At 37.8% G+C, this 72,089-nt stretch overlaps 3 pseudogenes; all 3 read left to right on the top strand.

Moving 5' to 3' along the window:
• Nucleotides 1-120, top strand: part of LOC144250953 (ribonuclease H1 pseudogene) — a 740-nt pseudogene extending 620 nt beyond the window's left edge.
• A 5,211-nt stretch (nt 121-5,331) lies between these two features.
• On the top strand, nt 5,332-6,526 carry LOC144250952 (unconventional prefoldin RPB5 interactor pseudogene; annotated as a pseudogene).
• Nucleotides 6,527-15,507: 8,981 nt separating this feature from the next.
• LOC144250951 (E3 SUMO-protein ligase ZBED1-like) lies at nt 15,508-70,369 on the top strand (annotated as a pseudogene).
• Nucleotides 70,370-72,089: the final 1,720 nt, after the last annotated feature.

Below are 72,089 nucleotides of genomic sequence, written 5' to 3'. Positions count from 1 at the left end.
TTTGTGCAGCTGGAGGAGCTCACCCATGGCAGGGATATTCAGTAGATGCATGTTCCTGTTCATTCTGGATTTGTGGGCAATGAAGAGGTCGATAGGTTGGCCAGAGAAGGGGCTCAGTAGTCTCAAGACTGAGTGGAGTCACTTGGGTGCTCTGGAGAAGACTAGCAATGGCTTTTGTTGCTGTCATTTCCTGGATATGCATCAAGACCTTGCAGCAGGAGTGGCTGCAGGAGACAGAGCTGAGCCAGGAGTCACTGTGTCCTATGACGTCTTGGTAAAAAGCACTCCAGGAAGTGTCAGGAAGTGGATATCTTTGATTTCTGGTAATTCTGAGATCCACTGCTTACTGGGCTTAGTATATTTTCATGTGTTTTATTGCAGTTTGGCCCAAAGTGCTTGGGTGTTGTTTTTATAAGAAATCAATGAAACACTGGTTAAAAGATACAGACAGGAACTCAAAAAGAATTGTGGAATAGTTCGTTGACCTTCTGATTTTCAAGGTGGAGTCACCTGCCCTTGTAGTCACTCTGTGCATGTGGCTCACAGGAAGAACTTCAGGTGCCTGATGCTGTGTACACAGGAGACCGTGGCTATGGAAGAATGGCCTCAACTCTTTCAAATGTGTGTGTGTGTGTGTGTGTGTGTGTGTGTGTGTGTGTGTGTGTGTGTGTGTGCAGGGCTGGGGATAGAACCCAGTACCTCACACATGCTCCACAATTACAATTTTGTGCATGTATATGTGTGGTGGGCACTTGGGATTGAACCCAGGGATGCTCTACCCTGAGATATTCCCCCAGACCTTTTTATTTTTTCATTTTGAGAGGTCTTGGTGAGTAGCTAAAATTGACCTTAAACTTGTGATCTTCCCTCAGCATGCTAAGTGCTGGGATTATAGGTATGTGTCACCACTCTTGGCTCAGTTACACCTTTTTTGGTACCAGGGATTGAATCCAGGGCACTTAATCACTGAGCCACATCCCCAGCCTAATTTTATATTTCATTTAGGGACAAGGTCTCACTCAGTTTCTAAGTGCCTTGCTAATCTTCTGAGTCTGGCTTTGAACTAGGGATTCTCCTGCCTCATCCTCCCATATTGCTAGGGTTACAGGTGTGCATCACTATGCCCGGCTCAGTTACAGATTTTAAAGACCAAGATGCATATATCTTTGAAAAGTTTCTTTGGATTTTTTCCTTAAAAATACTGTGTGGGTGCAGGTTAACTCTTCTGTATCTATTGATTTTCTATGTGAATGATCTGTACATGAACAAAAGCGGGGTGTTGAAGTCCCCAGCTGTTATTGGCCTGAAGTCCAGCCCCCTAGACCAAATGGACGTAACAGACATCTATAGAAAGTTCCATCCAACAACTGCCAGATACACATTTGTCTCAATAGTGTGAGGAACATTTTCCAGGATGATCTCATGATAGGCCACAAACGAGTCTCAATAAATTTTAAAAAATTAAAATAAAAATACTGTGTGGGTTTAAAACTAATGTTTGGCATTATCTTTTATTTTTAAATTTTATTTTCCATAAAATAAGAATACAGAAAATCATACACACACACACACACACACACACACACACACACACACACACACACACATACACATGAACCCTTACTCAATAACTCTCTTGGGTAAAAGATTCTAACAGGTAACAGATAGGAAAAGGACACAAATGTCCAAGATTTAGTCATGAGATAAATGTCTAGCATATATCCATGCCCATTAATTTGCTCAACTTGCTTAGTGTTTGTCCTTAAGATTTCAAAAGCTCAAACTATATTTTAATCTCTGAGATATTATGTTAAAGTAGTATTTCACTATTTAGCAGCTCAAAATATGAATAATTTGCAATAATCAAGAAATAATTAAAATATATGTTTCCACTTTTCTGCAATTTTTTGAATTTTTCTGAGCCTGTACTGATGTATCTATAAACAGTACCGAATTCTATCATTTTGCTTAATTTTATTAAAATTCTACAATGGAAAAAGATAAGAATAGTTCCTAACAAAATATCCAAAAGTATTTGTGTGTGTGTAGGGGGGGGGTAGGGATTGAACACAGGGCCTTGTGCATGTAAGTCTAGGACTCTACCAACTGAGCTATATCTCCAACCCCTTCAAAAGTATTTCTACCAATTTTAAATTTTAAATAGTGCAAGAAATGAATGGTTAAACATTTTTCTTACATTAAAACTGTAACAGAGAAATGAAAGAATTTTTAGGTAAAACCTGTTATTAAGTTGCACAGAGATAATGTGTCCTTCTACTTTGACTAATATAAGTAAAAGAATAATGGGATGAGGTTGTGGCTCACTGGTAGAGTGCTAACCTAGCATGTATAATGCCCTAGGTTCAATCCTCAGCACCACATATAAATAAATAAAGTAAAGCTAGAAAAAAGGAAAAAAATAAGATTGCACATAGGCTAGAACTAAATGACCCTGACTTCCTTTCCTGAGGCTCTCATAAATCCATGTTAGTGAGCATCAGAGACAGTGAGAAAGTAAGTACAGTACATATCCAAATGACAGAGTGTACAGGATTCCAAAGTGGAACCTTTCTGTGAAAGTGGTATACATTTCACTTTTTTATTCAAAAACATGTTAATACACAACCTTCAGATCCTTTAACACTACAGCATTCAGTCTTTCAGTATAGTGCAACTGTCTACTGTTTACCTTAAGTTGCAAAAAGTTTGACTAAGTCACCACTCACCCACTGAAATGACAGAATTCAGGTTTAAGCTGTCAATATGCTTCTACCTACTGCAACCACTACCTAAAAGAACCCCTTCCCCCTTTTGTGTGAATTGTACTTGGGGTCCTATAAATATTGGTTCTAGAAACTATATCTTTAATAAGAAATCCAGCTCTAAATCAAAGAAATTTCAAATAATGATTATAAGATATTGCTAGTTACTTTATTGTAAAGTTTGATTAGCCATTAATAATTTTTTAATGTTTTGGTATAAATTATTGACACATAATAATGAGCTTCATTTTGACATATTCACAAATGCACACAACAGTTTTCTCCATTTTAATCATTAGTACTTCCTCCCTTCCTGCCTCCCCCTGATTCCCTTCCTCTACTGGTCTTTAATAAGTCAATTTTTCTTGTTTTAATAAAAGATATCTTCCTTAAAATATTGTTTTATAAATTTCATGGCATTAAAATATACAGAGCACAGTTACTAACCCCCTAAAACACAAATCAAATTAGAAGAGAGTAGAAAAAAACAAAATTCATTTCCAAAATTTGTGCTGTTAGCAAACTGTTTTTTAAGGTATGACTACACTAAATAGTGATCATCAAGGGCCGGTAAAATATGTGACACTACTGGAACAGGATTAGCACCTTAGAGCTGCTACCGACAAAAAAAAAAAAATTGTACACAGTTAATGAAAAATTCCTTGAGTTCAAAGAGGCTGTGACCTTATTTCCCTTCCCCATCATGTCATGACACTACTTGACATCATCTTACAAGGAAATAAATTTTGCCTATAAGTACTGCCCAGTGATGTGTACTACCCCTTGAAGAGACTATCAAAATCCAGAGCTAGAAAAGTGGCCTCAAATTATATAAGAGAATAGATAATCTAAGTTCACCTACCTATCCACTGTACCTAACTATCAACGACATAGATGCAGTCACTCATTTCATTTCCTGTTTCACATTCTCAATAAATCAACTGTGATTTCATAGAGTAGATTGAGGTCACATTCTCATGAGGCTTCACAAAGGTGACTCCAGTGTCCCTCAGGCACACTTTTTACTTCATCCATCCTTAAGTTAAAAGAAGCATGGTCCTTCATGGCCCACAACTTCTTGGGATGGGTCTTCAGTTAATTCATTCCTGATTGGTGAGTGATTTTCCTTCTACTCATAGTACACACCTGGAACCATCCTTCCAATCAAGTCCAGGTTCTCATCTTTAAGTGACAGAAGGACATTTTCTTTGATTGCTTTCTAATCACACAAATCACTCCTTCCTCCCAGTTATACCCCTCCCCACACTCAGTTGCATCCATTACACTTTCTGTCCATGACCTTGCAATTCTCAATCATCTTACTCCCCATTTTAGACATATTCTCTAATTCACTAATTTTAATACCTCCAGTCTAACTCCTCCACCAGGCCTGTCAGACCTCCAACTTTAATTTCATTAATCCTCAAAAACATCATTCCACAAACTTTCCCATGAATCCCCAATCACTCTATCTATGAATAAGTCTAGCCTCTGACTTTCACACAAATTACATTCTCCCCTTGCCAAGAACATGCTTATTTCTCCTGGCAATTGAAACATGCCTTCAGGAGTCACATCTGGTCACATTTTTATAAAAGATTTCCCTTTCTTCCCATTTCATCCTAGATAAGTATTCTGTCAGAACTCCATCTCATACCTATTACTCTCTGTATGTTTAGCTGAAGAACTTATGGTTCAAAGACTAAATACACATTTTAAATCTTTCTTAGTAACTAACTGTAAAATTTGAGTGGTTATAAGTTTATCATAGAGGAATACATATTTTAGTCATTAAGTGCAGGTAGGTTTATCACATAAGATTTCATATTGTCCATCTTCTCAAAACCTCACAATCATTCCTATGTTAATTTCCATCAAAAGTATTTCTCTAGACAAAGAGTGTTATTATAACAATAAGAATAGCTGGCACTAATGAGACATACAGAAAGGAAAAAAAAGAGTTGACTTAAAGAAGTAGATTTAAATGACAACTTACATTTGGAATATAGGTTTAGGGTCTATCTCCAGAGTAAAGGACACATTTGTTTCCTGGCCAGGATAATAAACATACTCTCTCTCTCTCTGAAGGGTAAAAATTAGACTGCTTTGCTAGTAGCCCCTTAAGAGTAGAGAGTTTTCTAAACTCCAAGTTTCTCAGTTGTGACACAAATACACTGTGTACAAATATCTACAGAGTCACTCAGCACTGCCTGAATCATGGATCTCATAACAGGGGAACTGGTGACAACTTGAAGCTCATACTGTTATGCCCTGAGTCCTAAGTATGTTTTCTCTGATCCAGGAGATTTCTGTCTTTCACCAGCATCTATGTTAACTGTGGCAACCTCTCTAAACTGTGACAGCAGCAGCGGGCGCACAGTGCATGAAGGCAACCAGGAGGACTCTGGGCAGCAGCCGGCCGGGCCGCCTCCATAAACCAGTGCCCCATTCACGGAGGCCCCTTCTGATTCTGGAATGTGTGGAAGTTTGTGACACACGCTTCCGCCTTGGCCTTGGTGCTGTTGCGTGCCCTGGAGGTGGTGTGGCTCTGTGAGGAACAGGAAAAGATGTAAGAAAAACAATAAATGGTTTAAAAAAAGTGATGGAAAATTTTTGAATCCAGAGTTAAATTCACAGAAGATTTGGAAAAATGAGTGATGCTGCAGGTGATATTGCTGAGATTAAAAGTGACTTTGAGTTTAAAGCCAAACAACGAATTTCTCAAAAACCTCATTCCAAACAAAATCTTCAAATACTTTTGAAGCAAATTTTGCAAATGAAGTAAAATCTGAGGATATACTTGCTAATAAGAAACTGTGGGCTCGACTTGAAGAATTATAGAGATAAGAATTGCTGGGTGAACTTGATAGTAAGCCTGATACTGTGACTGCAAATGGAGAATACCCAGCCTCTTCTAAAGTGGAGAAGGAAGATCAAAACACAAATGTGAATGTGATACATCAAGAAACAAAGTCCCTTGCCCCCAGCAGTAATCATTAGGATGTTACACATTTAGAACAATTCAATGGACAATTGACTAGTCAGTTGAACTTTTCAGTAAATGGTTCAAGTTTTTGTCAGAGTAATGAAGAAGATGATGAAGACAACAGTCATGATGGTGATAATGAAAATGACCATAATGCTTTAAGGATTGGAGATAATTCTGTACCAAAAATAGATTTTTCTCATACGGTTGAACCTAAGAGGATTCGAATAAATACTGGAAAAAAATACCACTTTAAATTCAGTGAAAAGAAAGAAGTCGTCAAACGTAAAGGACAACTCTGGAAGAGTGGTCATTCTGCTCAAGAGCTTCCTACAATCAGGAATCCTGCTGACATTTACAGAGTCTTTGTTGATGTTGTGAATGGAGAATATGTTCCTTGTAAATCTATTCTGAAGTCTCAAAGCAGAGAAAATAGTGTTTTTAGTGATATCAATGAAAGTAGTGCTGCTGAATTTGATAAGAGGATTTTTTGAGGAGTATTAGCTGTGAAAAAGCCAATTGCAGTGACACCAGTGAAAGCATTTTAAAAGAAGAACCACAAGAAAATCATCAGAATAAACTTTTCCCATTATCAGGAGCACCTGAGGCTTTTTCTGGAACTGTAATAGAAAAAGAATTTTTATCCTCTTTAACACCACACCCAGTCATTGCTCATCCTGTACTACTCACCATTCTGGAACAAAAAGAAATTCTGTCAGAAGTATCAGAATGAACTGCCAAAAGGGTTTCAAAGTTCAAAGCTGCCATATTTCAATAGAAAAACTAGGAAATGGGAGTTTACATCCTAAAACCTAGTTGTGAATTTTTAGAATGTATAAGCAAAATATGTTACATGTACTTTGAAATAAGGTGTTTTGAATTAGTTTGGTAGCAAGCTGTCATTCTTATCAGTGATATTACAAAAACCAAAGTAAATGTTGGAATATAGTAATATTCAGCTTGTTTTGTTAATTCTCTTACTACTAAGTTGGCCTTACAATTTTGAATTATTTTTCAAAGAACACAGTTCATACACATTGCTTTTGTGTTTTAAACTAAACACAAGCAGTTTTGTACCAGCTGTGATACTGTGTGTACCTAGCTGCTCCCCAACCAACTTTTTGACAGCATCACTTTTTAGGGCTTCAGTGTGAGTTCACAGATGATAGTTCCCTTGACTTTGACTTCCAAACTTTTCTAGCAGGTATAAATACCTAATTCCAATGTTAAAACACTCACACCAGAAAACATAAAGTGGATTAAGTTTTCCCAAGTAATTCCAGATATAAAATGCAGTGTTTTCTCTGCTGCAGTTCTAAGCCATTACAGGTGCCTGACACATTGCTGATAAAGAATTTGCTTTGAGTTGGTGATGGTTTCCTTGATACCTAAAAATTTGGAATGCTAATGAGAACATCCACCCAGTAAACACATTTTACCTCACATTTAACCATTCCTATAGTACTCCAGCCTGGGCTTCCAGAAAGCTACTTTTTGGAGAAAATTAAGATGAATCTGTGGCAAAATGCATTTTAAATTGACTAAAAATGATTTAGTTTTACTTATTATATTTCCTCAAAAAAGAGGTTTATAAAACTAAATTCAACTCTTATATAATTTCTTGAATTGTAAACTGAAGTTTTCTGTCCTAAAATGGCATTTATAAAGAAATTTATCAAAATTAATGTGAAAGTTTCAGTCTAAAAACTGTGTCATATATTCTAACAGGTTACAAAAAATGCAAAAAAAAAGCCAACTCAAAAACAGTTTATACCAAAGAATAAATAGCACAAGTTTTTGTATTATATGTTTCCAGAGTTCAAAAATTATGGTGATATGATTTGCTCAATATAACACCTAAATTTACACTTTGAAGGTTATGAGAAAAGAATTCCTGTTTCATTTCAATAGACATCCTCATGAACATATATAATATTTTAGATTTAAGTGTACATAATTAAATTGCTGCCCATGAAGGTGCAAAAATATTTAAAATGTTGTATTTAAAACATTGATTTGGGTTAATACATTATTGGTATCCAGAAAATAATATGTTTTTACTTTATTACTTGTCTGAATTAAATAAATAAAAGAATGTACACATATGTATAATGTCTCAGCATAACAGCTACTGAGTATTAGCTTAGTTTTAAAATTCTAAATAAATGTGAAAATAGAAATGCATAAATAACTATTTGGGAATACCCATAATAATATTTTTGATTATATTTAACAAATGTATTGTGTGTAAAAACCTGGAAGAAAAATTCACTAAAAAAATATTTTAACCTTAATATAGACCATTTTCTTTAATCAATACATAATATTTATATAACTGTAAAACAAATTAGCATATTTGTGCTGTTCTTTACCATTTAAAATAAGTAATGATGTATAGGTATTCTCAAATGTTTGGATGTATCTTTTAAACTCCATTAGTAAATTGAGTCTGACATTATTCAATTAAGCCAGTATTTTAAAATACATTCAGGTTGTGGATGATGGGAAGTCATGGTGCTCAATGCAGAGCAAGATAATGTATTGGATTTAAAGTTAATTAACATACTTTTGTGACAGAATTTATATAATATTTATCAATTTAGCAGCAGCATGAACCAAAATATCAAGTAGAATTGGGGAGAGAAAAGTAAAATTGAAATTTAAAAATCCATAATATTTTCATTTTATTTTCTACAACATGGGAAATAAGACCACTATTTGCACCAAAACATTGCCATTTGATTCCTGAACAGGAAATTTCAAAGGCAGCAGCTGACCCAAGTGGCCCTATTGAGGACTGAAATGCCCACTTCCAATTTTCCAAGCCAGGGCTCTGGCTAGGCTAGACTATGAAGGGTATGTTTTTCTAATTTGTTCACCCCAGCAGGTGCCTTTTCTTATTTATCCTCCAGAGATAGTGCATTTTCCTAATTGGACAGTCCAGAGTGTATGCTTTTACTATTTTGCACAGAGCACTGGATGCTTGGCAATCCTGCCTCTCTACCCATTGGACTAGGAGCACTGTGAGACCAAGGAGACCCATCTTCAGGGAAGTGATACACACACAAACTGGATCAAAGCCGACAAACTCAGGTTAGAAGGCATGTAATTGAATACGGCATGAAGATGGAAACTGATGAATTGTGCCCATTTTCCATGGAGTCAGCTGAATCTGCAGAGGTACCTTTGTTTTTATAAAACTCTCTGTAAGAGGTCAGTTCCATTTAGAAGTGTTTAATCAATGAGAATTTATTTAAGAAATCACTTATTGTAACATGGGCAGCATTCAAGAAAGTAACAAGTGATGAGTTTACCCAGACACCAGCATCAGTGGAAACATTACCACTATTCTATTGAAGAGGACCAGAAAGAGCAGAGCAGTAGGAAGAGGCTGACATCATGAACTGAATGAGTCATAACCAAAGTGAAGCGCCAGAGAGGATGAGCAGGAAAAAATGCCCTGATTTTTCTCCTTTTGCCCTCTGTTCCTCAGTTTCCTTGCCAAACCCCAAAAGAAGACAGGACAGGGGAGCTCAGGCAACACAACCTTGAGGATCAGACTCTTGGGGCACAGAGGAGAGCAATTGCAAGGTGAGACATTACTACCACAAGATGCAAATTACAACACGGACAACCATTATGTTGGGGACAGGTAGATTTAGTGAGCCTTAATCTATGCTAAGGATTTACCCTCAACCTTATGAAGTCAGTTCTCTTATAATCCTGGTTATACAAATGGAAAAATTAAGGCAAAGAGAAACTAAGTTACTTGTCTTCTATGGTACATAGCCAGTAAGTACACTTTTTGTGGTACACAGCTAGTAAGTACTGCTCTGGGACACATGTTACATAGTATAACATAAAACTAGTGGGACCTTGTCTCAAAATGAAATTAAAAAGGCTGGAGATGTAGCTCAGTTGTAGACTGCTTGTCTAGCATGCAGATGTTTTAGGGTTTGATCCCTAATAGTATCCCCCTTCCCCAATAAAATGGTTTCAAAATAAATTACAAAGTTAGCCTTAAGAAGGCTTTGCTAAGGAGCATTTTCAACTGAGAAATTCTAGTCTTTATTAGAGTTCAGCTCTGATCGTGACCTTATTTTCAACAGAGGGTCATGGTCTGTGCCATGTGTGAAATCCATGAGAGGTACCCCTAAGCCAACATGTGAGGCCCCTGAACTGAAATCTTGGCTTCACTTAGTGAATATCCTCACCTTCATCCCCCTTTCCTCCAAGTACATACTGTCATGTTAGGTGGCAATAGTTAATATTCACTGGGCATTGGGCACATCTTGGGCACTGTGCAGAGTATAAGTTGTGCTACTTCTCAATAACTCTATGAAATGAAAGGCAATTTTATACTTGAAGAAACTGAGTTTTAAGGAGATTGAATGATGCAGCCACAAAAGTCCAGCTAGGAAGTTGATCTGACACAAATGGTTTCACTCCTGCACTTAGTCTTTAAGCTACTAGTTCTCTGAGTATAGGAAACAGATGAAAATTTTAAACCAGCCTAGAACTTTGGATAACTCTTCAGGAAAGCTACAGAATAAAGGAGATGAATAAATAGTGTGGGCAAAACAGTGGGGAAGATTTCTCCAGTGGCTCAAGGAGTAATAATTATAAAGGACTCTGGAGAAGAAGTGGGCCAAAAGAGTCATGTAAGGATAATGTAAAAACAGTTGGATTAAGGAATACTGTGTGGAGAAGAATAAATACTAAACTGCAAAACTCAAACTGGAATCTCTGTAAATGGCAGGCACTGGGAATAAAATTTTTGGTTATCATTTTTTTATTTCTTCAATCTCCCAAACTTGTGATGGTTATTAATCTTCTCATTTTTTAAATCGGGATATAACATACAAAGAGAGAAGTATATAATCTTAAATGTTTGACTTAAAGATATGATTTAAATGTTTAACATGTAAAGAAAGCACAATTTTTTATGTTTATATTTGGGCATCCACCATATACATGAATACAGAATATCCACATGCCCCACAGTCTTCCTGGTGGACCTTCCCAGTCAGTTTACTCCAACACCATCCCAGGAAACTACTATTCTAGGTATCTTTTACTGTGGATTGCTTGAGATTCATACAAATGGAAATATAAATATCCTCTTTGTGCACAGCATCTTTTGGTTTTATCTGTGGGGTTATCTGTGGTTCTACAGGGAGCAGTCCATTCTATAACCGTGCTCCATATCCCATGCTGGACATACCACAATTTGTTTACCCACTCTATCATCGATAGACTGGAGGTTAGTTTCCATATCAAGATTATAAATATCCTTGTTAATATCTATGTGGATATAATGACTGCTTTCCATGGGCAGACATCTAAGTTTTGGGTTAGTCATATGTTGAGCTTTAGTATATGACCAGCTTTTTCAAAGATGACTGAAAATGTAGGCTCCCCAAAACAGCATGCAACAGTTACAATTTCTCTACATTCTTACCAACACTAGCATTTTCTCTTGTTTGAGTGGTACTTTGTATTTTTAATTTGGATTTTCCTGATAAGTAATCATATTTGTCACTTTTTCATATGCTTTTTTTCCCATTTGCATATTTTTTGAGGTGTGTTTTCAAGTTCTCCCATTTTTAAAATTAGGTTTTCTTTCTTTTTAATGGATATATTAGAGGACTTAATGTTTTGGATGTGCAAGTTTTGTTGTTTGTATTGCAAATATTTCTTTCCAGTCTGTGACTTGCGTTTTCAATTTCAAAGGGTATATTTTGATTATCAAAGTTTTTGAATTTTAATAAAGTATTATCTTTCAATCATTAATTGTGTTGAATAAGGTTGAATGATTTAAAGAGATCTGAACTGGTACTATTCTTTGTGTAAAAGCTTATTTTTAAATTTAATTGTTTATCAAATGTGTTTAACACATTAAAAATGTACATATTTTTGGAGTACCATGTCGTGAATAGTTAAATGTATATGTTGTGTAAATACAGATTAAATTTATTTAACATTTATAAAGTGCTTCAGATTTTTCTTTCTTCTTTTGTCAGTCTTGTTGTGCTTTTCAAGGGGTGTTTCCATGTTAGCTAAATGAATTGACATAATGTGATTTAAAATGTTCTTTTAAAATAAATAATATTAAATTAAGTGTCCTTTTATGGTATGCCACACAAGTTTTATCTTTTTAAAAAATCATTTTTACCAGTGGTTTATAAATTATATTAATCTCTATTTTTAAAAATTAACTTTGGTTTTCTGTTTCTTCTGTTATTGGTGTATTTTTAATTTCCATTGATTATTCTCTTATCTCCATCAATCTTTCTTTGGCTTTGATCTATGTTGTTCTTTTGACTTCCTGAGAAATATTAAATCACTGATTTTCAACCTTTTATTTTCCCAATATATGTTATGGAACAAATATCCCTTTAAAGACTACTTTGGCTATATCTCACAAGTTTTGATGTAATGTTTTTTATTTGGTTAAAACTATGTTCTAATTTATTTTGTGCTTCACTCTTTGACCCATTGGTCTTTGATGTGTATAACAGTCAACAGTCAAGCATGTGGGGATTCCCCAATTACCTTCCAGTGTTGATTTCTAGCTTAATTCCAGTGTGGTCAGTGTGAAAGAAATCCTTATATGATTGAGTATGTGGATATACATTGAGAGTGAGTTTTTGGCCCAGAATATATTTTATTTTGATAGACATTTCATGAACACTGGAGGAAATAGTATATTATTCAATGGCTGGGTGAAGATATGTCTGCAAATCAATTAATTTCAGTCCTTTAATATTGTCACAAAAATAATTATATCAACACTGTGCAACAGAATTATAATATAAGCTACATGTGAAATTTTAAAATATCAGTGGCAATATTTAAAAAGACTGAAAAAATGAATTGATTTAATAATATATTTTATTTGAAACAATTTACATAAAATGTTATCATTACTGTAATTATTCAACATTATATATGAACTACTTTGAATTATGTTCATACAGTCTTCAAAGTCCAGAATGAATTTTATACTTTTAGTGTACCTCAATATAATGCTAAATTTTCATCTGAGTTATTTGATCTAAATTGATTTCATATTATGTCACTTGAAAAAAATATATTTGTATACCTAAGATGCTCAAAATATACTTTAAAATTTTCCAGTAACTTAATTAACTTCTAAATAATTATCTTTCTTTAATTTTCTCACTTACATTGACAAAACTGGTTGAAATTTTCTGAGTTGATTTGAGTTTGAAGCAAAAATCCTGCCATTCAAGGTAAGCAAATTCACTAAATCTTGAGTCAAAGTATTATTATTATGTATTATATACTTTATATACTTTTTAAAAAATATTTTGCAAATTGAAAGATGACTTTATGAGTTTCAAAAATACAACTTTCAATCTTTTCTTATAGGTTTTGAAATCAATTTTCATAATGCTGTTAATAACAAGTATTTTGTATTTATGTTTAGAATAACCTATAAAATCATATTGCTGATTTGTATAATGAAAAATTTCAATTTCCACATAAATTCTTATTTCAATTCCCTTATGTCACAAGTAAGCTCTTCCATTGGAACTTCAAATTTAATTCACTTGCATGCATTGTGATATTAGTAAGTAAAAATAAGTCATTGTCAATTTTGTTTTGTATTATTAAATAATTAGCAAGTATTTTTTTTGTTTTAAAACAAAAAAGAATTGTTTTAAAACAATTTTGAATTGAAGTTAAAAATCTAGGAAATCTGTAAAACTTTCCCATGATTCAACCAGTGAGCACTGGAAAAGAACACAAAATCACTATCTTCAATTTCTTCCTACAGTTCAAAAAACTAATAAATGGGTGATTCATGTCTTCTACCACCCCCACATGCATTCATTTTAATAACCATAGAAATAATATTTTCATAGAAATTGAAGCACAGATATTTTGATATGCATCACACAGCAGAAAAGAGCAGTTGAGAAACTTCAGGTATCTGCTTGGAAAGGAAAGTGAACTTTTAGTTTTGACCAAAGAAATGGAAAATTGATGTCTACAATGTGAGGGGGGAAATTAGTTATTTTGTATCTATGTGAAATCCTTCTTTTAAAATTTAAAGTATTCAAAAACTAATGATACAAATTTGTGGTTTGGGTATATAAATTGATATCTTTTTAAAATAGTAAGGTGCTTGTGGCTGGGCTTGTGGCTCAAGGTTAGAGCACTCACCTAGCACAAGTGAGGAACTGGTGAGATCCTCAGCACCACATAAGGATAATAAAATAAAATTTTTGAGTCCATCTATGACTAATTTTTCTTTAAGTATTAAGGTGGTTTTGTCTTACAAAATGTTAATTGTGCAATGTTTTATATCATGCACATTTATCTGAAACTTCAAAAACTCGAAATTGTTCAATTTTGAATCAATTGATCTTTGCCATTGTTAACGGCATCTTGTACATTCCCAACAATCCTTTGGTGGCTTAATTTGAGATACTAATTTGTTTTGTGAAATATCTCCTTGGGTGTCTGCCGCATACTTTTTTTTTAACAAAATGTATAAAATGAAAAAAATAATTTATTTTGCCACTTCATGAAACATAATTCTGTCTCTGTGTGTTTGCAAAAGTTTAAACTTCTTTATAGCTGATCAATGTTATAATCACAGATCCTGTTAAAACACATTTTTAAATGTTTTAGATATTTAATTTTGATTTTAAGTGATTGGACACTTCCCTTATACTGCAAGAAATTTATAATAGGTCAAATCTATTTTAGTTGTTCTTTGCAATAATCTTAACAGTTTATCTTTACATACATTTTAACCTATGCACTGTAATATAATTAATATTTATTTAGATTGGTCTTTTGGACTGCTCTTTTTTTTCTTTTCTGCAGCATTCCCTAAGGTTTGGTTTTTTTGTTTTGCTTTTATTTTGTTGGTCTAAAATGTTTGCATTCATTTTTTAAGGATATTTTGGCAAGATATAGAATTCTAGGTTGAGTTTTTCTTTCCTTCATTACTTTAAATATATTACTACTATTGTCTTATCTTCCATAGTCTCTTAGTCAAGTCAGCAATATTCTTATTGCTATCCCCCTAATAGTGATGTGTCTTATTTACTGGTACAGATTTTATATTTTTTTCATAGTGTTTTATTTTTCTTCAGTTTAAATAGAATGTGACTAAAAGTGAGTTTCTATTTATTTATTTTGCTTTGGCTATCATGAACCCATGTTGATGTATCAACATATTTAGAAAATTCTCCACAAGTTCTTTTTAATAATTCTTCTGGTTCATCATTTTTTTTCTCCTTTTAATCTGAAACTCTGATTAGAATTTTTTTTTTTTGCAACTTCCCGCATTCATTTTAATTTAGTGTGTTTGTTTGTGTGTGTGTGTGTGTGTGTGTGTGTGTCTGTATGTTGCATCCTTTCTTCTTTCTGTGTGGCAGTATGGAAATTTTCAGCGGGCGGGACTGCCGGCGGGCTGCAGGCGGCCTGCAAGGGTGCGATGCCCCCAGCGCTGCTGCAGAGCTAGAGAATCCGCGTCCCAGGGCGGTTGCTAAGCACACTGCTTCAGTGGGCCCGCTGGCATAGCCGCCTTGCGCAAGCCGCTTGCCAGGCGGGGCAAACTGAAAGCGCTGGGAGCACAGGGCCTGGGGCCTGAGGCACTGCCCTGCCGCCGCCTCCGACCCCCACCCCGGAGCCTCCCCTGCGGCACCACCCCTATTCCCAATCCCCTCACGCACTCACCTTCTGGCTGTGCTGCGCGCGAGGAGGAGCAAGGCGCCCATGGATCTGAAGGGGCTAGAGCCTGCCCTGGCTCTGTGGCTGACTGGAGGACCACCGGGGCTGCGCTCCCCAGCCGCCAGGCCGCGCAGCTCCGCGCGCCATTCCCGGGCACAGACCCTCAGCGGGGCGTTGGAGGGCAATGAGGAGCTCCCGGAATTGCAGGCGGTGCAGACTAGCTGCTCCATTCTCACCAGAGACCTCAGGGCCAGGGGCTTGACCCAGAGGTGCAGGGAGCCCTTCAGAGTGCAGAAAATATTTGACTTTGAATATTTAATATTCAAGATTATGTTAAATAAAGAATAAGAAATTTGTGTCTTGAGTTTTAGAAGGCTAAAGCAGGTTGTGGGTGCACTAAATGAAAAATTTCTGTGCTGGGGATTTAACCCAAGGCCTCATGCATGTTAGGCAAGTGTTCTGCCACTGAACTATATTCCCAGTTCAGGGGTTGGCAAACCATGGGCCACATTCAGCCCATTATATATTTTGATATGGCCTGCAAGTTAAGACTGGTTTTTACATTTTTCGATGAAAAACAAAATCAAAAGAAGAATACTGGAGCTGCGGGTGTGGCTCAGTGTTGGAGTGCCTGCCTTGTATGTGCGAGGCACTGGGTTTGATTCTCAGTACCATATAAAAATAAACAAAAAAATAAATAAAACTAAAGGTATTTTGTCCACCTTAAAAAATAAAAATATAGAATGCTTTGTGTCATGTGAAAATTACAGGAAATTCAGGTTTCTATGTGCGTAAAGACAGTTTTATGGGAACCTAGCCATGCTCATTTGTTTGTATATTGACTGTGGCGGTTTGGGGGTACAGCAGCTGACTTGAGTAGTTACCATTGAGACCATATGGTCTGCAAAGCCTAAATATTTACCATTTGGCTCTTTACAGAAAAAGTTTGCTGGTTCTTGGTCTATTACGCAGTCTGTGCTCATTAAGTACTTATTGAATATTATGAGCTGTAGCTACACCTTGTCCATTGAAGGATTTGCAGGGAATAATTTCATTTATTTATTGAGAGAAAATTGATCACCTTGCCTTAGTATGGGTTTTTCTGACAGACCCCTATTGAGCCCTGTTATGATACTCTTACTATGTCTAACTCTGAAGAATTCAGTTTCTGACAAAATGTGTTATTAGATTCTATTCCTTTATCAAAGAAGTATCCCAAGTAAGAGGTTAGAGCACAGCATGAAAGAACATTTTGCTTTACTCAAATTTAAGTCTATCATGTATTTTCCACAAAAAAAAAGATTGTTGTTATATTTTTAAATACTGGATTTTGTATAGTAATTTGTTACACAGATACCATGTGTAAGGTATGAGTTGTTGAAGTATTTATATTGAAAAAATTGGGGGATTATTTATGGAGTATATTAATACATTCCCTTACTTGATATTTATTAACCACATATTATGTACAAATTTCACTACTGTTGTATTTGGTTTAGGATAAAAATGGTATATTCTTCCTTGAATAAAAGCTAAAATTGTAATTCGGGGGAAAAAAAAAAAAGAACAACAAGTCACAAATCCTTTCCCATGGTTTCAATACTGATATTAACCCCATCAACTGAAAATTTAATTTCAATTATTTTATGTCTCATTTATAGAGGTTCAGTTTTACTCTTTTTATGAATTCTAGGCCTCTGCTCAAAATTTTTATCCTCTGTTCTATTGAATATATTAATAATAGTTATTTTAAAGTTCCTATCTGAAAGCTCCAATAAGTGAATCACACAGGGTCTCTTTTTATAGTCGGTTATTTTTCTTGGTTCTCATTAAATTGTTTCTGTTATATATCAGGATTTGCATTTTTTTTTATCAGTTTCCACATTGTGTAGAAAATTTTGGAGAAACTCTTAAGATATGTATGGTGTGAAACTATTAAGACATGAATGGTGTGAAACTATTAAGACATGAATGGTGTGAAAATACATTGTGTACAATGACTGTCTTTAAAAATTGTGTTATGTTTGAAATATGAAATGAATTGCATTCTGTCATCACTATGAACAAATCAGGATAAATTTTTAAAAATTTAATTGAGGAAACTCTACGTGCTGCTATATTTCTGGAAAAACAAAAAGGAAAGGTTGTGGGTTGTTTTTATTCTGACAGGCAGAGAGATACTATTAGATCATTTTAATCCTTGTCCTTCTGATGTCATAACTAAAAGTCTGAGTTTTTTTAAGTCACCCCAAATTTGTGTATCTTGAATAGCCATCTGCTTCCCAGCACTAGGCAGATGCAAAAATCTATGCTTATATATTTAGTCTTTCACTCTATGCCTTCTACTAATCTTGCATCTTAGATTTGAGTATATCAGATGACATCCCTGACTAGCAACAAATTCGTATACAGATTCCTTGTTCTTTCCTATGTGGCTTTTGACTCTGTGCAGCTGCTCTCTGTTGAACTCCTATTTATAACTCCTCTGTGCAGACAACCTATTTTGTTTGGATTGCATTTATTCATAACATGGTATAACTATCAAGTGTCCTCAGTGCAAAGTTGTAAAAAATGTGGATCTTACTCTTACTCTTTAAAGAATGCATTCCTTTGAATTTTCTCCGGTGCCACCTTTATCATTTTTTTTTTGGCTTGGATTTTCTTCAGCTTTTATAATTTTTGTTAGTAGGTTAATCCAAGCAATATATGCTGCTCTGTCAAATATTCAGCAAACTCTAGTTTCCTTCTCCTTAAGAAAGAGATACCCAGTAATGCCATGATCACTTTTGTCTTAGCACTTTGTTCTTTCATCTCCCTAGATTTCCAATGCAATATTTATTAATTTTTATTTTTATGTGCTTTGTAGATTATTCAAAGAAAGATCTAAACAATGTAATTTTAGTAAGAATCAAGACAACATGGTACTATCTAGATATAGTTTGGTAATTGTGAATATGTATTATAAATGAAAAGTAACTCAAATTTAGAAAATTAGTTTCTTGAATTTATGACAATTTTTATTCCTCCTCTGTTTCCCTATGTACCTGCTGGCATTTCATAAGATTTAGGCTGTTATGGTAGATGAGAAGAATTTCAATGAGGTATGTGTTTATGAAATGAAGAGAGGCTTAATTTACACAAAAAAACTTTTACATTGATCGGGGTATGGTGGTGCACACTTGTAATCCAGGCTGCTCAGGAGGTTGAGGCAGGAGAATTGCAAGTTTGAGGCCAGCCTCAGCAACTTAGCAAGGCACTAAGCAACTTTGCAAGACCCTGTCTAAAAATGAAAAATAAAAAATGGCTTGAGATGTGTCTCAATGGTTAAGCATCCCTGAGTTCAATCCCTTATAAAAACAAGTAAATAAAGGGCTGGTACTGTGGTTCAGTGGTAGTGACCACCTAGTATGCATGAGGTATGGGGTTCAATCCTCAGCACCACAAAAAATATAAAATAAAATATTGTGTTCACCTAAAACAAAGAAATAAATATTTTTAAAAAACAAATAAAAATAAATATTTTACACCGAGAAAATAAATTATTACCCATAGAAGTTATAAGAAATATTTAGTAGAATATCTAAAAATATTAAAATATGACTTTAGTAAGGTCTCTGAATTAAAGGTGAATAGGGGCATCCCACACAGAGGATATCCAAATAATTAATGAAAAAGTGCTCAAAATCATTATTAGCACTTAAAGGACTTTGAGATATACACATCCCCAAAACGTTTAAATGATTCTGTATTAATGTCAAAATAAAACTACAGAAATTCAAGAAAATAGCAACTGGAGCATCCATACACTAAGAGGGAGTGTGATTGTAGCAGCTTTAGAACACTGTCTGGTGGTATCAGCTAAAGTGGCACATGGTACACCTGTGACCCAAATGTTTCATATAGACACACAGTCTGAAGAGCAATGTATTTATGTGTTCTCCAAAAGAGATGTGCAAGAACATTTATAACAGTACTGTTTGTGACAGCATCAAACAAGAAGCTCTCCATATGGCCATTAAGTTAAAAATGAACACATTTTTGCTATATTCACACACTGCAATAGTATGTAGCAATGACAATGGAAAACTACAAGTATGTTCATGTGAACATTTACATGAAATTCACAAACATACTAATGTTCAAAGGAATACTAAATAATCACAAATAGCTCACGCCATATGATTCCATTTTACTAACATCAAAAACTAGCAGAACTGATCCATTCTGTTAGAAGAGAAAGTAATTTGTTTTAGTCAGCTCTTTTACTGCTGCAACTAAAAAATCTGACCAGAACAATTTTAGGGGAAGAAAAGTTTATTTGGGGGTTCCCAGTTTGGGAAGTCTCAGCCCATAGACACCAGGCTCCATTCCTTAGGGCTCAGAATGAGGCAGGACATCATGCTAGCAGAGGGAATAAGCTCATGTGCTGATCAGAAATCAGAGAGAGGTCTCCACTTTCCAGATACAAATATATATCCCAAATGCCCACCTCCTACAGCCACACTCTACCTGCCTTCAGTCACCACTCAGTTAATCCATATCAGAAAATTAATTCACTGATTGGGTTAAGACTTTCATAACCCAATCATTTCTCCTCTGAACCTTCTTGCATTGTCTCACACATGCGCTTTTGGGGAATAACTCATATCCAAACCATAACCGTATTTTATTTGGAGGAAGTAATGAGAAGGCATCTGAGGGTGCTGGAATGTTCAATTTCCTATCTTTGCATGTTGCTTACACAGGTATATGCATGTTTTGAATATTCATTGAACAATTCTGATGTAAGCATTCTCTATTTTTGTTACATTTCAATTAAAAAACTATAATAAAAACAAACAATAAGAAAAGCCCTCCCAAGCCTTGTGTGTATTGTCCATTCAGCAATAAATGCCCCTTTTTCCTGCATCTTGCACCTATATTGGAATCTTTATTCTGAAGCCAATGCAATAAACTGAGTCATCATACAGAAAGAACCATTCTTTGCATAGTTGGTTCTTGAAACACAGCTGGCCATGGGAATCAGCTTTGGGTGTACAAACAGGAACAAACAGAGCCTGAGGAAGAGCCATGGTCCAGGATAGATTATTATTCCAAGGAATATTTGCTGAATACTATTACCTCGTAAATATCTCATACCTGCTCAGAGAGTTCACATTGGAGGGAGAATGGAGATGATCATGCCTGACATAGCAAGATGAATTTCATCAAACCAATAAAGCAAACTAATTCTAGTGGAAAAGACACCTTCATGAGAATGGATCTTTTTTAAGAAGTATTTTGGTCTCGGATTTTCATTTATATTTAAACATGAGCATATTTAAACATCTTGCTCAAAGGGGAGAATATACAAGTAGGCCAGTTTTTCGTGTGTTTAACAGGAATGGTGATGATGATAACTAATTCCTACTATGCATCAGAAACAGTACTAAGTGCTTTATATGCATCAATTATTTAAAATTTCAATAATATTATGAATACTATCTTTTTCCTGAAAAGAAAACTGAAGTTTGAAGAGAATGTTTCCCCAGGTGTTCTGTAAATGTCTATGTGTACTTGAGAAAATTGTATGTTACCCTCTTAGTATACACACTTTAGATGAATCTGCAACATGTACTAGAACAATCTATAATTAGATACACACAGGTTTATGATTTACAGTTTCCTGGAAACTTGTTCTTTTATAACTGTTGAGCTTCTCACTTTACCTTAAAAGTTTTTGCCTGAAGTGTTTTTTTCTCCATATTAAAATGGCTACAGTGGTGTATTTTTTAACTTGATACTTTTATACTTCATATTTTTTACTGTTTTTCTCTTATTTTCAGCCTCCCTCTGTGGTTTTATTTCAGGTTCATCGATCCTGTATGTAATAGGACTGTATTTTATTCCATATAAGTAGCTTTTTATTATGATTACCTTAGTTTATCAGATTTTGTGTTTTGATTATGTAATTTCTTATATGCACATATATTGAAATACTAATGAATTTAGAAATATTTCTATCAGGTTGTTTGTCTTTATTATCCTTTTATGTATGATGTTTTTCCTGCCTACCATTGGATTCATAAAATGTCTGTGTTCTCTTTTATTGCAATTATTTGCAATAAAGACAAAAGACATACATATTTATCAGGAATGTATTCATCATGGAATGACTAAATCAAAATAATCATGTATATAATTCACATTCTTATTTTTTGTGTTGAGATCATTTTAAAAGTACTGTTGCCAATTGTCAAAAATGCAATATGTTGTTATTAACTATAGTCACCATGTTGTACAATAGAGTTCTTGAACCTATTCCTTCTCCCTATCTCTTATGAAGATTCTCTACACAATGACTAATATCCCCCAACACTTACTTTCCAGTTCCTGGTAACAATCATTCTCTTTTCTGCTTCTGATTACAGACTTCTTAAATCCCATGTATAAGAGACATCAGGAAATAACTTTTTTTGTGTCTAGCTTATTACACTTAGTGTAGTGTCTTCCAGCCTCATCTATGTTCTCATAAAGGATAAATTTACTTCTTTTTAAAAAAATAGTGCAGATGGACACAATACGTTTATTTTATTTACTTATTTTTATATGGTGCTGAGGATTGAATCCAGTGCCTCACATGTTAGGCAAGCATTCTATTACTGAGCCACAACCAGACCCCTGATTGCCTTCTTTTAAAAAGCTTAATAGTTTTCTATAGCCTACATATACCACATCTTCTTTATTCATTTATCCTTTGATAAAGAATAAATTGATCACATATCTTGGCTTTGTGAACATAAGAGTGCAGATGCTTAGACATCCTGATTTGATTTCCTCTGGATATATAACCAAGAAACAGATTGTTGGATCATTTGTTAGTCTTATTTTGTAATTGGTTGAAAATTTTTCATTCTATATTTTTCAGTTTTGTTGATTTTATTTTTTTAAATAAATGACAGTGGAATGCATTACAATTCTTATTACACATATAGAATGCAATTTTTCATATCTTTGTATATAGAATATGTTCACACCAATTCATGCCTTTATGCATGTACTTCCTTGTATTTTTTGGCATTACAATTCTTATTACACATATATACCACAATTTTTCATATCTATTTATATATAAAGTATGTTGACACCTAATTTGAGTCTTCATACATATACTTTGGATAATGATGTCCATCACATTTCACTACCCTTGCTAATCTTCTGCCCCCTCCGTTTCCCTCCCACCCTCTTCCCTACCTAGAATTTATCTAATCCTCCCATGCTCCCCATTCCTACCCTGCTCTGAGTTAGCCTCCTTATATTAGATAAAACACTCAGCATTTGTTTTGGGGGGATTGGCTAACTTCCCTTAGAATTATCTTCTCCAACTGCATCCATTTACATGCTAATGACATGATTTTATTCTCTTTTAATGCTGAGTAAAATTCCATTGTGTATATATGCCACATTTTTGTTATCCATTCATCCACTAAAGAGCATCTAGATTTGCTCCACAGTTTAGCTATTGTGAACTGTGCTACTATGAACATTGATGTGGCTGTGACCCTATAGTATGCTGTTTTAAAGTCCTTTGGGTATAGGCCAAAGAAAGGGATACCTGGGTCAAATGGTGGCTCCATTCCCAGATTTCCAAGAAATCTCCATACTGTTTTTCATATTGGATGTTCCAATTTGCAGTTCCACCAGGAATGTATGAATGTACATTTTCACCCACATCCTCACCAACACTTATTGTTATTTGTATTGATTGTCTTCATAATAGATGCCATTCTGACTGGAGTGAGATGATATCTTAGAATAGTTTGGATTTGCATTTCTCTGATTGCTAGAGATGATAAGCATTTTTTCATATATTTGTTGGTTGATTGTATATCCTCTTCTGAGAAGTGTCTGTTCAGGTCCTTGGCCCATTTGTTGATTGGGTTATTTGTTTTTTCAGTGCTTAGCTTTTTGAGTTCTTTATATACCTTAGAGATGAGTGCTTTATCCAATGTGTGAGGATTAAAAATTTGCTTCCAGAATGTGGGCTCTGTTAAATTCACAGATTTTTTCTTTTGCTGAGAAAAAACTTCTTAGTTTGATTCCATCGCATTTTTGATTCTTGGTTTTAATTCTTGTGCTATAGAAGTCTCATTAAGGAAGTTGGGGCCTAATCCCACATGATGAAGATAAGGGCCTACTTTTTCTTTTGTTAGAAACAGAATCTCTGGTTTAATTCCTATGTCTTTGATCCATTTTGAGTTAAGTTTTGTGCATGGTGAGAGATAGGGATTTAATTTTTTTTGTTGCATATGGATTTCCAGTTTTCCAAGCACCATTTATTGAAGTTGCTATCTTTTCTCCAGTGAATGTTTTTGGCACCTGAATCTAATATAAAAATAATTGTAATTTTGTGAGTTAGTCTCTGTGCCCTCTATTGTGTACCATTATTCTACTAGTCTATTATGGTACCAATACCATACTGTTTTTGTTACTATTACTCTGTAATATAGTTTAATGTCTGGTAAAGTGATGCCACCTGCTTCAGTCTTCATGCTAAGGATTGCTTTAGCTATTTTGGGTCTCTTATCCTTCCAGATAAATTTCATGATTGCTTTATCTAGTTCTATGAGGAATGCCATTGGGATTTTGATCAGATTGAATAATGGCTATATTAATTTACATTATACACCAAAAGTGTGCAAAAGATTTTTTTCCCCACATCTTCTATAACATTCATTATCTGCTCCATAACAGGTATACTATCAAGAATAAAAGTGATATCTCATTGTGGTTTAAAAATGCATTTTTCTCTAATGACTCATGTTGAGCATTTTTTATATGCCTATTGTCCACTTATGTCCCTTCTTTTGAGAAATATCTATTCAGATCCTTGCTACTAAGTTATGTGGATATATTTTTATATTAACAGATGTGAGAATGACAAACTTCTTTCATTCCATAGGTTGTCTGTTCATTTTGTTGATTGTTTCTTCGTCTGTAGAGAGTTTTAGTTTGTTGTAATTCCATTTTTCCATTTTTTAAATTTTATTACCTTTGGAGATTTTCCACTGTGTTTTCTGCTATCGGTTTTATAGTTTTAGGTATTATGTTTAAGGTCTTAACCTATTTTGAGTGGATCTTTTTGTGAGATAAGAATGCAAGTACAATTGCATTCTTCTTCACGTGATATCTGGTGTACGAACATCTCTTAGTGCAGAAATTGTCCTTGTTCCATTAAGTGTTCTTACCACCTTTGTCAAAAAATGTTGGCTCTAAGTCCCTGGGTTTATTTATGAGCTATCTATTCCATTCTATTGGTCCATTCATCATCTATTTTGTGCCAGTACCATGCTATTTGTGTGCCTAAAGCTTTATACTATGTTTTGATGTCAGGTAGTTTAATGCCTCCAGCTTTGTTCATTTTTTTCAAGATTATTTTCACTATTCTTGGTCTTTTATGAATCTGCACGAATTTTAGAATTTTTAAAAATATTTCTGTGAAAATGTCATCAGGATTTTGATAGGGTTTTCTTTAAATCTGTAAATTACTTTGGTCAGTATAAAAATTTTAACACTAGTAAATTTTCTAATCCATGAATACAGAATATATTTCAATTTATTTGTCTTCTTCAGCTTCTTTCACCAATGTTTTATGAATTTCAGTGTGATGACTTTTGCCTTCTTAAATTTACTTCTACATATTTTCTTTTGTGTCCATTATAAATGTGATTGCTTTGTTGTTAACTCTTTCAGTTTCCTATTAGGGTATAGAAATTCTCTAAACTTCTGTGTGTTGACTTTATGTTCTGAAACTTTATTGATTGATTTTTAATATTTTTTGTGGATTTTTTAGAATTTTATAAAAATAAAATTGTGTTCTCTGTAAATAGAGAATGTTCATCTCCTTCTTTTTAAGTCTAGGTGCCTATTGCCTCCTTTTCTTGCCCAGTGGTTCTGGCTAGAACTTTCCATCACTATGCTGAATCAATCTCTCTCTCTCTCTCTCATTCTCTCTCTCTCTCTCTCTCTCTCTCTCTCTCTCTCTCTCTCTCTCTCTCTCTTGCTCTAGGCTTCAGAGCCATAGGTTGCATTTTTTGTTATTTTTATAGTTTAAAATTTATATATATATATATATATATATATATATATATATATATATATATATATATGTCAGATACCAGATAGCACACTCAAATTAGACATCACAATTTGAAGATATTTTAGTAATAAAAATATGTACAGGGGCTGGAGCTATGGCTCAGCAGTACAGGGCTTGCCTCACACAAAACAACAACAACAACAAAAACTAGACATCTAGATATCTTACTTTTTTTCATTTATCTGCAGATGATGGGTTGTTCCTCCTTTTTGGCTAATATAAATGTCGTTGCGAACATTTGTGTACAAAAATCTGTTCAAGCCTCTGCTTTCCATTCTTTTAGGCAGCAGAGATAGATTTTTAAAAACATTCTGTAGGGAAAATTTGGAACTGTTATGGAAACAAAATAATTTACCTCATTTAATGATTCATAGAGGGAGCCATTGTTGGGTTTTTCTGAGTTGACATTATAAAAATTTACCTCATCACAAACTTTGGAAGAAAAAAATAATAAAAGACTTTCTGGACTCTGATTTATTATGAGACTATGCAAGTGGCAGTGATCTAAATGATTATCAGATTTTAAGCTTTTCATTAATGTGTTTAATAAAAAATATAGCTTTAGTTCTCAAAGTTGACTAAAATAAAATGAATATGTGCTCATTGGATTTCTTAGACATGTTATGCTATGGTAACTCCATACATATATAATAAGCCTTTTTAAAAATATTGCCCACAGCAACATGTAGCTCTAAGGAATACCATGATTCAGGAGATAAGTTGGTTCCTGTGTTTTATCAAACACCTATAAATAAATCACAGTTTAAGGGAGCCAGGGCCAGTATGCTCAATGGCTAAGGACCACCTGAAGAACAGCTTTTGGAAAAAATATTCCTTGTTATTCAAATAGTCACCTGCTAATCATTTAATTCACCAATTCAGAGATCCATTCTTTGAAATGTGTTTGGAAGCAGGGACAACTCTTCAAGTCTGAGAACTGAAGCCCCACGTTGATTTACCAATGTAACCTATCATGTCATTCCTGAGGCTCATAGGTCTAGACTGCATCTTTAGCTCTTTTGAGCATAATGAAAAGTAGAAAATAACATCATTCAAAATTGGGAAACACTATGAAAGGGCAATATTTTCAAAGCCTCGTGCCCTAATGGCCACCTGGTCATCTCCACATCTCCTACCACAGGTCATCTTTGTTTTTCATTTTTTTGAAGGCAAACTCCTGTCTCATTTCAGGGTCTTTCTTGCCTCACCCCCACCCCCCTGTCTACTTTCTCTGAAATGCCCTCATTAATTTTAAAGACACTAACAATTTTCATTTGGTCTATTTCCTCCAGTCTCTCTTATCCTACACTCTCATGCTTATCCTTGCCTCTTGATATCAAGTCCATACTCCTCAGCTGGATATATAAGACCTCCCATACTGTGACTCCAATCTTTCTTCCCAGTTTACTGGTACTCATTGCCTTTGGTTTTGAAGAAATCTACCCAATGGGTTCAGTCTACACTGTTTTCCCTGTTGGGAATCCCCATCCCTTCCAATTTTACCCATTCCCAGCCTTCCTCATTTATCAAGTCTTTTCTGGTTCTTCTCCTTGGAAAAAGCATGCTTTTGTTTGGACTCCCATTGAGAGTTACCCACTTACCTCTTAAAACGCTTGCCACTTTCTACCCCATGTATCAGTTACTTGCGTTTCTATCTCAGTTCCCATAGATTACCAGAAGCTTTCATAGCAACTCAATGAAAATATAAGAATGATTATAGGATACCAAGTAATATCAGTAATTTTGGTTCATAATTGCATTACCTTTATAAGAAGTCAGAGTTTTGAGTTATGGTCAACAATAACAATATATTACATACACATTGAGCGTTCTAGGTCTATAATCTATTATCTGAAGACCCCTAGGAAAAGTGGAATCCCCATTCTCATTTGACAAGTGAGAACAATGAAGCAAAGAGCTGGCAGGAAGCAAAGTCAGTGTTGCTGCATCAGGTGAGCATAAATTTCTGAAAATGCTCGAAGAACATAAATCCATCACAAAAATGCAGCTCAGCCCAACTGTACACCTTGGCTGTGGTCCCCAGACGACACTATCTATGGGGCCAAGAATGCCTCAATTAGTGTGGATCATCACGAACACACTTGATACACAGATTTCAGATAAGAGCAAACAGGGAGTGAGTTCCCTTAAACAGAAATCACCATGGATCCGTACTGTTGCTGCTATGTAAGAGAGTTTCCCTATCTTGATACAGAGGAGTCATTCATCAGGCATCCTCTGGATCTGCCAGCTCCCAAGTGCATCTCCCTTCTAGCAGGGATTCTGTCACGGGGGTAGCTGTGCATGGACTCAGGCTAGTGGCAAAGTTTTCCAAAGAGTGTTTACCTGTGGGAACTCATACTGTGACACTGTGCACTTCAAGGCAATTCATAGGTTAATAAGTTCATTCAGTATCCGACTTTGGTTATGTCTTTTGGGACTGCTAAATACATATAGAACAATTTATCTCTTTTGTCCCTTGGTTTTTCAATCAAGTGTGTGTAAAGCATTAGAAAGCAGCCCTTATTTATTTTTAAAGTATGGGGTCAGGGAACAGCCTTGTGGCATGCAAATACCCACAGGTGGAAGTTAGAAAAGTCTGCTAGGGAAATGCTCTCTCATGGGCACCTTTCCTTCCCTCTGCACTGTGCACATCTCTCTGTTGGATTGCTCCATAGCACTCAAAAAATGCAGTCATTTTTTCCCAGCATCATCTGGAATCCTTACAAAGAGAGCATTTTAGTATACAATTAATCGAATGCATTTGAGATAAGCTAGACTTTTTAAAAAGATGATTACCCATGAGCACATCTTCCCTTTCTGGAGAAAGCCTGGTTATGGGCTTCCCAGCTGCAGCACGTATTTCTTCAATATGGATATTTCTAGCCCGAGGTGCTTATGCACAGCTCAGCTGCCAAGATCATGCCAGCCCTCCTTCTTCTGGGACCCAAGGCCCAGCATCTCAGACATCAGTGTGGCTTCCCACAAGATCTTTTTGGCTGGAGGCCCTTTGCCATTTTGCCTAATCCCCTCTGCTGGCAATGGCAGTAATGCCGCTGAGGGCCGTCTGCATTAGTCAATAACTTGCTTATTGGGTGCTTACTTAGAAATGCCTCTGAAAGCATTTTCTTAATCTAGCTAACAAATACTATGGTTGAGTTGATATTAGTTTCAACAGCCAAATATCACCCCAGTTGTCTGTGTTGCTAGGTGAGAATAGTGGTAGGAAAAGCCTCAATAACCATGAATGGATTGACTCACAGTTTTTGGTTTCTTGTTTGTTTTGGTGCATACTTGAAGCACAGGCTCAGCCATGGAGCTGCACTCCCAGCCCTGGCTTGTAGTTTTAGCTCTTTCTTGACTCCTGGGACTTACTCTTCTACAGTTTCTGCTTAAGAACTGGCAATGGTATAGTTGCCTGGTTATACTGAGTACCAAGACTAGAATTTCAGAAAGGCAGAAGTTGATATCCAGTTCTACACTATAGAATGGTGTGTGTTGTCTAACCTGTTTCCTTCTTTGCCAAAGAACAACAGGATGACCCCATCAGCCCTGGGTAATATCCTGGCCACTGCTGCATCAGATGAGCAGACACATGCCAGGGCCCCTGGGTGAGCAGGAAGCACTAGAAAAAGGAGCTCACTGTTGCTGCCTGGGTGAAGGAGGAGGTGTGATGGGGCACAGGGCTTTGCTGCAAAATATCTAAACCAAGTGCAGCAGCTACAAATAGTCACAAAGCAGAATGGGAAGGATATTACCCAGCAAGAGGGGCATATGTAAGAATGATCTTTTACCTAATTTTTTAAAAAATGCTTTATGTCCACTTGTGTACAATTCTAACTACCTTAGGTACCTTCAGTGTCCAAGGTATTTTCTTGGTGCTGAAAACACCAGAACAGTAAGATACAATCTTTGTTCTCAATGAGCTAGTGATGGGTATGCACACACTATGTGTAGGTGTGCAGGGACGCAGCCACATGAAGGTGCCCTGTGGCTTGCTGTTCTCTGGAGCACAGGGCATCAGGGAGTCCAGGCCAACTTGCAAATTACTGAAAAGGCAGCAGAGGTGAGTTTGCTTTGAAGGGACTTCAACAGGCAGGTTTAGGATAGAAGGTGTTTCTGAAGGAAAAATACTTGAGAGAAGGCAAGGAGGGGGTGTGAGGCACATGCCCCCATGTGCTGATATGTGTGGAATAGGAAGTGGGGAGCTGTGAGGTCCCTGTGTGGCTGGGAGGCATGAAGGAAGGGCAGGAGGGAATTGGTACATTTACAGTAGCCACTCAGGTCTGCTCTTATGATGTTTGGGAACCAAAAATGCCACATTGAGACAAGATCTTAGCTGCTTCTTTTTTGTGGGGAGGAGGTACCAGGGATTGAACTCAGGGGCACTCGACCAGTGAGCCACATCCCCAGCCCTATTTTGTATTTTATTTAGAGACAGGGTCTCACTAAGTTGCTTAGCACCTCACTTTTGCTGAGGCTGGCTTTGAACTCACGATTTTTCTGCCTCAGCTGAGTTGCTAGGATTATAGGCATGTGCCACCATGCTCAGCTCTGGCTTCTTCTTTTTTATTCTGTCCTTTTCATTCAGTTTGGCAAAGAAATGGCACCTTCCTGCAGCAACCAGACCCAAGGACAGACTCCCAATGGACAGTTGTGTATACAGAAAGACTGGCAGAAAAAGAAAGGTATTCTATCTTCCAAAATATTTGTTGGTTTTGTCCCCACACTTATAAATTGATTTTTCAAGTCACATAATTATAAGAAAACTACAAAATCTTTCAACTTCCTATAAAGTGAAAGACTCAAAGGAATTCACTGAAATTTTTCTCCAAGTTCATTACTAACAATAGCAAGAAAGTTCATCATTTGTTCATTTAACAAATATGTCTTGAGCTCCTATCATGCACCAGGCTCTGTTCTAGGCACTGGGGATGCAACAGGGAACACATAGATGAAAATCTCCACCTGCGTGGAACTTATCGCTTAGCAGCAGAGACCAGCAATAAATGAAATAAAACAGACAGTGAGGCAGGGGACCAGAGATGCTGTGGAGGAAAAGTACAAGGAAAGATGTAGATGGCATCTGTGACACTGGAGCCAATGCCTGAAGGAAGGGTGGGGTGACATCCATGCAGACACCTAGGAAGTGAGCCATGGGGCAGAAAGCTGAAATGTACTTGGCAGGGCAGAAACAGGAAGGATGCCAGGGTGTCTGGAGCTGAGAGATGGAGAGAGAGGAGCAAGACGTGAGAACAGAGACATAACAGAGAGCCTGAGGCAGGAGCACAGCGGATGAGGAGAGGGTGTTTTTTGGCAGCAAGAAGAAACCGTTTCAAGGTGGAAGAATTGATCAATACTAGCTAATGCTCTGAGAGGCCAATTAAGATGAGAACTGAGAACTGATCCTTGAAGGTTCATACCTTAGAGGTCATGAACTCCCCTGAGGAGAAGGGTGTGGGTGGAGTCATACGGGCAAGGCTGGCCACAGTGAATTCAAACAAGAATGGGAGAATGGACAGGGTTTTGCTGTAGCGAGAGCAGAGAAATGGAGTGGATGCTGGGAAAGAGAAAATGGTAAAAAACTATTTTTATTTTGTTCCGTTCTTTCTTTTTTTCTTCAAATGACAGAAATCACAGCCTGTTTTTATGCTGCTAGGAATGGATCCAGCAGAAGAAAAAAAAAATCAATGTTGCACAAGAGGAAAGGGGTAGCTATCCAAAGGTACCAGGGCGCTAGGTGGGAGGGAAGATTTAGTGCAGAAGGGAATGGGTGACTGAGGCAGCATCAGGGACAGTGATCTTCAGAAAAGGCAGGAAGGCAGAGCATCCAGGCACTGAGGTTGGGAGATACAGATGAGTGCTGGCAATTCATGGAGACCCTCTTGTGACAGCTCTGTCTTCTCCATGGATCAGCGCAAGCAGGCAGGGCACTGGTGAGGAAAATAAGAGCCATCATGCAGGGGCTGTCTCTGAGGGAGGAGACAGTGTGACATGGCCTGACTTACATTTGGGGAGCTCTCTCTGGCTTCCAGCTTCAGAATGTACTGAAGGGAGGAAAGCGTGGAAACAGAACAGTTAGTTAAGAGGTCACTGCAGTTGGGGATAGAGACTTTTCATTTTTTCAAGATGAGGATGGTAGCAACAGAAATGGAAACACAGTCAGCTTCAGAATGTATTTTGAACATAGCTGAATGTGGCAGAGTCAATGAAGTACAGGATGTTTTGTTTTTCCCTCCAAAACCAATACAACCCACCTCAGAGATGTTATTACATGACTGAGACCCAACTCAATAACATGGCAGTGCTTTTAATGACCTGATCCAGTTTTTTTTTTTTTGGGGGGGGTTGGCTTGTTTTGCTGATCCAGTTTTTAACTAGCAATGATTATTCCAGAACAGTGGTGATATCCATAAGTGATGCCAGTGAATACATAAATACCTGTTGGTGTTGTAAAGTGTTATGGAAATGGAAGCTGTAGTTAAGAGAGGCATTTGTGTCTGCTCCAATAAGCCAATAGGCAGGGAGGAATCAATACAGCATGAAATTAGTGTGTAAAAATATTTTAAGCTTTCCAAGATCAAAGAAGGGATAGTAAAATATTAACTTGATGTCCTTTTAACTTCCCTTTCTCAATATTTATTAATGTTTGGCCTCCCTTGAAATGAGAATTCCATTATGAGCTCTTTTGGTAAATGGATTGAAGGTTGTCTCAAAGCACTCCAGCTTCTCTTAAGTATTTTCTATTCTCTGGTAAAATACTATTAGTCTGTATTTTATTGTGCTCAGCGTATCAAAAACAAGCATCTCTATTCAGAAGAACTAAGGGACTGCTCTGTTCTTCTCCCTCCCCTGCCACCTGTGATTACAATTATAGACATTCTTACAATGAGGGTATGTACAAATATAACTGTCATGGTAAAATTGTCATTATAGCTGGGCATTGGACCCACACCAGTAATCTCTGGAACTTGGGAGGCTGAGGCAGGAGGTTTGCAAGTTTGAGGCCAACCTCAACAACTCAACAATCTCCTGTCTCAAAATAAGAAGATAAAAAGAGCTGGGGAGGTAGCTCAGTGTTACAGTGCTAGCCTAGCATGTGCAAGGCCCTAGGTTCAATTCCCAGCAATGCATACAAACATACACAATTATAAAAAACACCAATCCCTGGTGATTCATGAAGCCTACTTTAAATATACCTAAAATATAGGGCTTTGAACAACCAAAATATATGAGAGGCTCAGTACTTTTCAAATTCATAGCTGGGAAAAATGCACACAAAATTTCCCAGAGAATAGAAGACAGAAATCCCTTCCTTGTCTTTTCCTCAGTTCAGATTGTGAGAAGCTGCAAACTTTGGCCAGCTAAATATTCTGTGTCTTACTAAAGAGCATGTGAGGTAAATCCTACAAGAACCATGGCAGTTTTTAAACTAAGAATTAAACTTCTAGGATTTAATACTAAAGAAATAATTAAGAGTGCATAAATCTCTGGCTATAAGAATGTTCATAACAGCACAGTTTATTAGAATAAAGAGAAACTGGAATCAATTTAATGCCTAACAAGAGCTGACTAGTTTAAAAAAAAATCCATCCATGCAATTGAACTATTAGCTGGGTATAAAATTCTAGGTTGACTTTTTCTCAGCACTATCAAGATATTAACTCATGTAATTCTTCTTTCAGTACCTTTTTTCTCCTGATGGATTCATTTTTATTATTCATTTTCTATACATCACAATAGCATAAATAAATGTGGGTTTACTTTTTATATATTCTATTTGCACTCGATGTGAACTTTCAACCTAAGAACTCATGACTTCATTACTGGAAATGTATATCATTCTTTGTATCTTTTTCTCTTGGAACTAAATCAGATGCATTTTGAAGCTTCTCAATCCATTCCCCATGACTCTTAACTACCCATCACATGTTTACAAGTATGTATGTATGTATAATTTCTATTGTGTTCATATTTTGTTATGGGCCTACGTTCTGTTATCCTATAGTAATAGAATTCTACAAAAAAATAGGACCAATAAGATATATATGTCTTCTTGAGAGACAGGGAGTCCGAAAGAAATTTATAATAAGGCATTGTCTCATACAATGATGGAGACTGTCCAATCCAAGTCTGCAGTCTGGCTGAGCATGCGTAGGACAGCCAATGATGCAGATGCAGTCTGAAGGCAGTCTTCCCGAAAATTCCCTCTTAGTTGAGAGAGCATGGCCTTCTTGTTGCAATCAGGCCTTCATCCACCCTGATTGGCTCACTCACATTGTAGAGAGCAATCTGCTTTTCTGTACCAATGAAAATGTAAGTTTCATCCAAACATACCCACGCAGAATCACCAGCATAACATCTGAGCAAATATTTGGGCATCTCGTGGCCCAGGTAACACATAAAGTTAATTATCACACCCATTATTTTCTTTCTTTTCTTTCTTTTTTTAATGTGTTAGTTCTAAACTGTAGATAAGAGTTTATTTCATCTGTTAGCAGTTCTTCTTGATGACTTTATTTTGTAGTATCACAATTTACTACTGTTACTTTAAATATTCTCTTATGTGCATACAATTTTTTATTTCATCATTTTTCTTTTTACTTTTATTATAGTTTGTCTTTGACAATCCTAAATAGACTTATTTTTCAATTTTCAGGTTTCTCTATTATTGTAATGTCCCCAGAGTTAAGTTCATTTTCCCATATTTTTTTTTTAAATTTCATTAGTGCCCACTTTATTCTTCACGTGTTTCTGGATTTGGGCTTCCAGGTTCATCTTGTGTGAGGCCACTTAAATATACACAGAGGCCACTTGGGATTTCCGTCTGCATGTGATATTAGGAATAATATCCAAGCCAACAATAATCTTGACCTTGGCCTTTGCTCTGGGGCTTCCTGCCATTTTCCATCTCCCAAGATGTGTGGTTCTAAATAAGCCACAGACCCAAGCAGAATTTCTCTGAAGCCTCTTCATGGCTTTACAGAAAGGACTGTGATGGGGTCTTCTATACCCAATTGTAGACTAGTAGAATTGAATGTGTAGCGGCCTCTGGTGCTTTTTCAACCTAGGACCCACAGGTCAGTAGGTTTACTCTACCAATTAAAATCTTATCCAGAGACATTGACACAGAAACTCCCAGAATAATATTTGACCAAATATCTGGGCACCTAATGACCCCATTCAAAGTGATTCATAAAACTAATCATCACACCCTCTTTTTTATTGCATTTAGAGCAGCAGGTAAGAGGTCTGGAAGGAATGGAATTTTCTATAGCAAAGACACACAGAAAACTTGTCAGAGGTATCTGCTTTTAAAAGCACATAAATCTCAGCCTTTGATCAACTCTCTTTTCATTTACTATGACCCCTTCACCCAAAACCACTTCCTCTTCACTTTAGAGCACCAGTTTGCAGCTCAGAACAATATCAGTTGACAGCACTCCATCCATCAGGAGAGCAGAACTGTGGGACCCCAAGCAGAGACAGGACTGTCCGTAAGGCCTGTCCTGACAGGCTGCAATCCCACATGGAGAGGTGAAAAGAGAAAAGGAGGTGGAAGAGAAAGAGGTGCTCAAACTGAACAGGCAGGTGGGATTCAGTCTTTTTTTCCAAATTAAAGAGATGTCTTCTCTGCCAGGGTTTCTGGGCCCTGATACAGCAGTAAGTCAAATACCAGCATTCATCTTCTTGCAAATGGGAACCACTTCCCCTCCTTGGAGCCCAGACAAAATGCATTTGAGAAGCCCAGTGGAGAAAGCTGAGTATGGCTGGGCTGCCACACAGAGGCCTTTGCCTCTAAGTTTCCTTGAGTTCCCTCCCCAGGTGGGACAAATATGCAGGGCTAAGAGGTGTCCAAGGAATGCAGCTGTCTCAGCCATTCATTACGGAGGCTCAAAACCACTGAGGCAGGAAAAGCAGACAGAGAGCTGGGTAGGATCTGTCTCTGGTGAGGTTTGGAAACAGGAGATACCCCTGGCTGGGCAGGCTGAATTGATGTGGTCTGGCCTAGGGGCAAGGGAATGGGAAGAATGACCGTCGCAGCGCTCGGCCAGCCCAGTGGGTCTATGAAAAGAGACGTTTGATTCATTCTCAGGCCCTACCCAAGTGACTCTGAAATATTCCTAGACAGTTGCCAGGAGAGTCAATGGTGGATGAAACAAAGATCCAGAAGCCAAATACTGGGCTTCCAAGCCATTTCCTTTCACATTTTTTAAGTGTTTTCCTTTCTGTCTGCTTACTGATTCTCCTTCTCCAATAAGCTCTAAGACCCTGAGGACAGAGCTACTTTCTCCTGCCACCTTCTTCTGCCTCCTCCTCCAAGCTAGATTGGGCTGCCTCAAAAAGAAGAGTTTCTGATTGACTTGGATTATTTCTTGACCTGACAAGTGGCAAGGGCTAGGGAGAGGAAAAGCAAGAGCCAGGGCAGCAAGAATGACAAGGAGAAATAGCCCTGGCATCATGATGGTTACTCATTTATGGTCTTCCAATTTATACTCTACTCTGATGCCCATGAAAGAAAAAGGAAGTTATTTAAATAAAATGTAGACAAATTGCCTGCCCACTCCCAGGCCCAGAAAAAATTAGTTTCTTACCTGGAAGAAATTCCACCAAGCATGAAGTTTAAGTGGGAACCCAAAATCTGATACCTACTCACATCTGGACACATTTGAGTCCTATAGATACAGCTGTGTGCAGACAGACAGATTCATCAAAGGGATGTCTGGAATTAGGTACTAAGAACCAGAGAGAGTGAGTCAGGAAAGCCCCCTCACAAGAAGTTGTTTTGAGTAAAGATTTGTGGATGAGGAAGAAATTTGGAATAAGGAGAGGTAGGTACATCCTCTAGGGTGGTGACGGGCCAAGGATTGAATGAACGGGGGGCTTGGGCATGCAGACAAGGATCAGGAAACATTTTAGGAGAGCCTGCAAATAATAGGAAGTGAGTACATGGTAAGATTGGGCTGGGGAATGAAGCAGTGTGGAGTTGGGGATAAGAAGATAAGAAAACTAGATTGAATCTAGCACAAGGGACCCAGGGAGACAAGTTGGAAACCCATCCAAGCATCTGTGGAGACATGTAAGAAGTTGTGATCTCTCTAGTCTCTCAAAGAGAATCACAGGAGATTCTTTGATAATTGTAAGTTTCCAGTACAGGCAGATCAGGGGAAGGAGAGAAGCTTTTCCAGAAAAGCTGAGAAGCTAAGCAGAGGGGGGATTAGCAGTCAGTGAGTGAAAGCATGCATTTTTGATAAAACCTTTTAGAGGAAACTCCCCCATCCTAGAAAAAGAAAACCACTCTTTGATTGGTATGGATATAAATGAGCTTAATTTAACATCTGAGGATTACTCAGTTACATCAAGAGAGCAGAAATGCTGGCAAGGATGTCAGGAGAAAGGAGTCACTGCATGAGTGTCCTTCACTTACCAGACATCTATGACTGACAGCCAACAGGAGGGCTTGTCCCGGGTTTTGTTGCTGCCCTACACCCCCATGACATAGAACCAGCTAATTTCAAAAGTTCATCTTCACTTCACTTTAGTTCAACAAAAGATTTTTGAATATCTATTTCAAACCAAGCACAATTTTGACACTGGGATGTGTAAGAATAGATGCTTCTGTTCTAGGATACATGCTTGCATCCCGACGCAAAGAATGCAAACGAAACAAACAAATACACAACTGCAATCGCTGAGTTGGTGCTCAACACTGAGAAGAAAATAAGACATCCAAGCCAAGCACGGATGGAAGTGGCATACGAGAGGGTGACACGCAGCACAAGCTGGTGAGAGAGGACTCTCTGAGGAGTTGATGTTTGTGCTCAGACAGAAAAGGCAAAAAAGGCAGCCAGAGGGAGAGCTCCCTGTACAGAGGGAGAAATGCATTCAGCAATCTGATCTCTGGAGCTGAGATTTATAAAAAGGAAACAAATAAGATGTTCAGTACTCAAAGTGAGAGATGGACTAAGATGTGGTATGCACAGACAGAAAGGGAGATAAGAAAAGTAACATGTTGGACATTTGAATGGGACATAACAGAGGTAAAAATTAAGAAAGAAAGACAACCAGAAATACACAGCTGGCCAGCAACATGTTTCCTATACATGCCTCTCGTAGTTGATTGTGTGTGCACACAAAGCCTATAAGTGTGTGACCACAGAGCTCACATCTCTGGGACACTGACAGAGGCTGATAATCTGTCTCCAGGAAAGTGAGTTAGAGAACCAGACAGAAAAGCTCAGTGAGCAAGTGCTCTGGGTCTCCCCAGTCTCCCAGGTAGTGATGACTGCCCATGTCTTCAGAGTCTGCCTTTCCACATGATTGTCAGAGCCTCAAAGGCACATGGCTATGCTCAGCGTGTGTCCACAGTGGCCCTATAAAGCAAGAGCAGAGATTCCACACTCTTAACCTTTGTTATTATTAGTCAAGAAGATTGGAAGATGGTTGGCACTGAATGCTGGACTAACTTTAAAGATTCCTGAGCTCCAATCCTGACCAATAACTTCCCTTTTACTTTCCCCTGTGGGTTTTACTTTCCCCATATATAAAATTAAGGAACTGGATATTAGTATCTAAGGGCTATTCCAGCACTACCAGTCTTAAAATTATGGAGGGAGTATAATCAAAAGAGAAATAGAAAACATTAGCAAGTACAGCATGACAACATCAAAAATCAAATGAGGGGGCTGGAGTTTTGGCTCAGTGGTAGAGCACTTGCCTAGCACGTGTGAGGCCCTTCGATCCTCAGCACCACATAAAAATAAATAAATAAAGATATTGTAACCAACTACAACTAAAAAAATAAATATTTAAAAAAAAATAAATGAGAATTGCATTTACTCTATAGATGACTTTGGGTAGTATGACTATTTGCACAATATTATTTTTTTTCCAGTCCATGAACATGGGCTGTATTTCCATTTAACCATGTTCTCTATAATTTCTTTCACTGCTATTTTATACTTTTCATTTGAGAGATATTTCATTTCTTTGGTTAAATTTAATCCTAAATATTTTTACTTTTTGTATTTATTTTGAATAGGATTGCTTTTTTAATTTCTTTTCCAGCAAGTTTATTATTTGTGCATAAAATACAATTTTTTTGTATGTTGATTTTCTTATCCTGCAATTTTATTCCATCATAAAAACATAATGAAATCCTGTCTTTTTCTACAACATGGATGGAACTGGAGGTCATTATGTTAAGTGAAATAAGCCAGGCACAGAAAGATAAATATCACATATTCCTACTCATCTGTGGAAGCTAACAAGTCAATCTTGGAACAACAGAATGGTAGTCACTAGAGACTAGGAAGGGCAGGAAAGAGAAAGATTGGAAAAAAATTAATAAAGGACACCAAAACACAGAGTGGAATAATTAATTTTGGTTCTTCTTTAACACAGAAGGGTAACTATATGCTACAATAATCTATGACATTTTTCATAATGACTGGAAAAGAAGAGTAGGAAATTTTCAACACATAAAAATGATTAATGTTTAAGGAGATGGAAATGCTTATTACCTTATTTGATTGTTGTACATGTAATTGAATTACCATAAGGTAACCCATAAAGATATACAAATGTTGTGTCTCAATAAAATAATAAATTAAAAAATGAATAATAAATAATGAAATCAAATGGACCAGGGAATTCTGGTGCATTGGTTAGTCAAGCATTTGGCTTCATGTAATAGAAAATATATCAAACACTAGCTTAAGCTAAGTGAAGGTTATTCTCCTCTTATAACAACAAACCAAATTGCTTTAACTCAAGATCTATGCTGAGTATGAGAGAAGCAAAGCTGGATTGAGGGTGATTGGTTAAATGCAAATGTCCTTGGGGATAAAAGGAAAGTGATGACTTCAGAGGTATTGCTCAAGCAAAGGAGGGACAGTCATGGGAGGTAAGAGTGGTCAACAAGGGGACCAGGAGGTTCCAATATCAGAGGAAGGGTTTGGACAGTTTGGGGAGATGAGAACACCTGTGTGTAGCCTTGACAAAGGATTTCTAACCAGCAGCTAGGAAAAAGAAGAAAGTAATGAGATAATAACTTATATGGACGTGGGTAATTTCTTAGCATCCCCTGGAGGCCACCTTTCTGCCTTACCCAACAAATCCCATCTAGAAAATTAATAAAGAAGTGGCAGATGTGCAGAGAACAAAGGAGCACAGCCAGCAGGGACAGCCTGCCCAGATGGAGGAGATTGGAGGGAAAGGAGCTGGAAGGATTGAATGTCTGCACCTCCAAGGAGGAGATGTGAGGAGGAAATGTGGCAGAACTGTAAACGGCCTGGAAGTAAGGGTGAGAACCAGGAACTGCTTCCTCCCTGCTGAGGGGCTCTCTAAGCCCCAAGGACCTTTCTCATTCTGGCCTCGGGAACTTTGAAGCACCTGCCTATCATGATGGATTTGAGTGTCTATTTGCCCTGTGAAAATCTTTTTTGCTTTGCTGTCTTGGGATCTTAAGTCTGATGGCCCCAGTCACTCTAGCTATTGAATGCCACCAATCTCATGTTTTTTAAAGAGCCTCCAAACAGGGCAGCTTTACTCTTCACACTGGGATGTCCCTAACATGTAAGGACATATGATGTGAACCCATACAAATCATTAGCCCACTAGACTGTGTGCTCTAGTGAGCCCAAACTCCACTGTTTGTCCACATGTTGATTTTTCCATAATAAAAATATGTAGGTGCCTAACAACTATTTCTTGAGTACTGCATATGAGCAGCAGTGTCAGGGTGTTTGAATGGCACTCCAGCGTGACACCCAGTAACATCCTGCACTGTCCAAAATCAATCATGCTGCCAAAGGCCAGGTGGAGTTGCTGTCCACCTGAGTTGAGGAGGAGAGCTCACTCCCTCCCTCTTCACGGCCCCAGTTTCCTGGAAACCTTACCACTCATAGAACTGGTCTTGGTTTCCTCAGGGTCCCACTGTCTGGGGCCCAGCACATCAGCCTGCAAGCATGTTTACTTTGGGGCCCAGAAGACACCACACTTGTCTTCTGGGGCTTGAAATCACTCCAGAACCTCAGTAGCCGGCTCTCTCAGGTTTTCTCCAGCCCCCTCCCCTTTGCCACTTGCTAGCACTTTCCACAAAGCTTGGCCATGACTCATTTGGTGAGGCAGAAAGGGGTCAAGGGGAGGAGGGAGCTCAGAGCCCCAGGTCGCCAGTGTCTGGGCAACTCAGAGGAATCAAAGTCCAGGCAAATAATCATTATCATCTCTCCCCAGCGCTCCCACTCCCCCCTTTCCTGATGGAAACAAAGTGGATTTGAGGTGAAACATCTGTTTTGCTGTGAACCAACTTTATTTGTCTTTTCTTTCTCTGTTCAGTTTTAACCCTCTTTCTGCCATGAGATAGCTTGCTACATCCACCTAATTTAATTCATCTCCCCGGGGACAACCAAGGCACAGTCTACGTAATGGACATTATTTAGTTTATAGAGTAGGTGAGATGACTTGTCCTTCCTTTTATCCCTTGGCTACAATGTGTCTGAACTGAGTTCAAAGTATGAAATGATATCTGCCTACTTGATTCATGTCCCAACCAACTATTAAGAGAAAGTACATAGCAGGCACTGTGCTACTTAATGGAGACACAATGAACAAAAAGGTATGTACAATCCTTTGAGAGCTTATGTTCCAGGGGCAAAGACAACAAACGAGCAAGTCAATAAATGAAATTGTCACAACCTGTGATAAATGTCTAAAAAGTCAAAAACTAGGGTGTCATGAAAGATAAAAATGGGTAAGAGTCACAGGGGGTCATGGAAGATCAGGATAGTCCCTTCCATAGAGAAGACAATTAAAATGGGACATTGATGTTGGCAAGCTATGGAAAGAAAGGGGGAAAGAGGACTTGGAGAAGAAAAGTGGATCATGTGTTGAAGCAACAAAAAAAGAGTTTAGTGTTTTCTAAAAATTGTGTAACAACATATCTTTCCTATGTTCATAGAAGACAAGCGAAACTTCACATTATATACAATCACAAGAATGGACCCTAATTAGAATAAGTAATAACTCCACGTATGTATAATGTCAAAAACCATGTATACCATTCTAAAAAGAACAAGTTGAAAAAAAAGTGAGTCTAAAATAAAATATTTATAAAAAAATTTGCACTGATTTTTTTATAAGGACAAAAGCTTTCCAATAATGAAAAATATGCAAGCAGAAACTTTTTAAAAAATATTTTTAACTAGCATTGACATAAAATAAAGCTTCTGATGCTTACTGAGTGGGAAAGAAAATAATGACACAAAGGTGTTAGAAAGAGAGGCAGAAGCCAGCGTGGTCAAGCCTGGCCACCTAGAGAGGGACTTTGATTTTATTCTAGGTCCTCTTGGAAGTAAGGCATTGAAAAGGAAAGTCATGGATACCCTGAGATACACCTCTAGGGAAAAACTAGGATAACTTCAAGACTCACCCCAGCTTCATCCCCAACCTCCATTCTCAACTTCCACCCCTTGCCCAGCACCAGCAACCAAAGGGAGCTAAAACCATGTTTAATTATTTCAGTTTCCTCACTCCTCTGATAGGGACAATAAGATACAGTTCAAATCAGTCCATTTGGCAACCTCTCAGCATATTTTGGTCAATGATCAACTCTCAACAAAAATGAGATTTTTGAATTATTGTGAGAAGTTTCAAAGATCCAGCCTCTCCCTGTCCCCCATGACTGTGAAAAATCCCAAATTTTTTATAGGACAGTGCAAGCTTTCTTAGGCCAGAGGATGTTTGCCAGATATTTCTACTCTGGGTGGTTACAAAAGATGGTATCCAATAACAGCCCAGGCCTCTTAGGTTTGGACGCTCACTATACCCAGATGTGCAGAGAAAGTGTGATTTCTTCACACTTCTGTAAGTGATCCTCCCCAGATGCTCACATGTGATAGGGGAAGCAAAAGATAAATTCAAATTAATGGATCATTTCAGTCAAGTACAATAATTTCAACAGTGCTTTTAGGTAAAATGCTCACATTCTCAGACTTTATTACTCTCCCATTGTTTCCTTTTCCATTATGGTTTGTAAGAATATGAAGACAGCTTGAAGTGTCCTCAAAGCCCAGGGGAGGGGACTCATGGCACCCTCTGATCAATGCTGTGGGGTAGGACCATTTAGGAAACTGATTCTCTCTGGGCTAACCTGACATTGGCTATTGAGGTGCTTGGGTGACACAATTCAAGGTCTAATCTCTCTTTTGGTTTGCTGTAGCCCAGTAACCGACAGTGTTTGACCCAGTCTTGCCACTATCATTGTGGATGATGCTCAGGACTGAGTCATCCGAAGGCTCTAGCCTAGGTGATCCATTCCAGAATATAATGCTCTTTACCCCTGCCCGGAAATCCTCTCCTACTGCCCCTCAGCCTCTTAACCAACTTCTCATCACTAGGTCGATATCCTGCCCAAATTGCACAGGAACCCAGGCAGCTCAAGAGAAAAAAAATAATGCCTTCCATTCCCCAAACTAGGGGGCCCATCAATTTTACTTTGATGTGGCCAACAGTAAGCTGGTTATTTTCGGTCGAGCCCCTCCAGGAGGTAAATGAGATGTTCCCAGCCTTCAAACTCCATTTTAAGTAGTTATTTATGATGCTTCTTGCATGCTTGATCCTACACACCATCCCTCTTCCTCTGTCTTCTTTATTTTCCCCATGATCCCCTGAAGTGTGAACATGGGAGGCCTTTATGCTAGTTGATTCTCTATATTATATACTCCTCCTATCCTTGTTAATCAACTCAGAGATAAGACAGGATTCCTTATGTTATCCCCTTTTTTATTATCATCTGTGTTACAATTTTAAATAATCAGTGAAATTTACAAGGAGCATTTATTTGATTGTGACCTTTAAGTATTTTCTTTTAAGTGACAACATGCAACCTCTACCCTTCCTTTTCATGTCCAAATATGCTAACATGTTTGGAGGAAGTAATATTTTTCAAATACCATTTATTGGTTTTCAATATTTATATTGCCATTTAAAAGTTTAAAAAAGACTTTCAGAATACAAAATTACATGTAAATGCTATACACTTGCAAATTTCAAAAGAATACTCATTACTTGAAAGGAGGATGGGTCAGAGAAAAGGTAGAGAGAAGGTATTGGATACTGAATCCATTCTTAAATACTGGAAACATGAAGACTTTTTCAAATTTTTTTCAATAAATAGAGTTTTTAATATATTATTTAAAATAATAAGTAAACCAATGGAAGGGATGCTAGTAATAATCTAAATTTCTCATCTGTAATAGCATAAAATAGGCTGGTACCTTGATGCATGTCTGTAATCCAGTGACTTGGACTTGGAAGGCTGAGGCAGGAGGATCTCAAATTCAAAGACAGCCTCAGCAATTTAGCAAGGCCCTAAACAATTTAACTAGAGCCTGTCTCAAAAAACAAAATGGACTGGGGATGGGACTCAGTGGTTAAGTGTTTCTGGGTTCAATTCCCAGTACCAAAAAAAGTATAAAATAGTACTATTTTTTTAAAAAATGAAATGGAGGTTAAAAACATGTTTTTTTACACATATGTAGATAACCAGCAGAAGTTTTAAAAATAGAAGTAACTCTGAATGTTTACATCTGAAGAGTGGTGCTAGTTGGGAAGAACCCCACTTACTTTTTCTTTGAACATTTCTCTACATATATTTCTTCCCACACAAGAAAGCCCTCAATGAAAGGTGGTAGATGATGTGGATCCCAAAGATCAAAGAGTGCCTCACAGGAGACAGGAAGTAGGTGTTGGCAATGAGATAGGGAAAATGTCCTCAGACACAGAGGGCTCACAGCAGTGGCCAAAGCAAGAAGAAAATAAAATGGTCACAGAAGCCTCCAGTCTTAGAACAGATCTTGGGGGTGTACCATGAGACCCCACAATGACACTCAGCAAGGTTGGTGTAGTTCTGTCACCTGGAACAAAGCATAAGCAGCCACCAAAGGCTTGGATGGCCATCCTATTTTCTCTATGCAGAGAATAAAGACAGGTTAGAAGAACTTGAGGAACTCAGACACTCTGTGGGTTGAAGAATCAAAGTCCCCAGAGAAGAGACAAGGTACACCTGGAGTTGTCAAGGGTATTCATGTCAAGAAAGAGCAGCAGATGAAGGAACCCAATAAAGGAATCCTATAAAATGAGCATCAGAATCTGGCACTTCAGGATTAGAAAATGAAGAGCAGCTGCAGTAATGACCTTCTCTGTCATTACTGTGAGGGAAAGACTCTAGATTGAAAGCAGCACCAGAAGTGCCCAGTAGCCTCTATGGATAATCCTCCACCTGGCTGAACTGAGGAGGGAGGAGATGTGTTGTTAGCAGGCCATGCTTAGGACTGAACTTTTTACAAATTTATGTCATCAAATCCCGCACTTTGAGAATTACCACTGTTGGTTTGGGCTTTTATAAGAGTTCCAACCCTTTTTATTATTTTTTTCCATCCTATTTTATTCTCCTTTTGCTTTTGGTTTCCCAACATATTTTGGCCTGTTCCCCCTCTCTTTGAGCCAATTCATTGTTTCTCAGGAGAAACTAAGAAGAAATCCTCTCTGGACATGAGTTCTTCTCGTGGGGTTTCCATACTCAGTAACAAGTTCTCTCAGGCTTCTGCAGTAAGATGAGAAATATCACTCAGGCCTTCATTTTGAATGGGACTAGAAAGAGGTCCAGAATTATGGGGGGGATTTCAGAGATCCATGCTATCACTGAATGGAGAACCATCAGACAGCTTTCAGTACCAACAGTGTCAGGAGCATGGCCTTCTGTGTTCAGGCAGGAATCACTTTAATTCACTTATCCCAGGGCACACATAAGAAAGTGGGGAGTCAGTGACTAGCTTACTCCCACATACCTGGCAGCTGTCAGATCAGGGTTCACCTCTTCCACCTACAAATACAGACTTTCCCTGAGACTGCTGCAGTCTCTGACCACCCCCATCACTGGTTCCATTGGAGGAAGACACTGAAAGCCACTGCTAAATGACCAATAATACTTACAAAGAGAGGTCCTATGATACAAAGCCAGCTCAGTCATTTAAAGCTGAACTCTAGAAAGTAAACTCACTCTAAAAGTCAGAGCAGACCCATAGAAAAGGAGATATAAGTTGAGCTGGGAGAACATCTTGGGGTTTACGTAGCTCCACCCCCATCATTTTACATTTAAGGAAAAATGAGTCCCAGGGTTATCAGTGCTATTGCAAAGTTACTTACTGATAGAAACAGGTAAACTCCCTTGCATATGGGGTCCTAGTCCATAGAGTCTATTCATAGAGGCATGCCATTTTAGAACTGGAGTTCTTAGGAATGCGGGTCTTAGATCAATATCAGGCATTTCAAAAATTGTGGCAGTATTTATACCTATTGGGAAGAATGACACAAAAGAGACATGTGTTTCAGTTACTGGTGTGTTACACCACCCCAAAATTGGACAGCATGAAATCACAACACTTCTTTTCCCTATGAATCTGAAATGTGAACAGGTCCCAGTGGAAACAGCTCATCTTTGGTCCAATCAGCTTCAGCAGGGGCAACTGGAAAAGGCCACACATAAGAAAGTGGGGAGTCAGTGACTAGCTTAAAGCTTTGCTGACACTTGATGCTGGCCAGCAGCTAGGCTTTCAGATGGACCTGTGGCCAGAGCCACAGTGCCGCAGCCCATCTGGCTGGGCAAAATAACCAGGGGGTGACGAATAACTTGTGTAGATTGACACAGCAGGAGTAGGAGCCATTTATTGTAGGACAACAGACGTATTTATACATTTTGCACAGCTTACCATAATTAGCATAAACTAGATACATCAGTCGACCAATAAGGAATCTCCACACTTAATGGCTCGCTTTTGTTACTTCTCAAACCACTCCCTCTGGCATTTTGCCAGGCACCATACAGACTTGTTTACAAACTCTAACATTCCCCTGGCAAAATGCCAGGTGTTATTTTGACTTGTTTACAGACCTTAACACCACAGGACTTTGTGTCCTCTCCATGTTCCCACTAAGAACATGGTGTCTTGGTTCTCATAAGAGAGAACCATGAACCAGCCAAATAGTCTGTCTGATCAAGCTCTTGATGCACGGAGCATAGTATATGCCACATCCACAGAAGGCCATGCTCCTGACACTGTTGGTACTGAAAGCTGTCAAGCAGTCATAAAGCCTGAGCCATCTGAAATGGCAGGGGAATCCAAATTTTGATGGAGGACTGCCAAGAATTTGAAGACAGGTTATAAAAACACCATAGTAGGTAAATTTTCAAAGCTGATTTCAGGGGTTCTCCCAACTAAATCCTGAGCACTTCTTGAGTTGAGATGTTGGAGCTTCCAATAGATGAAAACCACTTGTAATTCTCTTGGTTTTTGGAATTCCTTAGTCACCCAACTCACCTCAGATCCTGTAAGACTGGGGTGACTCAAGAATTGAAAACAAAAAAAGAGTTTGCTAATGTTTCAGCTTCCTAAAGCTTAGAATTCTATTAAGTCCATCAGAATAAGAAGTCAAACAACTAGCTAGTGACCCTTTTGATGAGGGAAAACTATCACAGATACTCACAAATGGAGTAAGAATCTGAAGGTTCTATGGCAAAATGGTTTCCTAATAATCTACTAGGGGATGCTGGATGGGTCCCACCTTCTCTGACTACTTATTGGAAATCTATGAACACAAAAATGACCTTTCCCTCCCACTTTTAACAAAGCAAAGTGAAGTGCTCTCTGAATTTTGCAGGCAAGTTGTAACTCAAGGGGGGCTTGATTTCTAATTGTTCATATTTTCCTGATGAATTCTCTTAAGTACCTAAATTTCCTGCCATAGAGCATTCTTCTTTTGGAAAAAGTAAAACATCTCCTGTCTGCCTTGTGTGCAAAAGGCATCACATTAGCCTCTTAGCCCTCGAGTCACACTAACAAAACACTGGACTGACTGTGGAGATACAGGATGCTTAGGCAACACAGAAGGGATGGGGTTTTTAAAGTGTGGAGGCAGGGCAAGGCTACAGGATAAGCATTGTCTGCATGAGGGGAAGAGGAGAGGAAGACAGACGTGGAGTGTATGGGTGGGGAGATGGAGGAAAGCGAAAAGATCACTAAAAAGGTGAGGGATGCATATAAGTAGAATAGAGGAAAGTGGAAGAGCCCTGATACTGCACATGGGTGGCCACAGTTCTTTTGGGTGGGATTAAGGTGCTGCATTCTCTTTGAAGATCAACTGATACCTACCTTTTATGGGCATTCACCTTCCAAGGGACTGATGTGTCAACAAAGAGATGAGAACAAGTAGCACAAAGGAAGAAGAGTCTCACCACTGATCACATGAATATCTCTCCATCTCTCTCTCTTTCTCTCTCTCTCTCTCCCTCCCTCCCTCGCCCCTCTCACACACACACAACTTAGGTATCTTATTATGCAAGTGTTCTGCAAAAATCACATCCTTTAGATTGCACAGACTGGCCCCTTAGGAAGCTGAAGTAGGATTTCATCTTTCAGAAGGCTCAAGCTCAGCCCCTGTGAGTTGTTCAAGAGGACTTTGAGGCCATTTTGCAGGTTTTCAATACAACTCTTTCAACATAAGGAGCTCCCTCACTTCCCAGGGGTCAGTGCTCTCCAAGCTGCTCTTAAGAGAACTGTGTCCTAGGAGGGAAAAATCAGAATGCCAATCCATTGGATGTGAACACTGAACTCAAAACCAGGGGAAGACGGAAGATGAGGAGAGACAGACAGAGATAGAGAAGCAGAGGAGAGAGGAGGAAAGACAAGAGAGGGGGAGAGAGAGAAAGCTAGCAGAGGCACATCTGTGTATGTGTGTTTAGAAGGACAACAAAGAAAGAGGAGAGAGGAAGGGAAAGAGAAAAAAGTTGACACTTGAAAAGTCTTTACTGGTGTTGAAGCCACAGTAAATCAGAGGATAGTGAAATTCTGCACAGATTAAATGCCCATCAACAGAAATCTTGGATGTAAATGATGAATTTTATCACAAAACCTCAGAGTCATATGTTAGTGGGCAGGGTTATCAAAATGGAAGCAACAATTACATTCTTCCTATAAACAAAGTGGTTCTGAAAATGGAAGATTGAAGAAAGAAGAATGGCAACAGTTCTGTCAATGATTAAATGGGGAGCAGGGATCATGCATAGGGGGAGCTGGGGAGAGAGGGAGGGGCTGGGTGGCAGCGATAAATATAGAAGCATAATTTAAGAGACAGTAGGAAACTGTGTGTGTTAATTGGAAATGCTTTCTAGAGGCTGCAGTTTGCTCACCATGAATGTCATGATCTTGGGTTCCTTGAGGGAATGTGGACTCCACCCTGTCCCCATGGTGAAGGGAAGAAGCGAGAAACCATGTCATTCAATGGATGAAAGGACTTCCAGTTTATTGGTGGAGGAACCATTTTTTTGTTGTTGTTTTTGTTTTTCTGTTTCATTCTTTGGATTAAAGAGAGAAATGCTGTGGGATCACCACAAAGCCATCCTGTTTGCCAAGGAAAGAGACTCAGATGGGAAGGTTTGAGAACGGCCACACCCCACGTTAGAGCAACAAGATGGATTCTCCTTTCTGCTCTTGGCTGCCAAAAATTTTGGTTAATCAAGAGAGCATTTGTTCCAAAGGAAATGGAGGTATTGGGAACCGGCTCTGAGAGGAAGATCCCTCCAGTTTATCTGGGACAGTTCTTTTCCCAGAGCCTGACTCTGTGTCACATGATAGAGCAGAAGGGTCCATGCTCGCTCATCAGAAAGCTCACTCATCAACTGAGAGTTGAAGCCTGTTATACATTTGGTATAAAATGCTTGATTTTCTTTTTTTTTAATAAAAATGGCAAAAGGTGAACCTTCAGGAAGTTTCTGCCAACCAGCCCTTATTCTGAATTTTTGTGATTCAGATCATTTCCTCCTTCCATCACTTCCCACACCATTGCTATAGAAGCAGGGTATTTTATGGTCTCAAAGATGACCTAGGATCCTGATGTCCAAGTTCTGGCTGTATCCCAGATGAAAATAAAGGAAGCACTGAAAAACAAAGCTTAAACTTGAATCAACACATGCTCCTGAACCATCTCAGGCCTACCAAATATCTGGCAGGTGTTTGGAGGAGACAAGAAATCTGATTTTATAATGAGCACCAAGGTTTATCTCATGTGGTCATCCCACGTGGAAGCCACTGAAAACCAAACCCTCTGTGTTTTATCTGTGTAAACTAAAACTGAGAGAGGGAAGAGCTTCCAAAGCCACACTCAGCTGAGACCAGAATGCAAACATGGCACTTCTCAATCCAGAACATTTCTTGTATATCAACAATTTCCCTCAAAGCATAAATAAGATCTGAATCTTCTCTACCACCTAAGTTAGGACTGATGTGAGCTTACATCTGGGAACTCTACATTTATGATGATGAGGAGGAGCCAGCCTTGGTGAGGGTGACAACTAATTGTCACTTATGTGCTTGGTGTTTTATGAAAACTTACTTAATCTTCAAAACAATCCTATAGGGTAGGCAGTACAGTTGAATTTAAATAGGGAAGTTATTCAAGATCCACATGGCTAGAAAGATATGGAACTGGGATTTAAGTTTGGGATAGACAGAGCACAGAAGAAGCGTCCAACATCCTCAACATGCCTGTGCATTTTAGCATTTCACCTTTTGGTCACACAGGACATTCTTAGCCTATGGTGCATTACCTCTCTCCATCTTACTATTTCCCCTTCTGTCCTCCACACCTGTTGTAAGTACAATAGAGCGTGGTATAATGAACCTGGAATGAACAGGAAGATGACTGGAGATGGAGGGAAGCACTGGTGTTCAAGGAGGTAAGTGCTGAGAAGGTTTGTAGGAGTGAGCATGACAGGAGGGACCAAGCACAGAACCAACTCATGGCACACTTCTTTCCCCAATCTCATACCTAGATCTTACAAAATTGAAAACAGGACTTAGATGAAGATCAAAGTAAGCACTGGCTATGTTCCCCAGCCCCCAAATACAGGGGCTCTGGTTTTACTATGTGAGGATGTGATTTAAGGCTTCTTGTTTCAGAAAGACTATAGGAAAGCTCCTCTTTACCATCCTCTCTGCCTCCTCCCACTCCTGTCTTTTGGATTTAAGTACCTATCTTGGGAAAGACACAGCAAGTTCTGAGCTACTTACTACAAGAGAAGGCCCACCAAAGTGGTGACCTTGGACATGGTCTCATCAATAAAATGTGCTATTTCTTCTCCTTGCTTGGTGGGCTGGAGGTGTGGGAGGCTAAATAGGAGAGAGGAGAAAAGAGAAACCAGAAGTAGACCTCTGATCCTATACCCTGATGAGGAATAGAAGTCCTTTCTCCTATACAGAAGCATGAAAGGTGGGATGGTGAGTGTTGACTCTGATATGCTCCATGACTATCCCTACTAACTACCCATAGAGCAGCGAGCTCTATGTTTCTCCAGTGGAGCTGATTTGCCTTCATTCATTCATGCTCTTCTTTATTCCACTCTTGTATAAATGATGGATAAAAGAAACCCAGTCCTATAACTTAGGAATTCAATCATGCCTTTGTGACCATATGGATCAGTTAATTCAATTCTGCTTCAGGCCTCCAATCACCATGAAGAGTCAATACAAAGCATCAACCCATTGAAAAATGGCATTATCTTTGTTTTTGTCGCTTGCTCCAAAAAAGAGCCAGTACCCTTAAATGGAGAGAGAAATGAGGCAGGGAGATGATAGAAATAAGCCTCTCAGGGAAGGCTGAGGATTATGACCACCCCTTGAGGCTAGAGCCCAACCAATAGGAGGTGCTGCTGATCTCCAGGGATGCCACATCTGCCTTCCCTTCAGCATCTCCAGCAGGAAGCTCTTAGCTTATGATCCGCCTCCACAGCCCCCTGGGAAAGCTATATCATGAGCATTTGAGATCATTTCATATTTCATAAATGGGCTTAACTCAGACTCATGAGGTCACCAAGGAGGCCTACTGGATTTAATTATGCTGGAAAGGGAGCAGCCAGAAACATCTCACATGGCTCAGGAGAGACGCAGCTCAGAGAAAATCAAAGGGAGATCTGATGTGATATGAGTTACTCTATTCAGGATGAGGGGCTAAAACCACACAGGAATGCAAGGAGAAAGAAACCCACAGTTACTGAGCCAATAGCATCCAAGTATATTCTGGTCCCAACCCATTCCTAGGAAGGCTTTGGGAAGTAAGTTGAGTTCATGCTACACTGATAAGTACATGATAAGCTTTATGGCACAGGCCTGAATGCCCAGATCCTTAATTTAAAAAAAATATCTGATAAAGTTTCAACAGGGGTTAATAGACTTGGTCTCTTTCACTATTAGTTCCAACCAAGTTCTGACTCTACAGTATGAAGCTGGCAGGTTTTGCATAAAATTGATTCAAGGACAATTTTGATGGGACAGACAAGAATCCATGGGAAAGCACATGAGAAAGTGTTGACAGAATATTAGGTGAGGAAGAATACGTTAAATCTCATATCATATATAATGTAATCATGATTTTAATTTACATGCAGTATTTATATACACATATATGGCATTTATTAAAATCATTGCAAATGCCCACTGTCTCCTGGATGTTATCAGTTTATTCCTTTGAGATTGATTCAACTGGTTGGATCACCAGAGGACTGTTTCTTTCATTATTTACTGACATGTTTCATCAGTAGTCTCAGGTTCTCAAGGATTGGAATTGTACTATAAATTTATATAATCATGTATAATATATTATATATTATGTTCTATATAATAATCATGTTGATGTTGTAGAACAAATGAACTAACAAATCCTCAGAGCAGAAACAAAGTTGGCAAAGTTAATCTTCCCTCAAGTGGTCCCAGTCTTAGGCCCCTACCATTGGATGACTTGAATGTCATGTCCATCATTCAAATTCCCATGCTACTTGCAACATTTCCTGGACAGGATGTAGCTGCTGTGATTCTTTTCCTTTTTACTAAGATGCTCTTATAGCTTTTTTGTTACCATAATAGTATTGTGTAGTTTAGAAGCACCTGTTAGCTGGCAGTCATTTTTGAATATAAGTCCAAGAAAACAAGATGAGAAACTCAGGTTTTATTTCTTCCCAAATAACCCAGTGAAAAATCAGAAAATATCAAGCATATTACACATAACATGTATATTAAATAATATTATTAAATTAATGTCACCAGAAATAATATAATATTAATAGCTTTTGGATCTAAGTGGTGACTCACAGATATACATTATACTATTCTTTCCAGTTTTTAAGATTAAACATATCCAAGTTTGGAACATTAAATTGAAGGCAAAAAAATACACAGACACGACCCCCACACATATAAGCACACATGCGCATACTCAGGCACACGGGTCAGTTAGGCTACTAACAATTGCATTGTGTTTGCTTATTAATTCATTTAAAATTCATGGGTTTGCACATATTTATTGAGGGGCAACTGAGTTTAGTGAGAGCAGCATGTATTTTGAAGTCAGTCAAATAGAAGGCAAAGATGAGCTTGTTCTGTGGGGCAGCTACTTGAACTCTTGGAGTTCAACATCATCCTTTCATCATTAGAGATGCTGATCATTGTATCAATATCTGTGAATTATTATTATTATTATTATTATTATTATTATTACTAAAATGTGGCAGTCATATTTTAGATCCATATTTTAAAATACTTTCATATTTTGTTTCTCAAGATCTCTTAAGTCAATAAATACCATGCATTTAAGATGGCATTTGGCCATGTAGAAAATTTGTTCTCAAACACTTTAGTAAAAACACACTATTATGAATATACATAGTTATGCATGGTTATGTATATGTGCTATAAATATTTCATACTGCATACACATTATACATGCATATGTGCATATGTTAGAGAGAAATTATGTGTTTGCATATGCAGGGAGAGAGAAGGAAAGGGTTTATAAATGATCAAGCAAATTGAGTAAGATGTTAGCTGTAGATGGTGTTCAGTAGAATCTCCATTTATATGTGCTTTATGCTATTTTTCAATTCATTTGTATAAGATTAAAATTATTTCCAAATAAAACATTTTTAAAAAAAGATGCTTGGTGGCTAGGAGGAAAAGGAAAGCATTTATGTCTATAATAGTCATCTTTTCCTCAAGGTTCTTGAATGAAATATGTACAAATAGAGCTTTGTCTGAGATTCAGGTGCTTCATTTTCAGAGACTAAACCCCCAGTCCTGTATGACTCCCTTAGGGTTGTATGCATAATACAACAAAGCCTTTGATTTAGGCTAGTCACGAGCCTGTGGCTTACAATAAACTTTTTTTTCTCTCTACAAAATGACACTTAATGCAGTAAAGAGTCATGGTTAGGCTGGTGGATTCTGAAGATGGATTGCTTAGGTTTGAATTCTGTCACTTAAAGGAATAATGTTGCAGATAGGGATATAGCTAGGTAGACTATTTACCTAGCATACATAAGGCCCTTGCTTCAACCACTAAAACTGTGGGGGAAGATAAAGAATAAAAGTTATTATAAACATTGAGTTTGGGAACTTTTGCAATGGTAGGGATTGAACCTAGAACATCCCCAACCCTAAGCTACATCCCCAACCTAAGAAGAAGTTCTTTTAGAGTATGAGCCAGATGAAGTCATCAAGGGGAAGGAAGGAAGGAAGGAAGGAAGGAAGGAAGGAAGGAAGGAAGGAAGGAAGGAAGGAAGGAAGAAAAAGATTGGAAGGAAGGAAGGAGGAAATAAATAGAAAGGAAGGAGAAAAGAGGAAGTAAGTAAGGAAGAAAGAGGTAGGAAGAAAGAAAGGAACAAAGGAAGAACAGAAGGAAAGACGGAAGGAAAGTAGAAAGGTAGATCAAATGGGAAAACAGATGCTGTGTGTTAGACAGTACCATGCTTATCCTCTTGCTTACCCCAATTCTAGAAACCATAACCATGTAGCTGTTTTCTACCCCCTTGGAGAATAAGAAAATGCGTAAATACAGACCCGCACTTGGTGAAGTCTGATATCTAACTTGGGTGAGTGAGCAATAACAACAAAATTAATTGGTTTATGCTAAAGACCTTAGTATTGATTCCAGAAAATGTTTTCTGAGAATAAGTCAAGAGCCTCACAGGTGACAGTAATTTCTCCTATCACATTATGGCAAGTCAGAAGCATAGGTAATTTCTTTGTCTTCCCATCACCATAAAATGCAGGATTTTTTTTCAAAGTTAATTGTCATTTGGTTAACTTCAATGGGACAGAGTGAGAACTCAGTAACTAATAGTGACAAATGTTTAATGAAATGCAAATGTATTATGAATTCATAAAAATGCCATTTATGATGGAACCTTTGCTTTTTCACTTTTTAATTAAAGATTATAGGGTCCCTAAGTAAATATCTCCACCCAGAGAATAAGAAAAGAGTGAAGACATCAATAGATAAACTCTATTCAGGTTACATCAGATACACATTTTAACCTCTCTGAATCAATGGTTATGAACCTATTTTTCAATAGCAGTGGATACTTCTATTGATAGTAAGTGCACTGCTATAGCTACAAACACAGATGAAAGAAGTTTCCTGGTTGTGTTGGGCAGGGCCTCAAATTCTCAGAGCTCCTAAGTCAACTCCAGGTACTCAAGGCTCTGCACAGTCCAGATTAATATCTTGTTATTAGCTGAAAGATTCACAATCCTTTCACCATCCAGGATTCTGTGTTATTATTTTTCTTCCAAAGCTTCTAAAACTTCCTATTATGTCATCAAAGGTGAATTACCTATACCAGATGCTTTACATATTATCTGCTTTAATCTTCCCAAATACCTTATTAGGTAAGTTCTATTTTACCTACCTAGTATAGGGAAAAATATCTATTTTATCTAAGTTCACCCAGAAATTGTGGAACTGAGTTCTGAACCCAGTTCTGGTTCCAGACACTTAAGCTACTCAGTTAAGCTACTCAGTTAACTCGCAATAATTATGTATTCATTAAAATTTTTTTTTGTGGGGCCAGGATTGTGTCTCAGTGGTATGGCACTTGCCTAGCATGTGTGAGGCACTAGGTTTAATCTCCGAAACCACATAAAAATAAATTAAAGGGCGGCGCGGTTGGCACACATGGAAGGCCATCCCACTTGCTGTGTGGTTGGTACAGATGGAAGGTGGCACAGAATGCAGAGGCTTTGCTTGTGGGTCACCAGTCAGAGCTCTGAACACAGCACAAGGTCACCCCAGCACCCCCCACCTCACCAAACACCCTAAGCAGGAAACAGATGGAATCCATCTTGGAAAACCTTACTCACCATCTATCAGTTGGTGTGGCTACCAGTGCAGTTCTGTGGCTGACCAGAGAGATTTTGGAACTATACAAGAGCAATATAAATATATAGGGGAAAAACATTAAAACAACAGTCACACAGAGCTGGAAAGAAACATGAGCAGTATAAAAAGACAAGGAAAGAAAGGAACATAAATGATGTAGAGCAGTTCAACATTAGATGAGGTAATATCTGCAGCAAAAGGAATGTCAGATAAAAATTTCAGGATATACATGGTTCAGATGATCTAAAGTCTCAAGAAAGACTTTAGACAGCAAATGAAGACAATGAAAGATCACTTTGACAATGGATTTATATAAACAAATCCAGGAAGCAAAAGATCAACTCTACAGGGAGATAGAGGTTATACAAAAACAAAACAAAACAAACAAAAAAACTCAAAAAAAAACCCAAAAAACAAAACACAGAAATCCTGGAAATGAAGGAAAAAATAAACCAAATTAAAAACTCAAATGAGAGTATCACCAGCAGAGTAGAACATTTAGACGATAGAACATTAGACAACAAAGTATATCATCACAAAGAGTGTAGACAGCACAGCAAGATTGATAAGAAACCATGAGCAGAATATCCAAGAAATGTGGGATAGCATAAAGAGACCAAATTTAAGAGTTAATGGGATACAGCAAGATATAGAGGTCCAAACCAAAGGATTGAGCAATCTGTTCACTGAAATAATATTAGAAAACTTCCCAGACATAAAGAATGAAACAGAAATCCAAATCCTAGAAGCCTACAGAATGCCAAATGTGCAAAATCACAAGAGATCCACACCAAGACACATTGTAATGGAGATTCCCAATATACAGAACAAGAGAGAATTTTAAAAGTCACAAGGAAAGGAAGCAGATTAGATTTAGAGGTAAACCAACTAGGTCAATGGATGATCTTTCAACACAGACTCTGAAACCTAGAAGATCCTGGAACAACATATTTCAAATGCTGAAAAATAATGGGTTCCAACCAAGAATCTTGTATCCAGCAAAATTAAGCTTCAGGTTTGAAGACGAAATAAAAAACTTCCATGATAAACAAAAGTTAAAAGAATTTACAGGTAGAACACCAGCACTTCAAAACATCCTTGGCAAAATATTTCATGAAGAGGAAATGAAAAATAACAATGAGAACCAACAGTAGGAAGTAGTACAGTAAAGGAAAAACTAATCAAAGAGGAAAAACATAAAATGTTAAATAACAAAAATAAACAAATATGGCTAGAAATATAAACCGTATCTCAATAGTAACCCTAAATGTTATTGGCTTAAACTCACAAATCAAAAGACATAGGTTTGTAGACTGGATTAAAAAATCTAACAATATGCTGCCTACTGGAGACTCATTTGATTGTAAAAGATATACACAGACTGAAGGTGAAAGGTTGGGAAAAATTATACCACTCACATGGACCTCAGAAGCAAGCAAGGGTGTCATATCAAATAAAATAGACTTCAAGCCAAAGTTAATCAAAATGAATAAAGATGGATACTACATACTGCTCTAGGGAATCATACACCAACAAGACATAACAATCATTAATATATATATATGCCCCAAACAATGGTGCAGCTATGTTCATCAAAGAAAATTTTCTCAAGTTCAAGAGTCAAATAAAACACAACACAATAATCCAATATAAGCGTCTCACCACTGAACAGATCTTCCAAACAAAAGTTGAATAAAGAAACTATAGAACTCAATAAGACAATTAATAATTTATACTTAATTTACATATATAGAATATATCAACCAACATCAAGAAGATACACTTTTTTCTAAGAAGTACATGGATCCTTCTCAAAAATATACCATATATTATGTCACAGGGCAACTCTTAGCAAATACAAAGAAGCAGAGATACTATCATGCATTTTATCTGATCATAATGGATTGAAATTTGAAGTCAACAATAAAATAAGAAAGAAAAATTCTTACATCACATAGGGAATGAACAATATGCTTCTGAATAAACAATGGGTTACATAAGACATCAAGAAGAAAATTTTAAAAATTCTTAGAGGTAAATGAAAACTCAGACACAACATATTGATATCTCTGGGACACTATGAAAGCAATACTAAGAGGAAAATTTATTGCATAGAATTCATTTCTTAAAAGAAGAAAAAGCCAACAAATAAATGATCTCACACTACATCTCAAAGCCCTATAAAAAGAAGAACAAATCAGCAGCAAATGCAGTAGAAGGCAATAAATAATTAAAATCAGAGCTGAAATCAATAAAATTGAAACAAAAGAAAAAATTGAAAAAATTGACAAAACTAAAAGTTGGTTCTTTGAAAAAATAAATAAGATTGACAGACCCTTAGCCATGCTAATGAAGAGAAGAAGAGAGAGAACTCAAATTACTAACATACTGGATGAAAAAGGCAATATCACAACAGATACTACAGAAATACAGAAGACGATTAGAAATTATTTTGAAAACCTATATTCCAATAAAATAGAAGATAGTGAAGATATCGATAAATTTCTTAAGTCATATGATTTGCCCAGACTGAGTCAGGAGGATACACACAATTTAAACAGACCAATATCAAGCGAGGAAATAGAAGAAGCCATCAAAAGATTACCAACCAAGAAAAGCCCAGGACCAGATGGATATACAGCCGAGTTTTACAAGATCTTTCAAGAAGAACTAATTCCAATACTCTTCAATATATTTCAGGAAATAGAAAAAGAGGAAGTACTTCCAAATTCATTCTACGAGGCCAATATCACCCTGATTCCAAAACCAGACAAAGACACCTCAAAGAAAGAAAAATTCAGACCAATATCTCTAATGAATATAGATGCAAAAAATCATCAATAAAAATCTGGCAAATCAGATACAAAAACATATCAAAAAGATTGTGCAACATGATCAAGTGGGATTCATCCCCAGGATACAAGGTTTGTTCAACATAAGGAAATCAATAAACATAATACATCACATCAATAAACTTAAAGATGAGAACCACATGATCATCTTGATAGATGTAGAAAAAGCATTAGACAAACACAGCAACAGCATCCCTTTATGTTCAAAATACAAGAAAATGTAGGGATAACAGTAACTTACCTCAACATTGTAAAAGCTATCTATACTAAGCCTCAGGCCAGAATCATTCTAAACAGAGAAAAAATGAAGTCATTCCCTCTATAATCTGGAACAAGACAGGGTTGCCCTCTCTCACCACTTCTATTTAGCATAGTTCTTGAAACATTGGCCAGTGTATTTAGACAGATGAAAGAAATTAGCACTATTTGCTGATGTATGATTCTATACCTAGAAGACCCAAAAAAACTCTACCAAGAAACTTGTAGAATTAGTAAATGAATTCAGCAATGTGGCAGGACATAATATCAACACCCATAAATCAAAAGCATTTCTGTGTATCAGTAACAAATCCTCTGAAAAAGAAATGAGGAAAACTATTCCATTCACAATGTCCTCAAAAAAAAATAAAATAAAATACTTGGGAATCAACCTAACAAAAGAGGTGAAAGACTTTTACAATGAGAACTATAGAACCATAAAGAGAGAAACAGAAGAAGACCCTAGAAGATGGAAATATCTACCTTGCTCATGGATAGGCAGAATTAATATTATTAAAATGACCATACTACCAAAAGCACTATACAGGTTCAATGCAATTTCAATCAAAATCCCAATAGCATTCTGCATAGAAATAGAAAAAGCAATCCTGAAATTTATCTGGAAAAATAAGAGACCCAGAATAGCTAAAGCAATTCTAAGCAGGAGGAGTGAAACAGTTGGTATCATTATACCAGACCTTAAACTATACTACAGAGCAATAGTAACAAAAACAGCATAGTACTGGCACCAAAACAGGCTGGTGGACCAATGCTACAGGATAGAGGACACAGAGACTAACCCACAAAACTACAACTACCTTATATTAGACAAAGGTGCTAAAAGCATTCACTGAAGAAAGGATAGCATTTTCAATAAATGGTGCTGGGAATACTGGAAATCCATATGCAACAAAATGAAATTAAATCCATATCTCTGACCATGCACAAAAGTTAACTCAAAATGGATCAAGGATCTATGGATTAAATCAGAGACTCTGTATCTAGTAGAAGAAAAAGTAGGCCCTAATTTCCAACACGTGGGGCTAGGCCTCAACTTCCTTTATAAGATGCCTATAGCACAAGAATTAAAACCAATAATTAACAAATGGGATGGATTCAAACTAAAAAGTTTTTTTTTTTCTCAGCAAAAGAAATAATATGTGAGGTGAATAGGGAGCCTACATCCTGCAAACAAATTTTTACCCCTAACACATCAGATAGAGCTCTAATCTCTAGGGTACATAAAGAGCTGAACAAGATAAGTACCAAAAAATAATCCAATAAATGAATGGGCCAAGGACCTGAACAGACACTTCTCAGAAGAGGATATACAATCAATCAACAAATATATGAAAAAAAATGCTCATCATCTCTAGCAATCATAAAATGCAAATTAAAACTTCTCTAAGATACCATTTCACTCCAGTAAGAGTGCCAGCCATTATGAAGACAGACAAGAAGCGCTGGAGAGATGCAGGGGAAAAGGTACACTCATACACTGCTGGTGGGACTGCAAATTGGTGTAGCCAATTTGGAAAGCAGTATGGAGATTCCTTGGAAAACTGGGAATGGAACCACCATTTGACCCAACTATTCCTCTTTTCAGACTAAAACCTAAAAATAGCATATTATAGGAACACAGCCACATCAATGTTTATAGCAGCACAATTCAAAATTGATTAACTCTGGAGAAACCTAGATGTCCTTCAGTGGATGAATGTATTAAAAAATATGGCATTTATTCACAATGGAATATTACTCAGAAATAAAAAAGAATAAATTAATGGAATTTGCAGGGAAATGGATGGCATTAGAGAAGATTATGCTAAGTGAAGTTAGCCAATCCACAAAAATTGAATGCCAAATGTCTTCTCTGATATAAGGGGGGTGACTCAAAATGGGTTGGAAGGGAGAGCAAGAGAGAAAGATTAACTTTAGATAGGGAATAGGAGTGGGAGGGAAAAGAAGGGAGAAGGGGAATAGCATGGATGATGAAAGGAGATCCCCATCATTATACATAATACATGTATGAAGATGTGAATTTGGTGTCAACATGACTTATATATAATATATAATTAAATGATAAATTATTATATAATTGTGTATTAAGAATTGTAATGCAAGGCTGAGGATATGGCTCAAGCAGTAACATGCTCGCCTGGCATGTGCAGGGAACTGGGTTCGATGCTCAGCACCACATAAAATAAAATAAAGATGTTGTGTCCACCAAAAACTGAAAAATAAATATTAAAAGAATTCCCTCTCTCTCTCTCTCTCTCTCTCTCTCTCTCTCTCTCTCTCTCTCTCTCTCTCTTAAAAAAAGAATCATTATCATTATGCAAATCAATAAATAAATATATTTTTAAAAATAAAAATTTATATATAATATATATTAATAAAAAGAGATTTCAGCACCTAGCCAACCCACAAAATTTCTTCCCCAGCTTAAATGAAGTACAAAAGAAATCCCTATCTCTATCTCTCTAGCTGGATTAATTTGCTCCTGTTAATTCTTTAGATTTTATTTCTCTTTCAACATACAATCTCTGTTTCATTTTGTGAAGTCCAGTGTGTTCCCTGTCTAAATTTTTCCATTCACTTGACAGTCAAAAGAACTGGTTTCTTCAAGGATTAAGTCAGGAAGCAGTTTTTAACTACAACAAATTGAAACATTTGCACAAGGAAGTGTTGCTTTTATAAGGGATGGGAAACTTCAAATGTGATTACAATCAACCTTTGGCTTCCTAATCTGTTCAACAATAGGCCATAGCATTAAGGGCAATTTCAATGTGCAGCATGTGGGTCCCATTTTTTCATTCTTAGACATAGTTCTTTACTGTTCAGCACAGTTTATGCATTTTAATCAGGCTTTTTCAGTCTCCCTTAATAAATCACTACAAAGGGAATGTATCAAAACAAGAACTATTATGCAGTACCCTTACACATTATTTGCCGCACTAGAGTTTCACTAAGTACTGGAATTCAAAAAATAATAATAATAAAACAAAATAAAGTTATTATATCCATGTAGAGCTAAAATATGTTTTAAATTTTCTTATAGTTATAGATGGACATAATGCATTTATTTTATTTTTTTATCTTTATGTTGTGCTGAGTATTGATCTCAGACCCTCACATGGGCTAGGCAAGCATTCTACCACTGAGCTACAACCCCAGCCCCATGTTATAAGTTCATTTTTAATTCTCATGACACTTATGATCTTAATCATCCTCATTGTGCCCAGTTGGGTGTCCACCTTTCTTATCCTTCCAGATCTCTTATTGGCAGGTCATAGTCACACAAAAGGAATATGAAACCCAGACTTTGGGGATTATTCATGCTGGTTATACTCCTGTCTAAAACTCTGAAGAGTTCCCTTCATATCCCAGTGTGGATCTGTGGTTCTACAACCTCCAGTTGAACTCAGAGGCTGTTATAAAACTATTTACTAGAAAGTCATTCTCTTTCCCTATAAGAAATATTAAATTATGATTAACTATAGAAGGGGCCACATTGCCAAGTGGTAATTAAATGTTAGGCTCAGTACACCATAAGATCAATAAATCTAAAAGTAATTTCTTCAGGTTTACTTCCCCAAAGTTTGTCATTGCTGTTATTGTTGTTTGTTTGTTTGTTTTACTTTCATTTCTGTAGCTCTTAATCACAGAATGATTCACAAAACTCTTCTGAGATGTGGTCTTTGACTAGACAGCTCTTAAATGAAACACAAGGGGTAACCAAGGTGAAAGTCAAGTCCAGTAAGACTAAAAGTGAAAACAATAACATTCATATATATGGTTCCTAGGCTGTTCAAAGCATTGCTCTGTTTCTTAGATGTTAACCTCATTTAGTCCTCACAAGTCTTGAAGTTAGCTATAATTATTCTAGAAATCTTTTAGTCCCAGATTGTTGACCTAACTTATCCAGGGTCAGTAGGCTAGAATGTAATACCTTGATTCCAGCAAGGGTGAGTGGTCTCAAAGATGTTTACCTAATCAGCATATTTATATAGATTCTTTCTTATTTTGTATCTATTATTTCCTTGAGAGAATTTAGGCCATGCTATCATATCAAAGAAGGGCAAGAATCTCAACAATTTAAAATAAAATTTTATTTTTCACTTTTTTTTCCCATTGAGGGTTGATTGAGAGCTCTGCTTGAAAATGTGCCCATTCTAGGTACCAGGCAAAATATCAAAATTGCAGGTCATTGTGCCAGAGGGTAAAGACTTGTGCTCTGTGGATACGAAGGGTTATGACTACAAGTAACACCTGCTATTGTCCCAAGAAGGTCACATGATCATCCCTAACTTCAGGTGAGGTGCCCAAGGAAAGAGCAAGAAGTGGAAATACTTTGTAAAGAGTTCCATTGACTCAGTTCTATTTCAAGTATAAACCACTGGTAGAAAAAAGGGAAGATATACAGATTTACAGGCAAGCATCTTTCTGATACAATTAAGTAAAATTTAAGCAGAATTATTCTATGGGATTGCAAGGAAGCAGTTAGTGAGATAAGTTTAAATTCAACAACTGTTAAACTCAAGGCAGATCCTGCTTGCAAATAAAGTGCATTTTGGTCCTTGTCCTTTGACAGTTTTCACTAGCTGCCTGACAATTATAACCATGTTTGTGGGTGGTAACTTCATGCTTTCCTTGTGGTTCTGACCTGCCCACTGCACTTCTCTCCCAAATAATCACTAAGTGAATATTCATTGGGTAATTGACTTATTTGTTCACTTATTAATTCATCTACTTGTTTATGAAACATGCTTTGAGTAAGTACTTTGTCATTGACATTAGGCTATGATCTGGAGATACAAAGATAGAGAAAGCATGGATTATAGTCTCAAAGGGTTCACAGTCTACAGGGACAAAGCATACCTAATTTACCCTGCACCTACAACTTTTATGGCAATGGAGGACGGAGGAATGTTGGTAAGTCCTATGGTGATGACCCAAACACTAAGTATTTTCTACTTGTCACACCTAAAACTACCTTTAAGTAGTAGTGGAATCTGTGCCTCCCTCACAATTTGTTATCCAAAGTGTTTCTGAAGTTTTAGCCAATTCTTTCCATACAGAAATTCCTCAACTAGGGATATTTTTCATGTGGATTTTTTTAAGAGAGAGAGAGAGAGAGAGAGAGAGAGAGAGAGAGAGAGAGAATTGAGAATTTTTAATATTTATTTATTTATTTTTAGTTTTTGGCAGACACAAGATCTTTGTTTGTATGTGGTGCTGAGGATTGAACCCGGGCCGCATGCATGCCAGGCCATCATGCTACCACTTGAGCCACATCCCCAGGTCTCATATGGATTTTGCATCATTGTGTTTTATATATCATATACTCCAGAGAAGAGGCAATATAGATCTTTAGGCAGAGTAATTCAGATAAATAAGCAAAAGTAAAAAGGTAGATTAGAAAGAAGTGGTGGATCTGGAAATCCAAATCCTTAGGAAGCCATTGTGACAGGCCTAGGTTGGAGAGACACAGGAGTCAACATTGGGTCTTTATCCTGTAGGGGACCTTGAGTCCCTGGGGCCACTGCTTTCTAGGAGGTATACTCAAACAATGTCATTTTGAGGTTGGAGTCATGAAAGTGAAAGCAGTCTGAGTAGGTGCTGATCTACTTGGTGGTCTACTCTGATCTGTTGAACAAGGGTAGAACCAATGTGCCCATATCCCCAAACATGCATAGTACCAAATAAAGAAGCCAGAAGCAAAAGAAAGGACACACTTATCCCCTTTTCATATATAATGCTCCATTCCATATAAAAGTACAGGGATTTGATTTTTTTTTAAATTCACAAAGAAAGAAAATGACAAGTACTCAGGACCAGTAAGTTGTGGAGAAATGTTTTTTTTTTTTTTAATCTTATTTTTTTTTTTGGTGGGGTTCTTTTTTTTTGTCTTTTTGGAACTGGGGGTTGAACTCAGGAAATGAGTTGTGAATGCAAGGCGGACACTTTGCCACTGAGCTACATCCCAGCCCAGTTGTGGAGAAATGAACAATGAGGTTCATGGATATGGATGGGGTTTATGAAAGTGTTCTGAAATTTATTTTGGTGGTTTTAGAGTATATAAAGTCCTGAAGAAATAAGAAGTAGCTAAAAGCCAATAAATAGGAATATTTCTCACTCTAATTTTGAGAATATGGCTGTGACAACTATGTTGAACAATGGAGTTTCTTGCACATTTGATTTAGATGAACTTACTGTCATCATTTTTTACAAAATTCCCTTGTTTCATGGGGATTTGAGGTTATCTTTCTGATGATTAGGAAGAGGAGGGAAAGAGTGATATGTATGGTTGACTACAAGTATAAATAAGAAAAAACTGAGCAATGTCTGTGGCTGTGCTCAAAAAAAGGTGCCACAGACAAAAGAAATACAGCATATACTGGGGTAAGGAGTTCCTTATTCTTAGGATTTTCATAAGACTTGGAGAGAATTTTATTTGATGTCCCAAAAGAATGGAGAATCCTAGAATTGGTGAAAGACCTATCCATATATTTCATAAATATAATTTTTAAGTTTTAATTAACAAATACAAATTGTACATAAGTGTTCTTATCATAAAAGATAACAAGAATGTGGGAGCAATACACATGTCAATTAGCTCAATTTAGTCATTCCATTTACAATGTATATATATTTCAGAAGATCATTTGTATGCTGTTTTAGTCATCTATTCACTGATGTGACCAAAAGACTTGACAAAAACAATTTTAGAGGAGAAAAGTTTATTTGGGGGCTCATGGTTTCAGGAGTCTCAGTTCATAGGAGACTATCTCCATTCCTTAGCATTTAAGGTAAGGCAGAACATCATGGCAGAAGAGTAGTGGCAGAGGGAAGTATCTCACATGATCAGGAAGCAGAGAGAGACTATATTCATTAGGTACAAAATATATACCCTAAAGGCATGACCCCCAGTACCACTTCCTCTAACCACACTCTACCTGCCTTCAGTTACCACTCTGGTGATCCCATCAAGGGATTAATTTACCAGTTGAGTTAAGGCTCTCTTAACCCAATCATTTCTTCTCTGAATGTTCTTGCATTCCCTCACACATGAGCTTTAGTGAGAGAATGAGACACTTAATATCTAAATCATAAAATATGATAAGAACACTTAAATTCTACTCTCTCTGAATTTTCAAATATAGAGCACAATAGAATATTCATTAATTTTTTTTTTTTTTACACAGGGAACAGTTTGATTGGTTTCTCCAGGTCTTTTAAAGAAGTGAACCTGTGCTACTATAAACATCAAAATACAATATAAAATTTCCATTATCAATGCATTCAAAATTTTCTTCCAACCATCCCTTGCTTCTTTGTGTAACTAATCCCTGCTAACAAGATTGTTAGGCCTACCCACAGCTTTTTTATATTGTTGTAGGAATTTTAACCAGGAGACTAGAAATTTCTACATTGCAGACAGTTAGATGGAGGGGCCTCTCTTTGCCTTTATTCTGTACATAAACCTTACTACTGTGAAGAGAATATAGACAAGAGATTGACAATAGCAGTAAAAATAGAAAGTAGCAGAGAAAACTCAGACCCAAGATGTCAGTGACAGGAAGCAATAGAGATGGTCAATGACAATGTGAAGAAAGAGAATGCAGAGTTCTCAGGAAACCCTGAAATCTTGATGACAGGAGGCATGGTGCATGTGTGCACACACATATGTGAACACACTGTGAGTGAATACTTGTCAGGGAGAGATGTTAAAATGAAAGGTGAAGAGTCAAAATGGGAACAAAGTTCCAGCTGATTCAGAAAGTTTAATTCCTTACAAAGGTGGATGTCTATATATGCGTAAAAAAATTTAAGTTTTCAAGAGTTTTGAGATGCCCATATAATTATATTTCTAAAACACAACACTGTAAGTTGAGTTGGTTTATATAATTGGATGTGGTTTCTATATTTATTGTCTTATTCATTGACTTGCTTCTTTATTTCTTATTTATTTGTTTATTCAACTGAAAGTTAAGTACCTAAGAAGTGCTCCACACTGTGTGATTGATAGACAGCAGTCATGGGCCCTACCTCTGTAAAATGTAAAGAAACCAAAAATATGTTTTCCACAATTAATAGAGTACAATCATAGTAAATCCTAAGATGGAAATATAGACAAATATAGAGTATATGTTATAAATAAGTGATTTATTTTGTGTGGTTGAAGTAGGATTCCTTATGAAACTGGTATTTAATGGAGTATCTGAAAGATAAGTAAGAACTAGGTAAGAGAAAAGGTGAGGGTGGGAGAATATTACAGACAAATGGAAACTCAGACTCAAAAGACTAAAATTCTGGATTAGAATATGGCTTTGGCTGGTGGGGTCAGAAAATACAGAAAAGATAAGCAATGTTGGTTATAATTTTGGACTCTAGAGATTTGAAGGTATGATATCATGAAGAACTTTCAAAAATGATTATTTTATGGTGAGCTAAAAGCTACTAAAGGAATTTAACCAAGTGAATTACATGAAGTGTTGTATTTTAAAACAGCTTCCAACAAGGAGTTAGGAATTCATTGAAGAAAGAATAATAATGTGAAATAGAGAAGATGATACAGAAGTTCAAGTGAGAGGTGATGGGTTTGGATAATGTGATGTCATCAAATTTAGAAATAGGTGAACTGAGAACAGAGTTATTAGAAGTTATGTTGATAAATTTGATAAATTTTTGTATGTGAGGAGATTACATAAATTTTAAATATCACATCGATATTTGCGTTAGTAGATATTTGCTACTTCAGTCACATTACCCTTTATATCAGTAGTCAGCAAACTTTCTGTAGCAACTAGCTAGTAAACATTTTAGGCTTTAAGGGAAACACAATTCCCCCTCCATCAATTCAGTAAAAATGTAAGAAAAATAATTCTTATCTTATAGGCTCTAAAAACACAGACCATCAGCCAGAGTTGGTCTGTGGCCAAAGTCGGCCCAGCCCTCCTTTCACCTTGAAGTATTTATGATTCAATTAGAGTTTTTTTTTGTAATACTCCATCGTATTCATATATATATATATATATATATATATATATATATATATATATATATATATATATACACACACAATATTACTTTATAATATGTTTAACTTGAGTGGTTTATGTTGAAAGTAATTAAGATATCTTTCAAGAGATCATTTTATATCACAAAATTTCCCTTTTTATTTAGAAATTGATCAAGATCATCCAACAAAATATTAAAAGTTCTAGGCTTGACATGGTGGTGCATGCCTGTAACCTCACCAGAGCCAACATGTCCCGGAGAATGAGCAGGCCCAGCCACTGAAGCGATGGAGAAAAAGTGGTGGACAGCTCGCAGGTGGACCTGAAGCTGGTGGCGCACCCTTGCGCCAAGAGCAAGATGTGGAAGTATTTCAGCATCAACACCAATGTCAAAGGATGCATCTTGTAGTGGAAGAAGATCTACTGTCACATCTGCTTGTCCCAGATCGCCTATTCCAAGAACACGTCCAACCTGTCTTACCACCTGGAGAAGAATCACCCCGAGGAGTTCTGTGAATTCATCAAGAGCTACACGGAGCAGATGCTGGAGGCTTTTGTCACAGCCTTCTCCAAATTCAGTCCTGAGTCGTCCTCATCATTGCAGCAGCAGCAGCTGCTGCCACCTGCACAGAACGCACTGGCCTGAAACCTGGCCATGGCTTCTAGGGCACAAGGCAGCAGGAGCTGATGGGCACAGTTCCGTCGCTAATCTGCGAGAGGCTGTGCATCGTTTCCATTGTGGATGAGCCCATGTTCTGTGTGCTGCTCAGGACCACAGAGCCTAGTTATGAGCTGCCCAGTAGGAAGTTCTTCTGCAGCAAGGCTCTGCCAGAGCGCTACAGTTCCATGCGGGAGGCTATGCTCAAGGAACACCTGGACACCGAGTGATGCGGCATCTCCACCGAGCTGTGGCGCAGCAACCACCAGAACCACGCCTATGTGACTCTGGCCATGCACATCCCGGGCCTTGCATCCTCTAATTGCCTGTAGGTGGCCTCCAGGTGCCTAAAGACCTTCGAGGTGTCCAGGAGAATGCAGCTGAGATCATCACGCACGTGCTCTAGGAGATGTTCATTGAGTGGGGCATCAGCACCAAGGTCTTCAGGACCACCAAGAATTGTGGGAAGGACAACGCCAAGGCTTGCTCCCTGCAGGATATCCCCATGCAGATGCTGTGTCTGGGGGGTGGATCTTCAAAGCGGGCATCCAGCAGGCCTTCCAGCTGCCCAAGCTGGGCTTGCTGCTGGTGTGCTGTCTCAGGCTGGTGGCGAACTTCCAGCAGTCCTTGGTGGCCAAGTACATGCTCCACAAGAAGCAGAAGCAGCATGGTGCAGAGCACAGCATGCTGGTCAGCAACCAGGTGGCCTGGTGGGGCAGCAGCCTGGCCATCTGCAGCGGCTCAAGGAGCAGCAGTTCACCATGGCGGGAATCCTGGTGGAGGACAGCAACAATCACCATCTCATGTTGGAGGCCACCAAGTGAGCCACCATTGGCAGTGTGGTGGACCTGCTGCAGACTTTCAAGCAGGTGGCCAAGATGCTGTCCATATCCAAGCATCCAACCATCAGCATGGTGAAGCCGCTGCTGCTGAACATGAAGCTCAACATCAAAGAGATCAACTGCAAGGAGATGAGAATGGCCAAGGAGATCATTTCCAAAGAGCTCTCCAAGACCTCCCAGGAGACGACTGAGATAGACATATTTGTTCCTCAATGTGGCCACCTTCCTGTACCCTTACTACAAGAGATTCCCCTTCCTGTCCGCCTTAGAGAGGCAGCAATTGGAAAACCGAGTGGTGGAGGAAGCCAAAGGCCTCCTGGAAACGTCAAGGACAGCAGCTTCCCGCTGCTGCCGCCTGCGGAGGACAAGCTCTACGCAGTGTCCAAGGGGCCAGTGGCCAAGAAGCCCAGAAGCGTCATCAACAGCATGCTGGCCGAGACCTTCTGCCAGATAGGTGGCGCCGAGGAACAGGAGGAGTTGCACTAGCAGCTGCTGGAGGAGCTGAACAACTTCAAGTCGCAGAAGGTCCTCAGCCTCCAGGGGAACCCACTCAAGTGGTGGTCCGACAGCCTGGCGCTCTTCCCGGAGCTACCCAAGGTGCTCCAAAGTACTGGTGCATGGCCGCCACCTGCATCTTCCCTATGCGCCTCTTCAGCTCCTCAGCCAGCATGATCAGCACCAAGAGGAACGGGCAGGCCTCCGTGCACGTGGACCAGCAGGTCTTTCTGTACAAGAACGCCAGGAAAACCGCCGAGACCAAGCCCGAAGAAGAAGAGTAGGGCCAGTGGGGGCTCAATCAGGAGCACATTTTCCCTCTCGGGTATGCACTCAGCTGCGGCTTCTTTGGGCTCAGGGTCTGGGGCTTCCTATAGGGACGTGTTTGCTGATGCTTTGCTGTAAATAGTGGGTTTTGTCTGGAACCCCAAAGACCAGTTAAAGCTGAAAAGGAAGGATAGAAGGCTGGGGGTTCCCAGGGGCACAGAGTCTTGGGCCTGCCCTGTCCTCTGCCATCTTCCACAAACCAAAGGCCATAACTTCCTTAAAAGACTATCAATGGCTGATATTTAATTTTCCCCAAGAACTGGACATGGTGGTCCATGCCTACAATTCCAGCAGCTTGGGAGGCTGAGGCAGGAGGATCACAAGTTGGAGGCCAGCCTCTGCAACTAGCGAGGCCCTAGGAAACTTAATAAAACCTATTTCTAAAATTGAAATATAAAAATGGCTGGGGATGTGGTTCAGTGGTTAAGTATCCCTGGGCTCAATCCCCAGTACCAAAAATAAATAAATAAAAATAAAAACCAAGGTGGCATGGGGAGAGGCTGGGAGACACAGGCTTTCAGATGAAACTCTTTCCCCTTCCTTTCCCCCTCTTCCTTTCCAAGGACTGACTATAGGTGTCTCCAGAGAGGGTTCTGAAACAATCTGGAAAATTCCAATCAGGTCTGGGTGGAAGACAGATGCCTGCCAAGCAGCACATCACCTGTCCATCAAAGCCCTGGGTTTTTTTCTATTTCAGGTGAAGCAAAGGTCTCCCCTTGGGGAGTCTGGTAAAATTATTTAGCCACCATACTCTGCTTGAAAAGGGATGGGTTTTATCTCGCAGAGGGGGGGTGGAAAGTATGGGAAAATGAGTATCAGTTCCAGACACTTGGAAAAGTAAATAGAAAAGATTAAAAAAAAAAAAACAGGGGTGTTGCTCTCTGGCTTTCAGGTTGCACCTATCACATTGCAATGTGTCTCCTACAATTCTGCCAAATTTATCTTTGCTTTCTATTTTCTTGTTGGTACACAAAATACAACAAAGTCCTTTTTTTTTTGAACCACATATTGAACCTAGAGTGGTTTGAGCACTGAGCCCCATCTCCAGCCCTATATTGCATTTTATTTAGAGACAGGGTCTCTCTGAGTTGCTTCATGCCTTGCTGTTGTTGAGGCTGGCTTTGAACTCCTGAACCTCTTGCCTCAGCCTCCCAAGATACTGGCATTACAAACATTCCCTAGCAAAAAAAAAAAAATCCACTTTTAAAGTCCCGTCCAATCTAGGTAGTTCATGCATATTGCAGTTCTGTGTTTTATTTGTGATGCATGAACGGAAGTGAACTATTTTTATTTTTCTTGGGGAGAATAAAAGGCTCCTATTTTTTTCCCCTCTTTTTTTTAAACCTACTTGAGGCCAACTTCCCAGTATGAAGACTGGAATTTGAAATTCCTGGATGGGAGAAGACGTTTGAATTCCTGTGAAGTCTTTTAAAGCTCAAGCTCATGGAGGGGCATTTAATTTGCAATATATATATATATATATATATATATATATATATATATATATATACACACACACACACACATATATAGATGGATATAGATAGAGAGATAGAGAGATCAATAAACTGTTCTGTGTGTGTGTGTGTGTGTGTGTGTGTGTATATATATATTTTTTTAGGGGGGATTGGTTTACTGGAAGTGTCCTTGGGGAAAATGGAATTTTGTTTTTAAATTGTAGGACTGTTTTTCAGGTTGGAAGAATGATGCTCCCTTCTTTAAGCAGCTGAACGTTGAGCTCTGTGGTTCCCAGGCTTCACAGCTCCTTGT

Source organism: Urocitellus parryii, chromosome Y, assembly GCF_045843805.1.
Source record: "Urocitellus parryii isolate mUroPar1 chromosome Y, mUroPar1.hap1, whole genome shotgun sequence".
In the NCBI taxonomy this organism is placed as follows: Eukaryota; Metazoa; Chordata; class Mammalia; order Rodentia; family Sciuridae; genus Urocitellus; species Urocitellus parryii.
Note: the sequence above shows the minus strand (reverse complement) of the source record. Positions and strands in the feature narration are given on the sequence as shown.